The sequence below is a fragment of the Nicotiana tomentosiformis genome, chromosome 5 (genome assembly GCF_000390325.3).
Source record: "Nicotiana tomentosiformis chromosome 5, ASM39032v3, whole genome shotgun sequence".
Lineage (NCBI taxonomy): Eukaryota > Viridiplantae > Streptophyta > Magnoliopsida > Solanales > Solanaceae > Nicotiana > Nicotiana tomentosiformis.
This window is the reverse complement of record NC_090816.1, coordinates 89,311,960-89,384,048: the sequence shown is the minus strand read 5'-3', so window position 1 is coordinate 89,384,048 and position 72,089 is coordinate 89,311,960. Positions and strand designations below refer to the sequence as shown.

Below are 72,089 nucleotides of genomic sequence, written 5' to 3'. Positions count from 1 at the left end.
ATTTAATTGCAATAATTGAGTTGTCCTTACATGTTTAATTGCTTTAGTTTACATTTAGCCCGAGACTAGACTCGCGTAGAATATTGGACTTGCTATTTTAGATACTTGACAAGCTACTTGATTAGCCGTGGAAAATTGTAAATTCTCTTACGGACTCCTCTCGCATTGTGCGTATTCATCAGAAAGTTTCCTTAAATTTCATGACTCAAATGTATATTCGTGAGTAGGGTCTAGGGCCCGTTAAAGTTTCTTATTCTAATGGGATCGGGTTGAACGCCTTAGCAGCACCATTATGGGATCGGGTCGTTCGCCTTTGCACAATACCATACTCTTATGGGATCGGGTTGTTGGCCTCGGTAGTATTATGTATCATAATCTTATGGGATCGGGTCGTTCGCCTCGGCAAGATTATTGTAATACACTCGTATAGGATTGGGTTGTTCGTCTTGACAGGATTTTGTAACACACTCTTATGGGATCGGGCCGTTCGCCTCGGCAGTTCAATGAAACACTCTTATGGGATCGGGTAGCTCCCATCGGCAGAATCGTGTATGATATTTGATAAGAAGTCAGTGTATCCATGAGTTTTCTTGACTTGAGACGTGACGTTTTACCTGGTGTCGACCGTTATGTATTCCATTTGAGGTAGTATTCGATATTTGAGGACTTTGTATTTACTGTTCAGTTGAGGATCGTATTATGTACTTATGTCTGTTTTCGCCATTCTTACTTGCCATGTTTCGTACCTGTCTACTTCTATTATTATACTTGATTTATTAGATCACTAGTAAGTGTCGATACCGACCCCTCGTCAATACTTCTCTGGGGTTAGGCTAGATACTTACTGGGGATGCATTAAATTATGTAGTCATCCTATACTTCTGCACTAATGGTGCAGGTTCTGAGAGGTTCATTTAGTGGTCACTTGGCGCATAGGTGCAGCTGCTGAGGGGACTTTATAGTGAGCTACATTCCATGCTACGACCCGCACACACAGAGTCTCTATTATATTTATTTACTTTATCATGTCTATCTTATATTCTAGAAAGATATTGTATTATTATTGTACTCCCTGGTAGATGCTCGTGTACTTGTGACATAGGGTTGTGGGAATATCTAGTAGACATTCTAATGCGTTAGTTTTCTTATTTAATAACAACCATGATTTTAAAGGTAGTAAAATGAATAATTAAATGGATGGTTCACTATTAGCTTGCCTAACAGAGATGTTGGGCGCCATCACGGCTATAGTGGGAATTGGGTCATGACAGCTTGGTACCAGAGCATTAGATTCACTTAGGTCTCACGAGTCATGAGTAAGTCTAGTAGAGTCTTGCGGATAGGTACAGAGACGTCTGTACTTATCTTTGAGAGGCTACAGGGCTGTTAGGATAGCTTTCCTTTCTTGATTCCTTATCGTGCGACTTGCTTTTGGTTGAAGCTTATGTCTTTATTTCCTTCTTACTTATTCTTATGCGATGTCGAGCATTCGGAATCAGTTGGGAACCGATGAGTTGTGGAGATGCTACAGATATGGTGCAAGATGTTTTTCATTGCGTTTACGGGCGGATATTATTGTCACATTATGGAGGGGTGTTATGTCATTTCGGTCCAGTGTTGGTGTTGCCTATTGTTTCGAGGCAATGCACAGTGTATTGTGATGATCATGCGTTGTTATTGCGCAGTTCCAGTGTGAATTGTAGGGTGCTTACTTATGTGTCGCGGCAATGAATGATTCGGGAGGAGGATTAATCGGTTCATGATTGGTAGATTTTGCATTTAATTCCAGTGGAGGAGAGGCAATCGGACTATGGATGTTCAAGCGTTGGTTGATGGAGTCACGAGATTGGATATCTCCAAACTTGGTGGAAATCTTGTTTTTGTTGTGGTGTCACCGTCTTTGATTGAACGCATTAAGGCTTGTCAGTATGCTGGTCTTCATTTGTTTTCCTCTGGGCACAATGTTGTGAAATGGTGCCTAAGAAGAAGTTATCGGAGATGATTGTATGTTGTGACTTCATAATCGAATCAGAGTTCCAATGTTGATAGTACGAGGGAGATGATCCCTGAGGTGGCTTTTGTACTTAGGGAGTATGAAGTGGATGAGAAGGGGCTTGATCAGAATATAGGAAATGTTAACATTTGATTATTGTTTTGGGATGCAATGTGGCTCTGAGTTTTAAACATATTGTTGTACCTTCGGGTTTTGTTAATGAATGAAGGGATTCTTACGGCTGGCAGATGAGTGTGGACCCAGGGAGAGTAATTGATTTCATGACAGATGTAACTTGGCAATGACATTGGAGGAGGTCGGCATGAGGTTACACTGGTGGGATATCTCCTGTGAGAAGGTTAGGGATTGCATGATTTCGGATAAAGTTCCTATGAAGCGCTCTACTTTCTATCCAACATGGGGCATATACGACAATGTAGGTTTGGGTTGCCTGAGAATGATGGCGCGACTGTTATGAAGTTGAGTGTGCATTTTGGATTGATAATTCAGGATGTGTTATGATAAGTACAACAAGGGCTTGTGAGAAATTTTGCTAAATAACGGTGTGAGATCATGGTAGCTAGAAGTGGAATTCATTTTGGGTCCTTGATTTATGTGATTGTAGCTTAAAGCTAAGTGGGGGAGCATACCGTCTATGATTGGGTCACGTGGTTATGTGCCTTTGTAGTTTTTATTTATTGGTACATTGTTGGGTTAGTTATGACTAAGAGAAGAAAACATCAGGGGTAATTCGAGCAAGGAATTTGATGGGTGTGTGCTACATTTCACCTTGTTGATGTGTGGAGGTTGTGAAATAACTTCGACTGGGTATTTCTTTATGAACGTGATGTGCAAGGGAAGGGATTCATTCGGTTGCTTCTTCTAGAGTATTCGTGTGCTAACGGAGCACTGGTTGTTGGCTGCATATTCGGAACCAGGTCAGAGTGGGCGAATCTCAACGATGGTTCTAGTGGATTCAAGAATTAAAGTACGGTGCCTAAGGATTTTCAGGTTCGTCGTATGGCTAAGGAATTAGTTTTGCAGTGGAGTGTGAAAGAGACTTGGAGTATTTCTACAAATGTTATCAGGTTTGCGGTATAGTGTTAGAGAGATGGAAGAAATATCTTCGAATTCGTAGAAGATCTTTTTAGAACGGGTATATCAGTTGGAGATACCATTGCGTACATGAGGAGGGTATAACGTGGCTTATGGGTATTGAGACAATGTGGTTTTGCGGTTTGGGGTCACTCGGGATAAGTGTTGACTGAGGTCCATTGTGTGCTAGAAAGGAGAGGTATTAGTGTTGAAGGTAAGTCAAGAGAAAACTGAGGAGTTAAGTCAGCATAGTAGCAGTTTAAGTCGGCATTGTAAAGGAAGTAATCGTTTCCTTTGGTGCGATAAGGTTATACAGGTGTTTTGTGGCTTTACGGCAGGCTTGGCAGTCTCCGTAATTTGGTTGATTTGGAGGGATTCAATTCTGATGGTTTGGTTATGTATGAATGGGCCTCGAAAGAGTTACGACGGGTTAGGCCACGACTTAAGGTTTGTGTCTTCTACGACTATGAGAATTTGGTTGCGGTCCAGTTTGACCGGGATGTCGTAAGCTCGGAGGAGCGGGGAAAGATTTCAGTTGATCAGAGTATGCTGGCGCAATTTTAGTGTCACCTGAGAATGGTGTTCTGTGGAAGAGGCATTGTGCATTGAATTGTAGATTCCTGATGTTATGCTTGTGACCACGCATGGCGGATTGTATTTTTATGCCTGTGATCATGCAGAGTTAGTGCCTCAAATAAGTTTAGGTAAGCTACTTACCTCAATCAAGCCAAATCACTACTCTAACAGGCCCTTTCCATGTGAATCAACCTACGGACGACTCGATCTAGCCAATAACTTAATATAATTAATAAAAGTCGTAGGAACTGAATCCAAATGATAAAACTAAGATATTTGACAAAAATCATAAGGTCAACCCCGGGACCGCACCTCGAAACCCTGCCAAACTCACAAATTCCGAACACCCATTCCGATACGAGTCTAAATATATGTGTTTCACCTAATTCCAACCACAAATCGACCCCCCAAATCATCAAATCTCACTCTCCAATAACGTAGTCCAAAAACCCCCAAATCCCATATTAATTTCCCATAAATTAGGTTTAATAATCAATGGTAAATCAATATCTAAAACCAAAAGTGGGTAAGGATCACTTACCTCTTCATTTGTGATGAAAAACACTCAAAATATCGCCCTAGACCGAGATCCCCAACTCCCAAAATGAGAAAACAATCAAACCCTTCGAATATAAAAGTTAGCCAGTAATGCCGCATATGCGGTCACTTAACTGCTTCTGTGGTTCCGCTTTTGCGGTCAAAACATCACTTTTGTGATCCAACTCCATCCTCTGGACTTTCGCCTATGCGGCCTAATACACGTATGTGCAACCTCTCTTTCGCAGATGCGGGCCCGCACCTGCGCAAGGGCCTCTGCACTTGCGATCTTCCCCCAACTCCAGCCTAGCCCGCTTCTGCGACTCCTTGCCTGCACTTGTGGAGATGAATCTGCGACAGGTCCTCCGCAGGTGCGAATGCACTATATTCAGCAGCCCTTCAGCCATGCAACACAAATCCAAACAAGCTGAAACCAATCTGAAACACACCCGAGGCACTCGGGGCCCCGTCCAACCATACCAACCAATCCCAAAACATAACACAAACCTATTCGAAGCCTCAAATCACATAAAACAACATCAAAATCACGAATCGCACCACGATTCAAGCCTAAGGAACTAATGAACTTCCATATTCCAAAACGCATGCCAAATCACATCAAACCAATTAGGAATAACCTCAAATTTTGTATGCAAGTCCCAAATGATACAACAGACCTATTCCAACTCCCAAAACCAAAATCTGAATCCGATATTAACAAAGTCAACTCCCAGTCAAACCTCTCAACCTTGCAAACCTTCAACTTTCCAACTTTCACCAAAAAGTACCAAACCAACCTACCGATCTCCAAATCCAAATTCGGACATACACCTAAATCCAAAATCACTATACGAAACTATTAGAACTATCAAAACTCCATTCCAGAGATATCTACACAAAAATCAAACTCTGGTCAACTCTTTTAACTTAAGCTTCCAGCCTTAGGACTAAGTGTCTTAATTCACTCCGAAACTTCCTCGAAACTCAAATCAACCACCCCGGCAAGTCATGAAACCTCAAATACACATAAGTAAAGCATAAAATAGGGAAAATGGGGCTAAAGTACACAAAATGACCGGTTGGGCCTTCTCCCCCTCCTAAACAAATATTTGTCCTCGAATGGGTCTATAATCATACCTGTAGTCTTAAAAAGGTGAGTATATCTGATCTGCATCTCTTGATCGGTCTCCCAAGTAGCCTCCTCCACTGGCTGACCTCTCCAATGAACCTTTATTGACGTTATACTCTTCGATCTCAACTTATGAACCTGCTGATTTAGAATGGCCACCGGCTCCACATTATAGGTCAAATTCCCATTTAACTGCATTGTGCTGAAGTACAAAACATGTGAAGGATCACAGTAATACTTCCGGAGCATCGAAACATGAAATACTGGGTGAACCCTCGAAAGACTAGGTGGCAAGGGAAGTTTGTAGGCCACCTCTCCTACTCTCTCAAGAACCTCAAAATAACCAATATACCCAGGGCTCAACTTTCCCTTCCTTTTGAATCTCATCACACCCTTCGTGGGTGAAACTCTGAGTAGGACCTTCTCAGCCACCATATATGCAACATCACGAGCCTTTGTGTAAGCATAACTCTTCTGCCTGGAATGTGTTGTACAAAGCCGCTCCTGAATCAACATGCTCGACAATATCATTCTTCATCCTCTGCCACCAATAGTGCTGCTCAAATCATGATACATCTTTGCGGCCCCAGATGAATAGAATACCGTGAACCGCAGGACTCCTCAAGTATCAACTCTCGCAACCCATACACATTTGGAACACAGATCCAACCCTACATCCTCAATACCATATCATCTCCAATAGTAACCTTCTTAGCATCACCATGTTATACCATTTCCTCCATGCGCTCAAATAAATAAGACCGTGAAACCATGCTAGCAAGAATCCAGCTAGGTTACGAAATGTCTAACCTCACAAACTGATTATCCAAAGCCTGAACATACAATGCTAATGCCATCTCCCTAACTAAAAGATAAGCAATACTCCCCATGTTCTTAGCCTTTCTACTCAATGCATCGGCCACCACATTGGCCTTCCTCGGATGATAAAGAATGGTAATATCATAGTTCTTTAGCAACTCCAACACGTCCGCTGCCTCAAGTTCAGATCCTTTTGCTTGAACAAGTGTTGGAGACTCTTATGATCTGTGAATACCTCACAAGACACATCGTAAAGATAATGCCTCCAAATCTTCAGTGTGTGAATAATGGCTGCCAACTCTAAATCATGTACTGGGTAGTTCTTCTCAAGGGGTTTCAATTGACACAAAGCATAAGCAATCACTCTACCCTCATTCATCAATACACATCTAATGCCAATCCGCGAACCATCACAATAAACTGTATAAAAACCCGATGCTAAAGGCAATACCAGAATTGGAGTTGTGGTCAAGGCAGTTTTGTGCTTCTGAAATCTCTCCTCACACTCATCGGACCACCATAATGGGGCATCCTTCTAAGTCAATCTAGTCAAAGGAGTTACGATGGATGAAACCCCTCCACAAAACGGAGATAATACTCAGCCAAGGCTTGAAAACTCCAGATCTCGGTAGTAGAAGACGGTCTCGGCCAACTCTGAACTACCTCCACCTTCTTCGAATCCACCTTAATCCCCTAACTTGACACCACATGAACCATAAATGCCACCGAATCTAGCCAAAACTCACACTTGGAGAATTTAGCATATAACTTCTTCTCCCTCAAGGTTTGACCTTGATCCTCAGATACTGCTCATGATTCTCCTAGTTGCTTGAATACACTAATATATCATCAATGAAAACTATGGCGAAGGAATCAAGATATGGCTGGAATACACTGTTCATCGAGTGCATAAAAGATGTTGGGGTATTGGTCAGACCAAAAGACATCACCAGGAAATCATAGTGACCATAGTGGGTTCTAAAAGCTGTCTTCGGAATATCTGAATCCCCGATCTTCAACTGATAGTACCCATATCTCAAATCAATCTTCGAGAATACCCGAGCACCCTGAAGCTAATCAAACAAATCATTAATACGCGGTAGTGGGTACTTGTTCTTGAATGTAACTTTGTTCAACTCCCTGTAATCAATGCACATCCTTATAGAATCATCATTATTCTTAACAAATAGAATTGATGCACCCCAAGGCGACACACTGGGCCTCATGAAAACCTTATCAAGCAACTCCTAAAGTTATTCCTTCAACTATATATTTGTCATGTGGTACGGTGAAATAGAGATAAGCTGAGTTCTCGGCACCAGATCGATACCAAAATCAATGTCCCTATAATATGGTATGCCCGATAGGTTTACTAGAAATATATCTCGAAAATATCTCACTACCGGCGTGACAATCAAGGATGGCGAGATATGGCGACAACCAATCCTTCCCTAAAATCATGTCAAAATCAACCATTCTAAGCAGTAAAAGATCAACTCTAGTCTCATAACCTCCAATTGTCACCATACATGACCGATATACACGGTCCACCATAATAGAATCACCCAACGGAGTAGATACATAAACATACATAACCAAAAAATCACAAGGCATATCAAAATAACAAGCAAAGTATGATGACACATATGAATAAATGAAATATGGTCAAATAACACTGAAGCATCCTTGTGGCACACTAAAATAATACATGTAATCACGGCTTCAGAAATAATTGCCTCTAGCTTGGCTGGAAATGCATAGCAACGGGCCTGACCACCACCTGATCGACCTCCCTCTCTAGGGCAAGCTCAAACTGCCTGAGTCCCACCCTTAGTTGGATGTGCGGGTGATACAACTACTGGTGTTGAAATCATAGGCCATGAGATCTGTTATAGAACCCTTCAAAGAATTCTTGGGCATTCCCTCTTAAAATGACTCAATTCCCCACACTCATAACAAACCTGCCTCGGAGGACCCTGATAACTCAAGTAACAACCCGTAGAACCTTGACCAGATGGAGAACAGTAGGAACTTTGTGCCGGTAATGCAATGAATGACGACTATATTGGGCAATCACTGTAAGAATTGTGTCTAACTAAGGAACCACGTGGAATCTGACGAGCTGCTTAAGCAGGCAGGCCTAAAAGGACGACCTCTGTTGTAATGTGACTGGCCTCCAGATGAGGCACTGCTGAAACAACCTGAACCACGAGGCCTCTTGGCCTCCCACTCCTCATACTCAAGCCTACGAACCTTTTCTGGGCGTCTAGCAATCTTGACTACCTGATCAAACTTGGCATCCGTCTTGGCCTCTCTAGCCAAATTGTAATGTAACCCATAATTGAGGCCATCAATGAACCTCCTGATCCTCTCTCTATCGGTGGGAACCAACCATATTGCATGTCGATCCAAATATGCAAATATCATCTCATACTGATTCACAATCATATCCCCCTACCCAAACTCTGTACGCAAATCCTCTCTACGAGTCTGTGGAACAAACCTCTCTATGAAGAGAACTGAGAACTCATGCCATGTAAGTGGTACAACACCAGCTGGCCTGCCTGACTCATAAGCCTGTCACCATCTATAGGCTGGCACTATCAGCTGAAAAGTAGTGAAAACAACTCCATTGATATCCAAAATACTCACTGTGCGAAGAATCCCATGACACCGGTTCAGAAAATCCTAAGCATCCTCTAACTCTCCTTTAGTGAACTCGGGCGGATCAAGCTTCCTGAATCGCTCCAACCTCCTCTGCTCCTCATCAGTCATAGGTGGACCAACCTCAGCCTAAGCAATAACAATTGGCTGAACTAGCAACACCCCCGATGTTTGATGACCCTGAGCTAGCTGTTCCGGAGTAGGGTGGTAGGAGTCTGGGCTCCTCCCCCAGCCTGTGAGGTAGCTAGTGCAGCTTGTATCATAATCGCCTGAGCCAGGATTATACACACACTCAAGATCGGAGCCAAAGCCTCCTGAAGACCAGGTATAACACTAGGTAGTGTCAGTGTCTGAGCTGGTCCCACCAGCTCAACAGTATTAGGAACATGTTCCTCCACTGGAGCGATTGGTGGCTCTACTGGTGCTGCCCTTGCTGTAGTGCGAGCCCCACCACAACATCTACCTCTACCCCGACCTCTTACGGCCCTAACTGGTGGTATTGATGCCCGTCCGCCTAATCTGGTTGCACGTGTCCTCACCATCTGTGAGAGAATAGAAGAGTAAGGTTTCAAACTTGGAATTAATAAATCCGCACGACAAGAATGTAAGAAAGTGATGTTCTTCCTAACAGTTCGGTAGCCTCTCGAAGATAAGTATAGAGGTCTCCGTACCGATCCACAAGACCCTACTAAACTTGCTCATGACCTGTAGAACCTATGAACCTAGGGCTCTGATACCAACTTGTCACAACCCAAAACCCCAACCAGTCGTTATGGTGCCCAACGCACTTGCTAGGCAAGATGGACATAACAATAATAAACCATAATAGCAGAAATGATAGAACTGACATAGGTCTAAAACCTAAATATACCATAATAACGCCAGTACATAATAAATCCCCCAGAACTGGTAAATACAGAGTCATGAGTTCTAAAACAAAAACAAATACAAATTTGAAAGCTAAATAACAATACCGTCTGAAATAAAGACAACACTACAATATGGAAAGAGACGCCAAGACTGTTGTCGGGAATGCAGCTCTACCTCGTCTCTCGGTAATCAACTCAGTTATACGTCTCGACTACCGATGAATGGGTCTGAAACGTGGATCTACACAATTAAGTGTATCGTGTAGTATGAGTATAACTGACCTCATGTACTCAGCTAGTATCATAACTAACCTCGGCGAGGTAAAAGCAACAAGAATTATAAATAATACTCGTTATAACCTATACAGTTCATAAATTCAACAACTACAGAATAATAACATGATCAAGTCATAAGGAACAAAAAGAGGAATCCTGGTGTACACAATTTCTCAAGTATTTTGCTCAGTCAATAACCCAGCATATAAAGATGATATGCAAGTAAAACAGGTGAATAACCAAGGAAATTGCAAGTAAGGATGAAATGCAATAACCAAAATACACACTGGCAAATATTTCCTCAATATTTCCATATATGTACCAAACTACTGATCAATTTTCCTCAAATCCGCATGTACACCATCATGAAGGCACATAGAGGGTGACTCCGGGGGGATGAATCCATATCTATATGCTGCACGGCGTAGTAACGTATAATAATCATACTCCGCCCTGCGTGGTCACATGCTCAATATCATGGATCCGCCCGGCATGGTCACATGCATAATATCACAATCGGCCTGGCGTGGTCACAAGCATAACAACACAATAGGCGTGGTCACATGCATAACAACACAATCTTCCCGGCGTGTCATAGGAATAAAATCACAATCTGTCCGACATGGTCACAGCCTGACAACACAATCCACCCAGCGTGGTCACAGGCTACCAGTCTGAATCATATAACATAGGAAGCAAATATACAAGAATACATATATATGATCGATGAATATCAGATTTCATACTCCTAGACTAGTGTAAATGACATGCTATTGTGTATGCATGTGCAAAGTTTGCTTTCACAACTCAAATCGGGAATTTCATCACGGAAATAGCAATTATCAAGTTCATTCAGGGGATTAGCCTCTATGTAACCTCAAACATAGATCAAATAGTTCACAACACGATTACAAATATGAGAAACATCACAGCATAAAGCTTAACAATCAATTCAAGGCATGTCATAGCCTAAGCACTACCCCGAGCATGGACAAATACCCTGGTGCTCACACATGGGATCAAACCCCACACATATGCGCACCCATAGCACGTAGTTGCCACAAATAACTCAGGCGACTAGTGCCTCAACTAAGTTTAGGTAAGATACTTACCTCAAGCAAGCCAAACCACTCCTCTAATAAGTCCTTCCCATGTGAATCAACCTCCAAACGGCTCGAATCTAGCTAAAATAACTTAATATAATCAATAAAAGCCGTAGGAACCGAATCGAAATAATAAAGCTAAGATCTTTGACCAAAATCATAAAGTTAACCCAAAAAGTCAACCACGATCCTGCACCTTGGAAATCGACCAAACTCATAAATTTCGAGCATCTATTCCAATACGAGTCCAAATATATGTGTTTCACCCAATTCCACCCACAAATCGACCGACAAATCATCATATCCCACTCTCCAATAACATAGTCCAAAAACCTCCAAATCCCACCTTAAATTCTCATAAATTAGGTGTAATAATCAATGGGTAATTAATATCTAATACCAAAAGTGAGTAAGGATCACTTACCTCTTTAATTGTGATGAAAAGCACACCAAAATCGCCCTAGACCGAGCTCCCCAACTCCCAAAATGAGAAAACTATCAAACCCTTCGAATATAAAAGCTTGCCAGTGATTCCTCATTTGCGATCCAGCTCCATCCTTCAAACTTCCACTTTTGTGGCCTAATATACGCATATGCGCTTGCGCATCTTCGGCCTCTCCTTCGCAGATGCGTCCCCGCACCTGCGCAAGGGCCTCCACACCCACGATCTTCCCCCAACTCTAGCCTCGTCCACTTCTGCAACTTCTTTCCTGCACCTGCAGATACGCATCTACGATAGGTCCTCTGCAGGTGTAAATGCACTAGATTCAGCAGACCTTCAACCATGCAACACAAATCCAAACAAGCGAACAAATCAGAAACACACCCGAGGACCCTGAGACTCTGTCCAACAATACCAACCCATTCCAAAACATGACACGAACCTATTCAAAGCCTCAAATCACACAAAACAGCATCAAAACCATGAATCACACCACGATTCAAGCCTAAAGACCTAATGAACTTCCAACTTTCAGAACTCATGCCGAGTCACATCAAACCAATCTGAAATGACCTCAAATTTTGCATGCAAGTCCCAAATGACACAACAGACCTATTCCAACTCCTAAAACCATAATCCGAACCCAATATTAACAAAGTCAAATCCCGGTCAAACCTCTCAATCTTCCAAACCTTCAACTTTCCAACTTTTGCCAAAAAAATACCAAACTAACCTAGGGACCTCCAAATCCAAATCCAGACATACGGCTAAGTCCAAAATCACCAACGAAGCTATTGGAACCAAAATCATTTTCGTGTGGTCAAAATGAATCACCAGCCAGATCCAGTAGTAGCCATACCGGTATCTGTGGTTTTGAGAAAAAAGTGGACAGTTTATGTCAGCCTCAGTGCGGTTCCAATACTAATCCCCAAGAAATTCAAGATGTCTCATATTTCAAAATATGATGGCACATAGGATCCTTGTGACCACATCATGCGTATACAACCAGGATCAAAGGGAACGATCTCACAAAGGAAGAGATCAGATCGGTGCTAGTCAAAAAATTCGGGGACACTAACGAAAGGAGCCCTAACATGGTATTCTCACTTACCTGAACATTCTATTACTTTTTTTGATGAACTTGTACATTCTTTCATCAATGCCCATTCTGGAGCGCAAATATTGACAAAACAAGTGGAAGATATCTTCAAGATTATAAAGAGAAGGATGGAGTCAACCCGAGACTTTATGGACCGATTTCAGAAGGAAAGGATGTTGCTCCCTGAAGTTGAAGACAATTGTGCAGCTATGGCGCTCACCAAGAATCTGAATCCAAACAGCTTAGAGGCTTCAAGTAGATTAAAGGAAAGCCTTTGTGAATTCCCTACGAAAACACGGAGTGATGTATACCATCGATATAATACAAAACTCCATATTGAAGAAGACATCTCAGTGCTCTCTGAATTCGAAGGGAAGGACACTTCCGGATATGATCCACGACCAGGAGGGACTCGCAGACAAGATGAACTTAGGCATCGGGAATCAAGAATATGACATGAGTTGTACCCTAGACCCATGTAGTGTAAGATTGATTAGCGACCAAGACATATCCGTGATGACATGAATTCCAGTCGAAGAGATGAGCCACGCATGCACCTAGATGGTAAAGAAGCAGGGATATCCAAAATCAGTGGTTACAACTCCATACCAAAGCACGCCGATTATGACTTGGGTGTGAACATGACAGAGTTAGTGGCGGCACTCAAAGACATAAAAGTTAAAGTAATATGGCCGAAAGAGATGAGTTCTGATGTAAGAAAGCAAAGTCGGGAGGTACGAATTCCATAATGATCACGGCCACAAAAATTCATATTGCAAGCTCCTCCGAGGTAAAATCAATCCTTTACTAAAGGAAGGATATTTGATGAACTTTTTAGTGAAAAGGCAGAGTTTTCATACATGAAAAATAGGAATAAAGAAGAACACTGAAGGTTCCAACTCCTAAGCGAATAATCAACGTCATCTTTGGGGAAGAATAAGTAAACAGAGTGACCTTCACGGCAGCTAAGATATTCACAAAAATTCTATTTCCCACGAGAAACGCATTCAGTAGATGCTAACAGGAGAAAGCATAACCTTCGACGACGAGGATACGGATGGATTGACCATGCCACACAAAGATGCCCTGGTAATTACTTTATGAATTTTTGACACTAAAGTAAGAAGACTTTTGATTTACCCAAGAAGTTCAGCCAACATCATCCAATCACGGGTGGTCGCAGAAATGGAGCTCACAAGTTAAATCATTTTGAAGGTGTGACTGTTCTCAGGGTTCAACAACTATAGTGAGATGACATGTGGTCAAGTGACTTTGGTGATTAACGCTAAAGGAGTAACTAAGAACACCCCATTCCAGGTAGTGGCCTGAGACATGACATACAATGACATCTTGGGGAGGCTGTGGATTCACGAGATGGATGCAGTCCCTTCAACTTGACACCAGGTGATAAAGTTCCCATCTGAATGAGGAATATGGAAAATCCGAGGAGAACAAAGAGCATCCCGGGAAGTCAACTCAATTGTTACTGCAAACAGCATCTCCAAAGAAGATACTGCCAAATAACAACCGGGGAGGGGGGGGCGAGGATGTAACTATCATAGCCAGAACATGCCCCCCTCCGAATAGAATCATCAAACCTAAGAAAGGTGATATTTCAACTCTAATGGAGGAGGAACTAGAAGAAGTGATTCTCTTTGTCCATTAGCTGGAAAGGAAAGTCTACATCGGCACAGGACTGACTCCCGAGCAAAATCATAAGTTGATTAAATTTTTCCAAGATAATTCAGATTATTTTGCTTGGTCTCATATAGATATGAAAGGCATCCATGTGGATGTCATGGTGTACAAAATGAACATGTATCCAAACCACCGCCCCGTGAAACAAAAGAAAATAAGTATTGGGCCCGAACGAGCCAAGTATAGGAGAAAGAAGTCACCAAATTGCTTAACAACAGCTTCATCCGTAGGGTGAAATACCTGAAATGGCTAGTGTCATGCCCTGACCATGGGGAGCGGGACCGACGCTCGACTGAGTTACCCTAGTCCAGCAAGCCTACTTAGTGTCTACCACCCAACCTTTCCCAGAAACAATTCGAGAGTAGATTTCAAGAGATAGACAACGAGAGGATAAGGTCTATAACCCCAATTTACATTACTTTTAGGAACTTCATTTGCAATTACCAAAACATTACAAGTTCATAGTTTAAAAGTGGAAATACGTTCAACAACTACAACATTTTTAGTTTGTTTTCCCAAATCTAAACACAACCCACAGTATGATTTCGGAGCCTCTAAGTGAACATGAGTGCAATATGTAAGTGCCGGTGATAAGGCCCCGGCTATACCTCAAAATACAAGGTACAAGAATCAAAATGACACAAGGCTCCGATATGGAGTAAGACTCACCAAATCAGCTGAGAACAGGGTATGCTGCTATCAATGATTAGTGCCGCCTATTGAGGAACCACCTATATCCATTAAAGATGCAGCGCACCGGCAAAAGGGACATTAGTACATATATAATAGTACTAGTATATAAAGCTAAATACACTCTCATGGAATGAAATGCCAACATAAAAGTAGAGGAACATGGATACAGTAAGAAAATCAATAATATTTAAATTCCAAGTTAAAGCAAAGTAAACCTTCAAGTAAGTATTAATATTTTAAGGCTGGGAGATCCTTAGTACTGTCACACCACAATGCACGTGACATGGAGTCCAATATCTGCCCGATCGGCTAAGCCGTCTCACCCCAATATATAAGGGTTGACATAGAAGCATGATACCACCATGTGCATGGCATGGTATTTGATCTCAGACCGATCGACTAGGACATCTCACCACAATGTTGTGTGGTTCGACGTGGTCTTTGCTAGCTATCTGTTCATCCCAATCAAATGAAAAAATATCAACATATCATAACGGGAGTCTATCCCTTATTCAGCTCCTACACTAGCACGTGTAATTTCGGGCTTAGTCCTTTACAACCCACCTTTCTCCAGTGACCTAACGATATGCCCAAAAACATTTCTATATAAAAGATATATATATATCTCATAGCCTTTCATAAAATCTTTCATTTCATTGGCACGCTTGACCATACATGACAATCTTCATTCTTGGCATGATGGTTGCGTTTCATATTTCATACTTTTATTTCTTTATTTTCAATGATCATCATAAAACATCAATATGTAGAACATTTTTGAAATCATTGCTTTAAATACGTGAGTAAGAAGAGCCTTAAACACATTGAATTTCTTCCAAATGAGAGCATAGTGAATTGCAATTGATACATGAGTTAAGATCATAAGCATTTGATACATTAATCATCCTTGAAATATTTGTTACAAGGGAGAGCATGATGTAGTGGCAATTGGGACATGACCTGAGTGCATAAACATTTGGATGAATCAATCATTAGAGGCAATCCGGAACAATAAGAATAACACTTGGACAAACAATAATTAGAGTTAACAAGGAATTCGTTGAATCTGATTCTATGGAAGGAGTTTAGTCAACATAGGTTGATTAAGCTTTTCTTAGGATTACTACAACGTCCCACTACTCTTAGCAACTTCAATCTACAGAAACATAGTCAAATTGAATCATAATTAGGAAGATGCTCATAGGTTTTTAGCCCTTTTAGGCATTTCATCAAACATCAAATATGCGAATTGACTACAAGGTTCTATGATGGAAATCCTTCACCCCACAACCAATTTCAAACAACAACTTACCCACAGTAGTTCAACAACCTCCATACCATCTTCATCGGCGCATGCATGCCCAACAATTCACCCCCAACTCAAGAACCACACCCCACATTCTTCTCATACACCCCAAATTCAAAATGTAAGGGCGTATGGCTTCCAATCACCATCCTATAAGCCCCATCACAAAAAATCATACTCATAAATTCATTATATAATATTGCATGTGAGTTAGGGATAAAGCCTTACCTCTTTGGTGGAAGACCTTGTAAGTAGCCTCTTTGAATCTTCAAGAGATAAATGAGAATTGAAGAGTAAGAGTGTTAGAGTTCTCCTCCCCTCTCTATAGAGTGTTCCCTCTCTCTCTAAAATAAACTGATTCTCACACAAAAATGACCCCCCTTGAGTCTTATATCAAAATAGAGTCGGGTTAGGGAAATTTTCAAAAATGATCATCCATATCAAATCTGCAATCACAGAAAGGTTGTGCGGTCCGCGAAATGGAACGTGAAATGGTTTCCAAAATCTGTGTCGGTTCTAGTCAGGTCCGCAACAGATTCACGGTTCACAGAACGGTTCTGCGGTCTCACATCGGGCCGCGAAATCTCCCTCTCAAAAGTTTTTATGTTGATTAGGCAATGGATATGTGGTCTGCATAACTATTCTGCGTTCACACATTGGACCTCGAAATGACCCTTAAAATTGAGTTGCTTTTGACTTGTTCCGCGATAATTCTGCGATTAGAGGATCAGATTTGCGGTCGCATAATAGACTGCAGAATCGCAATTTTCTGCAAACCTTTCTACCAACTCCACAATGCGTTGCAAGTCCACATTATCCTACCTTGGAACCATAAAATCTTAAATCCTTAGCAAACTTTTACGAGGCCTTACAAGTAGAAAATGTCGTAGTAGTGCCCAAAAAAGAACGGGAAATGGAGATTTTGCATCTATTACAAAGATCTTAATAAAGCCTGCCCAAAGGACTACTTTCCCATGTCAAATATCGACCAACTCATAGACTCTACGGCTGGCCACAAACTATTAAGTTTCTTGGACGTATATTCCGGATACAAACAAATAAAAATGGATCCAAAAGATTAAGACAAAAAAATTCTATTACTAACAAGGGGACTTACTTCTATAACAGCATGCCATTCGGACTAAAGAATGCCAGAGAAACATACCAAAGACTAGTCACTAGAACGTTTCGGGATTCTTTTGGTAAATCTATGGAAGTATACATTGATGATATGTTGGTAAAATCAGTCCAAGTAGACGATCAGCTGGCTCATTGAAGGAAGCCTTCGAAGTCATTTGAAAATATAACATGAAACTTAATCCAGAAAAATGTTCCTTCAGAGTCGGTTCAGGTAAGTTTCTTGGATTTTTGGTTTCGAATATAGGTATAGAAGCTAACCCTGTGCAGATCAAGGCGATTGAGAATATACTCGAAGAATTGAAAAATCAAAAGGAGTTGATGATACTGACTAGAAGGATAGCAACGCTCAAACGATTCATATCTTGTTCCTCCAAAACATGCCACAAAATATTTGCAATGCCAAAGAAGAACAAGAACTTTGAGTGGACCATCAAATACCAACAAACAATGCTAGACTTGAAAAAGCATCTGTCTATCTTGCCTCTATTGTTAAAACCTGAATCAGGAGAACGACTTTTGGTATACCTAGCCGCGGGTAAACTATTGTAAGTGTTGTATTGGTATGAGGAGAGAAAGGTATGCAATCTCCAATCTATTACTTAAGCAGGGTACTAATAGACGCCGAAACCAGGTATCCGCACTTAGAAAAACTTGCACTAGCACTCAAAAATGGTTGTACGAAAGTTGAGACCATACTTCCAGCACCATCCCATTTCAGCGGTCTTTAATTTCCCATTAAGGAGTATTCTCCACAAGCCATAGCTTTCGGGACGACTTGCGAAATGGGCGGTCGAGTTGAGTGCATACGATATCACGTATCAACCCCAAAATGCTATAAAATCACAAGTTTTGGCGGACTTTGTTAACGATTTTAGCGCTAGAATACTTCCCGAGGCGGAAAGGAAGTAATAGTAGCCTCCAAAACCGTCTTAGGAACTTGGAACCTGTATATAGAGGGCTCATCTAATGTGAAGGGACCCGAGCTTAGAGTATTACTCACAATGCCGACTAGTGAGACAGTCTGGCAGTCGATCAAGTGCCATTCAATAACTAAATATAAAGCCGAGAATGAAGTTGTTGTTGTAGGATTCGAGCTAGCTCGGGGACTTGGTGCCAAACAGATAGATTTAAAAAGTGACTCACGGTTGGTCATCAATCGATTGCTCGGGACATATGTGACATGAGAAACTCGGATGCAGCAATACCTCATACTAGTTACATAGCTCCTAAGCCACTTCTAGGAATGGAAGGCAACTCAGATACTCCGAGAAGAAAATGCCGAAGCAGATGCTCTAGCCAACTTGGGGTCAGCTACAACTATCTCTGACTCCGGGGCAAGCACTGTCGTCAATCTATTATGTTTGACAGTCGATCCAAGTCGAGAAGAGGTAAATACCGCTATCTTAATTAGAGATTGGCGTAGTTACTTTATTGATTACTTGCAAAATGGCATGATGCCCGAAGATAAGAAGGTTGCTCGACAACTTAGGGTTCAAGCAGCGAAATATTTCCTAGTCGAAGGATATTTGTATTGGAAAACTTTTAATGACCTATTGTCCAAATGTTTGGAACCAAAAGATATAGACTATGTGACGAGAGAAGTCCATGAAAGACACTGCGCGAACCACTCCAGAAATAGGTAACTCGTTAGAAACTTTATCAGGGTAGGATACTACCGTCCCTGAATGGAGCATGATGTAGCTAACTTTGTCAAAAGATACGACAAGTGCCGACGATTCTAGCATCGGCAACACTAGCTGGCCGAACCATTACATTCCATATTATCTCCATGGCCATTCATGAAATGAGGAATGGACATAGTGGAACCTCTGCCACAAGCACCAGGCCGGGTAAAATCTTACTTGTGTTAACTGACTACTTCTTACAATGGGTGGAAGTAGGTACATACTCGTAAATCCGGGAAAAGGAAGTGATCGACTTCGTGTGGAGGAATATCATATGCAGATTCCGGGTACCGAAGGAAATTGCATGTGACAATAGACCATAATTGTAGGGGCCAAAGTTACAAGATTTTGAAGGTTGGTAGATCAAAACAATTACTTCCATGCCATATAGGAGCTAATGGGCAACCCGAATTTTCAAACAAAGTCCTACTTAATTATTTGAAGAAGAGATTAGAAGCAGCAAAAGGCAAATGACCAGAGGAATTGCCTGGAGTATTATGGGCTTACCATATAACGACGAAATCAAGCACCGGAGAAACCTCATTTTCGCTAGTGTATCGGTCTGAAGCACGGATTCCGACTGAAATAGAGAAACCCAGCCTAAGGTTCGCGATCGCAATTGAAGAATCGAACAACGAAACAATCTCTTGCAATCTAGACTTGGTGGAAAGATGAATAGAGATGGTTTTGATCTATATAGCTGCGCAAAAATAACGAATCAAGAAATATCAAAGCAATGAAGTCAACCTACGTCATTTCAAGGTATACGACTATGTACTCCGAAGCGTATTTGCAGCTTCCCAAGAACCGGACGTGGGTAAGCTAGGGCTGAACTGGGAAGAACCCTGCAGAATTACCGAAATAAAGCGCAAGGGATCGTACAAGCTTGAAGAAATGGATGTCAAGATAGTGAATACAAATTGGAATGCGGCACATCTCAAACGGTTCTACTTCTTAATTGCGACGGTTTTGTTTCTCTATATTTTAACTTGTCTTTTGAATTTGCTACTTTGTACTAACATTTATAGATTATAGGCAATAAACTGGCACGGCCTGGATGATAACCACACAAACCTTATTGGCACAATCGATAAACCTTTGTAGTTCTATGCCAAGGTCGAACAGTCTGATCACAAAAGAGCTGGAGTACCGTCTTCATCTAAGAATACTCCCCCAACCCCTCTCTTTTTCAGAAAAGGGACCTTTAGGAAAAATCACCAACATCGGATGGTAAATTCCAGCATTTGAGTCTTCATTCCTCAAAATCGAACACTGGAGGGGACTGACACCCCGTATAGTGTCCTTCCGTGAACACCCAGGAGGTGAAGAGACAGAACAAGAGAATCTCAAAAGGTTGGGAAACAGACGATCGGAAGATCTCAAGATCGAACGAAAGATTCATATCTCAAAAGTTTAGAAGACCTCACAGAAATGTCGCAACCGAAAACCTCGGAGAAAAAGCATGCAAGTTTTTTAGAAAAGTCGTCCTAAAAGAAAGGCAGAACTGTAAATTCAAATCAACATAAGCTATCTTGGCCATATGTATAGAAATATACCTGATGCGGCAAATATGTTCGAACTCATTGTCCTATTCGAATAAAAAACATTCCATTTCTTATTAAGAATTTATATTTTGTCTTGTTTTATAAATACGATTTTAGACAAGCCTGCACCAAAGAAACACAAAATAGCTGCTATATTTATAAAGTATCTTATATTGCTCTGACTAGAAATAATTTCTCCCAAAAGCAACAACTCTAACAAGTTTCTAAGTCTACAAAGACCAAATGCAAACTTTGACGAAAATATAAAGGACACAATCAGGTTCACAAGAAAATATATATACAAACATATTTCATTCATATATCAAAAGGGGCCCGAAATCGGGAAGTACAAGGGCTTTGAAGCAAAAGTAGATGGGGCATCCGGATCAACATTGTTAATGGCTGGAAGGGTCGAGAATTCATTTAACCTCCTCCCCCTCTCCGTCTTCATCATCGGATCCTTGTTCATCCATGTCGGTGATAAGCCACTGCCTGTCAGGAGAAGGAAGGCCAAGTAATAACCTTAACTCCCTTGCCTAGGCTTCGAGGTAGGAAATCACCTAAGGTATATCCAACTCACCAATATACACCTTGTGGAGGGCATGAAAGCAAGTCCCCAAAACTACCCAGGCCCTGTCCAGAACCATCCTCTTTTGCAAGTTCCCGAAGGCTTCTGGAGCAGATTCCTAATTGACATTATTGGCTAACGCCCTTGACTCAGCCGCCTTAACTCGGACCTCAAGTCTCAAACCTCGGCCTCCAACTGAGAACAACTTTCCATCATTTGCACCTTCGCACTAGTCTTCGCGGTCAACTCTACTTCTAAAGCTAAAATCCTCTCAGAAAACATGTTCTGCTCGACCCGAAGGGCAGCCTCACTGCTAAAAAATCTTGCATCCTTTGATCAACACTTTTCTCTATGGCCTTCGTCTAAGTACAAAGGAACTTCTTCTCAGCCTTGAGCTCATCGATTTCTTTATGGATCTTCTCGTTCTCGATCTTTAGAAACTTATCGTATATCACCACCTCCTTGGTCAAGGCTATATCGCCTCGAACCCTTCTTAAGGCCCCCGAGGACAGGGCATCGAGCTGTTTTAAAATACAAAAGATAGAAAGAGGTAAGTTAATGAGTTATCTCTAATAGTACAAGCACAAAAGGCATGCCACAATGCAATTTACCGTAGCGGTTTCATAACTTATCTGATTCACTAGCGCCTCGGCATTCATGGACTCTATTTGAGCCAATCGTATTGGTTCAACAACTTACAGCCTCGAGCCCGGGATTTGTGAATACATATGCCCCACCTAGCAAAAATAAACTAATGATCCTTCGGTCATCGGTTGTTGGGCATACAAAACCATCCGGAGTCCAAACATGCGCCTCAAAACTATCCCTCGAAGGGACCTTTTCATCCGCAGGCGGGTTGCCATGGGTTGGTTGGTCTTTGAAACTTTGGGAGTGCGCTGCAACTGTCCCCACCTCAAACTGACCGGGCCACCCATCTATCAATCCCTCCTCTGAGACTATTTCAGCCGCTTGTTCCGGCCTTAAAACCATATGAAGAGGGACCTCCTCGTCAGAGTCGACTGTGATGCGCTTGGATTGATCTGGCCTTTCAAAAGCTTCTTCTTGAGTGAACTGCCCTGTGGAACCTCCCCTTCAGCCCTAGGGAGTTCCATTCTACTTCTAGGAACCTGCCTCCTTCAGGTAACAATGGGAGGAGGAAGCACAATGGAAGGTCCAGCATCATCCCATCGCGGTACGCCGGGAAGTAGTTTTGGGATCAACATGGAGCAGCAACCATGGAAAGAAGGCCGACTGGAGCTTGGAGTTGAAAGGCTACTCTCTTCTCGAGTCCCACCCTTATAGGAAGTCCATTCGAAGTCAACAATGGGAGAAGACGATAATGCATAAATACATAGAAAAGGATGGAGAAATTACCATAGTATAACACTCGGATGTTGTCGAGCTCACCAAGAATGAATTTTCAAATTATCGATTAGTTATTCGAAACTGTAGGATCTTGGATACCCGTTCTTCAATGTCGGGCATTCATTGAAGAGGCACCATGATGGTTGCAAAAACAACAAAGGTAAAAAATAATCCAAGGTGAACTGCTAAGATAAGGTGACTCGAACACTCTCGATTGTTGTTCCATTTTTCTGGGAGTCGTGTCATGTTGTTTGCATAAAGAACTTTGGTTGGAACTACCAAGTATCTTTCGAACCACCGACGGTCGAAGTCATCTCCTCAGTCGGATATCAGGGCCTTCGGCCCCCACTGCGACATGTTGATCACGCCTCCTTGATAGATCTTGGGGGAGTAAAGGTGAAAAAGATGTTGAAAAGTAAAACTCACACCATCCTTTTCTGCCAGGTGACAGAGACATATAATCAGCCCCCATAGTGCCAACCTACGCCAACCTCAGTTTGTACTGCAAATATAATTCGGCAACCACGTCATTAATGGGAAGACAAAATCATATAGTGAAAGGGTACTTGGTGGTGAATGAGTGTCTGGGATGATGACTAGTAAGTCTTTTGCCCTCTTAGGGGAGATCGAGAACAAGGTCAGTCCGGCTCTCCTATTTGCAATCCTTCCGAACCTAGGGAAGGATATCGTTGGTGATGAGGGTGGGATAGTTGAACACGTGGGAACTTCGATCTCCCACTGACTTCTCTGTGGCATTGAAGTCATTATCATTCCTCAATTCCCTAGATACGATGTCACGGACTATTCTTTCAGGTTGAGAAGCCAGATCCACCTTTTTGGTGGTCCTTCTCATTTTTGGTGATGGAGCGGCAATGCATACTAACGTCCTTTCTAAGGCGGCAATCATCGGAACGCCCTCTCGGGCATCATAGGGAGAGGCAGACAATGACCATTCTGAGATATGATGATCCTAGAATCCATGAGTCAAGATATAGCTTGGTTTTTGAGAACTAAGTTTTTATTGAAAAGAGAGGAAGATGACTAACTCAGAGATGTCTTAAAAAAACTTAGGGAGCTAAGAAGGATGAGAAAACAAGCAACGAGTCTTCCTCTTCCTTTTATATCTATCCAAACGGCGCAACCCCAAACACCGACTGCAATCAGGTGTGACCATGTGTCAGTCGTATTAAATGTAAGCGACGTCAAGCATCAAGTACTTGAAAGGATGCCCGACAGGAACGATATATCTTTTCATTTCACCCTTTCCAAGGAACATTAAATATAAGTCGAAGGAAACAAAATCTGAACATGCATTGTTCGGATGTATCGATCGAGTATCAAGACCCGCTAGTTATACGGATTTGATACCGTTCAAACACCACGTATCTCTCCATGAATATTATCTCTTGGAGACTGGTATGAATCTTTTCGAGGTCTAAAAAGGCAGAGTAAACACAGTTCGAATTCACTATTTATTGCAAAAAGGATAAAAAAAAATGGAAGGCAAAATGCTTTTCACAAAACTTGATGAGATTCATTACAAAAGGGGGTACGACCCCAAGCAAAACAAACATAAGAGGAAAAGAAAATCAAACCAAAAAAAAGCAAACATGAAGCATTAACAAAAAAGAGAAGGCACTTAAAACTTCTAAACCATAGGCATTAGATGGCACCCTCAGTGGTCCCCACCAAAGGACTATGGATATTAAGGTGAAGGCCTTGCAGAAGGAAGGCAGGAAGACGACGAACCACTCCAAGAGGTCGAAGGGCCAGGGCGCGACCTAGAAGGTTCTCCTTCAACATCTTCCAGAAAGTTGGCAATCTCATCTTCCAGAAAGTCGGCAATCTCTTCACCCTACGATAATCTTCTCTTGGAGTAGACCATACTAAGATTGGATTTGGCTTCCTTCATGACCTGTCTTGATTTCTCTATTTCCTCCTCTAGATCGGAGATTCTGACGTGAACATCTTCCAATGTGGACAACTTGGACTCAAGGAAAAAGAAGATCTACGCCAACTCCGATTGTAGTCTCAAGTTGTCAAGTTCCCGGGCCATGCTCTCCTTGGAGCATGTTTATCTCGACCTGCTGAGCATCAGTGAAATCATTCCATAATGATATGAGGTATACAACTTCACTCGAACCAAATCATAGGATAGTGTTACGTTGGCATCGGCCAATTAGTTCTCCTGTGCTTCTTTCTCGGCTAGAGACGCCTCAAGATGTTTGACCCTGCCACTGTGCATAGTGACGATCTTCTCGATTTCCTTCTTCAACTCCTTCAGCTCATCCTTGGACAAACATGTCAGTAGTTGTTAGGTCTCCTTGTCCAAAAACATTTCTGAACAGTGAATCTCCTAATCCTTAACATCCTTTCTCAAGATCTCTATGGTTACCTCTTCTTGATCCGGATTGAAATTAAGTGGCATTACATACGAGTTAAATAAGAAAGTCAAGAAGACGAGAAGTTGAAGATGTTACCTGAAACGTGCATAGAGCGCATCGTCCACTAGCATGGTTGTGGATTGGACAGACATCTCTTCCCTCTCCAAGGGACCTATCAACCCTTCCAACCAAGCCATTATTTCTCCAGAACGACCCAAAATACTGACTCTCTTAGGCACCTTAATTAAGACCAGACGGATACCGGCTTTCACCGAAAAAATTGTAAGGGGAGGGCGCGAGGCTGAAAGGTCTAGTGGATGTGGGCGAACTGCCCCCTAGTGGGCTCTTCCATAATAAATCCTTTTCCCTGGTCCAAATAAGGGGTCTCGCCTCTCACTGGCTCCGAACCAAGTAACTCCAAACCCTAATCCTCAACCATTATAGGGTTAGTATCTTACGAGTCTTGGTTTGAAAAACGGCTCGGGGAATGCCTTGAACACCATTAGGCCCTACTAAAAAGTTTGACAGTGTCCTCTTCCTTGGGAGGCTCACCGTAGTGTGAGCTGGCGAATATGCTTTTTCAAGGCCGATATCACTTTGACTCTTTCCTTGGCAGAGTCAATGGAAGATAGGCGCTTGATCAACACTTGTGAAGCCTCCTTCTTCAGAGGAATACCTAAAGAAGGAACAAGCAAAACTGTCGCGACTCAAAATGCAACTAGTCGTGATGGCACCTAACCCAACCCGCTAGTTAAGCCAATAATAGTAAACACAATTCAATTGAGAATAGCATGAATCAATAAGTGAAATCACTGAATTTCTATACAAAATTCCAAGAATAGGTAGTACAAGTCATGTCTTTCTAAGACTTAGAATTTACAAAGCCGGTACGAATTAAATACATCATCTGTTCAAAATATACACAAACAGGTTTGCAAAATCTAAAGCTACCAAGGACAAGTGACAGCTATAACCAGAACGCAAGGACATCTTCAATGCCAACTTCCGCCATACACGGAAATATGAGCTCAAAGATTTGCACGTAAGGTAAAGAAGTGTAGTATGAGTACAACCGACCCAATGTACTCAATAAGTAACAAACCTAACATCAGGTTGAAAGCAGTGGCGAGCTTGGAAGAAGGTCAGTGTCCAACATCAATAGCCACTAACAGTTCATTATAGTATAGTGAAGATAGTAAACGTATATAAATTAGGAGATGAAATGATTAGCTCGTTCACAAATACAAAAAATTAGACATGCTTTACAAGTCTAAGAGTCCAAGTCTAAATCTTAGCACTAAAATCAATTAAGCATGAGTTTATCAACATAACTCTATTTTTTCCCAATTTACAACATCAGATAAGACTTTTGATTTACCCGTTAGCATGAGAAAAATACATCTCTATGCCTACATGTCAAGTAATCATATGGCATGTCACTTTCTAGCATGAGGAAGGTACATCTCTATGTCTACATGTCAGATATACATGTCAAGTAATCAAATGTCATGTCACCGTCTAGCATGAGGAATGTACATCTCTATGCCAACATGTCAAATATACATGTCAAGAACTCAGTTTCACAATGAACTCATTAAGTACACACCGTCTTAGCACACTCCAGGTGCTTGGCACAAATGCTCCGCTTCATCACCATGGATCCATCAAAATAATCACACTTAGCACTGTACGGGTTCCTAGCTTAACTACCCATCATTGAGCACGTGTATATAACACTGTGCTTGCGCCCACTGTTGGCATGTCAGACTCCAGAGAGGTGGATCCTACTCAAGCGCTAATCCTTATCACATAGCCCAAATAGTAGGGCATGGTGCACGCGTAACCTCAAATCAGTACATCTTAGCCCAATATGGGGCCTGGCATACGCGTCACTTCAATATCAATATAACCATTGCGGTGTGCAACCCGATCCATATCAATACGGCTCTATGGCCCACATCAGTCATCAATCCGCTCAAGTCTCAAATATGCAGACATCTCACGTAAACACATTCCAATTATAAAACACAAAATATCACAATATATCTCAAATGTAGTTCGAACTCGTGTCACATACCAGGACACCAATAATATGTGAGACAACATATCAAAAGTGCACAGATACAGAGATATAATATGGGGATATAACTATCATGACTGTATAATGTGACTACGGCTAAGGCAAATAGCTCAACATGGCAAAAATAGCCCGATTTTGTCTCAAACAATTCAGTAGGTAGCCTAGGCATGATTTCTAACATGAATAATATCCCATGTAGTCACATAAATGGAGAAAACATGATATCAAGGAAGCATGATAGCAAACAAGGCATATAATAGCCTAAGAACTACCCGGATCATGAATACCTCGGTGCACGCACTCGCACCCATCACCTAGACATGCGTCACCCCCAACCCATCTCAATTAACATAGTTCTTAGGGATATTTACCCTCAAATCAAAGTTTAGATATGTTACTTATCTCGAGAAAGCCAAATCAAATACCGAGCAAGCCAACCGACACTCTAGAAATGCCATCCAGTGCAAATCAACCTCCGAACGGCTCGAAACTATCCAAAGGCAACTCAAAACATCAAATAATGCCACAGTTAAAAAAACCAAATGATAAACATCGAATCTTTAATCAATTACTCAAAATCAACCAAAAAGTAAAACCTGGGCTCGCACCTCGGAACCCGACAATCAAAAATTCCGATAACCCATTCGAATACGAGTCCAACCATACTAATTTCTATCGAATCCGACTCTAGGTCAATGTTCAAAACTCAATTATTCAATTTAGAAAAATTTAGACACCCCCCACCCCCCCCCCACCCCAATTTCTCTTTTGAAATCATTAATCAAATGTCAAAATCGAAGATGGAATCATAAAATATAATCAAAACTGAGTCAAAGACACTTGCCCCCATTCATGTAGTGAAAATCCTCTCCAAATTAGCCCAAATCCGAGCTCCCCAACTCAAAATGTGAATAAATAAACAAACCCTCAAAATATATACAATCTACCTAGCATTTCCGCATGTGCGGTCACTTAGGCGCATCTACGACCTCCGCTTCTGCGGTATAAATATCGCATTTGTGAGAACCACTAAACCCATGCACAATCACTTTTGTGGAAAATACTTTGCATCTGTGACGCACAACCATCGCATATGCGCACACACCCCAGCCTCCGCTAAATCGCATATGTGAACCCCCTAGCGCATCTGCACTACTGCTTTTGTGGTCAAACTCCGCATTTGCGGACTCTGCTCCCAGGCCACAACTTCCGCTTTTGCACCTCTTGTTCCGCTTCGGTGGCTCCGCACCTGTGCCTACAGCTCCGCAGGTGCGATCACACCAGGACCCCTACCAAAACCAACATAACCAATATGATCCAAAACAATCTGAAACCCGTCTGAAACTCACCCGAGTCCCTCGATATCCTGTCCGATCATATCAACTAGTTTCAAAACATAATATGGACTTACTCGAGGCCTCAAATTACACATAACAATATCAAAATCACGAATCGCACATTAAATCAAACTTAATGGACTTTTGAACTTTCATCTTCTAAAACTCGTGCCGAATCATATCAAATCAGCTCGGAATGACATCAAATTTGGCACACGAGTTCCAAATAACATAAGAACGTATTCCAACTCCCAGAACCACAATTCAAATCAGATACCATCAAGGTCAACTCCGGGTCAAACTTTTGAACATTCCAAACTTTTAAATTGCCAACTTTCGCCAATTAGTGCCAAAACCTTCTAGAGACATCCAAATATAAATCCGGACATACGCCCAAGTCCAAAATAATCCCTCAGACCTAATGAAACCATCAAAACTCCGATCTAAGATCAAATATACAAAAGTCAAACTTGGTCAACTCTTCCAATTTAAAACTTTCTATTTAAGAATCATTCTTCCAAATCAATTCTGAACAACTCGAAAACCAAAACCAACCATACACACAAGTCATAACACACCATATGAAGCTACTCATGACCTCAAACCACCGAGCTGAATGCAAAAGTTCAAAACGACTGGTCGGGTTGTTACATTCTCCCAAGCTTAAACATACGTTCGTCCTCGAACATGCCAAGAGTTGCTCCAAAGCCGTCAAATCACCATATAAACTCACCATACACTCACCTATGGCTGATCCCACGTCACCCCAATAATGTAAGCCTGACAACACAACATAACTGAAGATTCTTACTTCAACCTTAATCCATAAGCCTTAGAGTCAAACCTGTAGCATTCGGAATTCATTACAAGACCTGAGTATGCATCCATACACTATACAAGTCTGAACAAGCTATATCAAGCCATAACCATAACCCAAGATTTATTCACATAATATACCGCATAACTCAGATACCCATAGCGATAACTTTCGACCATACTAGCTTCTCAATAACAAACTCCGTACTGGTAACAAACCTCATCTCAACTACAATCTTGTTCTGAACCTTTGTACATTGCCAATGATGAAAGAAACACTCAAATATGCATAACCTCTCATCAGATCAACTAGTTGTGGAGCTTTCTCATCCGATAAGAACCATAGCCCAATTTCTAAGCTGACTAGTGACATTATTCTTCCAAACATACCTTAATCAAATCTGATAGAACTCATTCCATGTCCGATGACCTCCTCTCATCAATTACAAGATGCTCTACTGACATGCCACACCAATATGACCTAAAGCCACAATCTGGGCACCAATAAGCAACAACTCAAATGTACCCAAAAATGGAAAGAGAATCAAATGAGAGTATCGTCCCGCAAGCTTAACCGATACCACCACAAAGTGCAATGCTGAGAGCCTATCACACAAAGGAGGAACAAAACACATGAAATAAGCACAAAGGATCATATCCAAACATAACTTTGTCGCGATGCGTGACCCAATCCAGACATCGGTCCACATGGAATACCTCGAGCCATAACGCTCACAATCAACGACCATATGCATATCAACAACAAACACGAGAAGGGTATGGCCATAATCATGGAAAAACAAACAGCACAATATCCCATCAACATGAAGACCATAACCTAGGCGCCACCAACCATTCAACACCCCAAGAGCCATCCGCTCGAATTCTATCACAAAGCCCAAACATATATACATCATGTGTGCAAACAATCAACAATCTCACAATCCATCATAGCATAGGAGAGTAACACACGGAACATATCAGACAAAAATAAGATCAGCTTTAACCGATGACATACCCCTCAATAATAGTTATGATGAGTAAATAAATCTGACCCAAAGTAGAATACACTTTCTCATTAGGCCTACCAGTGGCCTCCAAATCGATTATGATCCTCCCGAAATGAGTATATAACCTTCCTAAAGATCCCCTGAAACCTATCCATAACACATATCATCAGCTATCTAACTCTGGCCATATCTTCATAGTCCACAACCAAGGAATAGTCCACCTCTGACACTCATAGTCTCCAAATCGCAATAATACAAAATTCTCCATATTCGATCCCGACTCGACCAACCAAATGACTGACACATTTCTCATGCACAATCATCTCACGAGAAATACTTCCATAATTCTTTTGTGGCACATAGCAAAATCTGAATATCAATAGTCGAGCAACCAAGTGATTACCGTAATACTAGTCAAGCATCCGCAAGTCAAAACACAATGCGCCTTCAGAAATGTGCACCCTTCTTAGGTAATACCAGATAGTGCCAACACTCTTCTAAACATCTGAAACCATCCATGTTGTCTAGAACTCATGACCTTCCCTTTAATACTGAATCACAAACTTGTACATGTAAATCTCAATCCCACATATCACACTGCATCTATAATGCCATCATACGAAACATAAAAACCACATTATCAAGTCTAATTCACAATTAGGATAGACACCCCATTAACCACAAACCTCCCACTTGACCCCATCCGCAAGGAAATCACAACACGCAACATACTCCTCATACCTCTAAAAAAACATCTGTCCCAAGTCATGGTAGACATCATCAAAAACTCTTCGAAACCCATTAGCACAAGACCAAGCCATCATAGATGAATCCCTCTAACTCAACCAAGTCACACGAGTTGCCAAACCCAAGAGCATTGCCACAAAACACCGGTAAAGCCTCACCATATCATAAGAACTAAAAGAACCGATCACATCCTTTACTATGCTGATCCAACCTACTACCAAACTGTCCTATTTCTCCGAGTTCCTTCTGAATTTGCCTTCAATTTAACACTTCTCCATACCGGTACACCACGATTCTTAACCCAAAGATCAACACACGAGATCCTAGCATGAAACCACATCGTCTGAAGATCCATACGCCACTGTATTCCCTATTAAACCCCGATAGAACCGCAATCGAGATACTCACTCCGAAGAGACCTTATGTGAATCTAAAGTTGTTTTCCTTGACCTCTCTAATGCTGAAATGTAGAATCTAATAATGATACAGAAATACCGTGAGTCCTGACATCATCCGATACAATTCTCCGATCTTAGCCATTTACAAATCCGGAAATTTCTCAAATACCACATATGAATCTTAAACCCATTAGAACCTTCTCGAGAGTCATCCACCCTATTCAAATCACCAGTGCACCGCCCAAATTATCTGAACGATCTGTGCTCCATTAGCACACTAACACCCAAAGAAGTAACCCTACCTTAACGCAACCGATTAAATCCCTACTCCATGCACACTACATCCATCACGAATAACAAACCCAAATCATCCTATGATTTTCATATACCCGTAAAGTGTAATATATCATGTATCTAGAAATTTTCTTACTCGAGTCATTCTCGAACTCAACCTCTGCAAGTCATAACCGAACTACAAGTATGCCTCAGACCAAAGGTGATATAACACATAATCAAGCAATTTGATCATAAATAGCGAACTCCCCATTTGGCTCGAAGACATAGAACGCAATATCTTATAACCCACAATACATTTACCCTATAACTACCATAACCTCACACCACAATGCAGCCAAATCCTTTATGAGCTCATGTAGCACTTATCTTAAAATACCTCAAATCGCTTGTTAAGCGTATATCCATCCTCGTGACAGTCAAGCCAATTTCCTCAAACGATCCAAACTCAAATATAACACACATAACCTACTAGTCAAAGAAAATTTCCCACAGAAACATCATAAGAATCATACATCCTCAAAACATAGCGTAGGAGATAATCGACCTACTTCACTTCAATCTGGTGTCTCTCTATGCCCTTTCATGGCCACACCTACTATTATCACGACCTAAAAACCTAATCTGTCATGATGACGCCTATCGTGGAATTAGGCAAGCCGACTCATTTTCAAACAAACTGATATTTTCATTTCAAAGATAATTTCAATACTATTTAACATAAAACCTTCATTTAAGGAGTTCAAATCAAAGAAAAGCTCGACATCGGGGTGTCACTAGTCATGAGCATCTACTACATTCTATCTAACAATATCAAGGCTAACTCAGCCTGGAAAATAGCTAAATACAACTAGAGGAATATAAGAGGGAGAATAGCAGGGGCTACGATCGCCAAATAGCTACCTCGCTCTCTCCAAGAAAATCTGCAACCAGAACACTCAATAACCGCTACCGTGTCCAGCTACACCTGAATCTGCACAAAAGGTGCAGGGAGTAACGTGAGTACGCCAACTTAGTAAGTAACAACAATAAATAAAGACTGAGCAGTAGTGACAAGCAATAAAGCATATAACGTTCATATCATGAAATCTCAGTAAAGTACAACATGCTTTAAAAAGGTTCCAGTAATAAATTCATTTAAAGATATTTTTCCAATAGTTTTTCAAACAAAGGCTCAATGCAAAGGTGAGCAAAAATGATGAAATTATAAACAGCCCCTCGGGCAAAACATCACTCATATACAGCCCATCGGGCAAACATCATAGTCACTCGTGCCACTCGGGCACACCTCACAATTACTCTTGCCACTCGGGCATACCTCACAATTACTCATGCCTCCCAGTCACTCGGCACTCGTACTCAGTAGGTACCTGCGCTCACTGGGGGTGTGTACAGACTCCGGAGGAGCTCCTTCAGCCCAAGCGCTATAATCTGCACGGACAACTCATGTGCTGCATGGACAACTCGCGTGCTATAATAAATAAGTATGTTGTAGGCGGGCAGCCCTGATCCACACTTATCCTCACAAATAAGGCCCTCGGCCTCACTCAGTCATAAATCTCTCAAGCCACTCGAGCATTTCAATAAAATAGGGCATTCAGCCCAAAACATTTATATGCATCAAAATAGAGTCATAAAACTGAGTTATGCGGTAAACAAGTATAAACATGACTGAGTATAGATTTTCAATAAGAAACAACCCCTAAGGGTTCAAACAGCATTGGCGCAAGGCCCAAACATGGCATTCAGCCCAATTTACACAAATTTTTTTCTAAAACATATAAGTATCATATAGTTTCAACAAAGTATGCAACTGTACAGTTCCTACGGGACGGACCAAATCACAAATCCCCAACAGTGCACGCTCACACGCCTGTCACCTAGCATGTGCGTCACTAAAAATAGTAGAATGATACAAAATTCGGGGTTTCATACCCTCAGGACTAGATTTACAATCATTACTTACCTCAAACCGTCAAATCTCTACCCCGCAATGCTCTTGCCTCTGGACTCGGCCTCCAAATTCTCCAAATCTATTCACAATTAGTACAATACCATCAATATACGCTAATGGAATGAATTCCACAAGAAAAGCTTCAAAATTAGACCAAAACCCAAAATTGGCTCAACCCCCTCAGCCCACGTCTCGAAATCCGACAAAATTCAAAAAACAAGAAAGCTCATTCACTTACGAGTCTAACCATACCAAATTCATCAAAATCTGACATCGTTTGGTCCTTCAAATCCTTAAATTACTTTCCAAATATTCCAAGCCCTAACCCCTCATTTTCACTAATTACCATGATTAAACAATGGAAAATCACCATATATACAAGTATTAGGGCTCAAGTAACTTACCTCAACGAAACCCCCTTTATTCCCTCTTCAAATCTCTCCCAAAAGCTCCAAAAACCGAATAGAAATTGTGAAGAATGCACCAAAATCGCGAAGGGTTCTATTTATCGTTTCTGCCCAGGTTTTTCGCACCTTCGGCTATTTTCTCGCACCCGCGCGACTGCACATGCGGTCAAAGGAGCCGCACCTGCACAAGTCACTTAATCCCCCAGCTTCCGCACCTGCGAACTCGCATCTGCGGTCCCTGGTGCGCATCTGCGAAACCAGCCCAAAATTAACATCTCCGCATCTACGCTCAAGGCCTCGCACATGCGGGCTCGCAGATGCGGCAAATTCTTTGCACTTGCGTTCCCAGCCTTGGCCCAGTGTCGCCCGCACCTGCGTACTCCCCACACGCACCAGCGGCCTCGCACGTGCGACCCTTTCTTCCGCATGTGCGGAAATAGCAGAAGCAGCAGCTCCACCTGCAAATTCCAACTTCGACAAATCCGTTATCCACCCAGAATCACCCTGAGGCCCTCGGGACCTCAACCAAAAATACCAACAAGTCATATATCAACATACAAACTTAGTTGAACCTTCAAATCACTCATAACAACATCCAAACACCAAATTACCTTCGGATTCAAGCCTAAGAACTTCTAAATTTCCAAATTCTGCAACCGATGCCGAAACCAACCAAACCACGTCCGAATGACCTCAAATTTTGCACACACGTCACAAATGACACTACGAACCTACTCCAACTTTCGGAATTCCATTCCGACCCCGATATCAAATTTTTCACTACCGACCGAAATCGCCAAATTTCCAATTTTGTCAATTCAAGCCTAATTCTACCACGGACCTCCAAATCACATTCCGGACGCACTCCTAAGTCCAAAATCATTTAACGGAGCTAACAGAACCATCAAAATTCAAATTTGAGATAGTTTACATATAGGTCAACATCTGGTTGACTTTTCTAACTTAAGTTTGTACTTAAAAGACTAAGTGTCTCAATTCACTCTGAAACTACTCCGGTCCAACCAACTAACCCGATATAACATAATATAGCTGAATAACACAAAAAGAAGTAGAAATGGGGAAAACGAGGTTATAACTCTCAAAATGATCGGCCGGGTCATTACATCCTCCCCCTCTTAAACATCCGTTCGTCCTCAAACGGGTCTAGAAACATACCTGGAGTCTCGAATAGGCGGGGATATCTGCTCCGCATCTCCCGATCAGTCTCCCAGGTGGCCTCCTCCAAAGACTGACCTCTCCATTGCACCTTCACTGAAGCTATATCCTTTAACCTCAACCTTCGAACCTGCCGATCCAAAATAACCACCGGCTCCACATCATAAGTCATATCACCCTCCAACTGAACCGTGCTGAAATCCAAAACATGGGAAGAATCTCCAATATACTTCCGGAGCATGGAAACATGAAACACTAGATGCACACTCGACAAGCTGGGTGGCAAGGCAAGCTTATAAGCCACCTCCCCTATTATCTGAAGCACCTCAAAGGCCCAATGAACCGGAGGCTCAACTTGCCCCTCTTCCCAAAACTCATAACACCCTTCATGGGTGATACCTTCAGCAAAACCTTCTCCCCAACCATAAAAGACACATCACGGAACTTCCTATCCGTGTAGCTCTTCTACCTAAACTGCGCCGTGCGAAGCCGCTCCTGAAACAATTTCACCCTATCTAATGCGTCCTGGACAAAATCTGTACCTAAGAGCCTAGCCTCACCTGGCTAAAACCATCCAACTGGAGATCTATACCTCCTCCTATATAAAGCCTCGTACAGAGCTATCTGAATACTCGACTGATAGCTGTTGTTATATGCAAACTCCGCGAGTGGCAGAAACTGATCCCATGAACCCCCAAAGTCAATGACACAAGCACGCAACATGTCCTCTAATATCTGAATAGTGCGCTTGGACTGCCCGTCCATTTGAGGGTGAAAAGTTGTGCTCAACTCAACCTGCGTACCCAACTCTCATTGCACGGCCCTCCAAAATTGCGAGTCAAACTGAGTACCCCTATCTGAAATGATGGAAACTGGGACACCATGCAGGCGAATGATCTCTCGGATGTAAATCTCAGCCAACCGCTCTGAAGAGTAAGTAGTACCAACTGGAATGAAGTGCGCAAACTTGGTCAGCCGATCCACAATAACCCAAATAGCATCGAACTTCCTCGAAGTCTGTGGGAGCCCAACTACAAAGTCCATAGTGATCCGTTCCCACTTCCACTCCGGGATCTCTAATCTCTGAAGCAAGCCACCCGGTCTCTGATGCTCATACTTAACCCTGCTAACAGTTGAGACACCGAGCCACAAACCCAACTATATCCTTCTTCATCCGCCTCCACCAATAGTGCTGCCTCAAATCCTGGTACATCTTCGCGAAACCAGGATAGATGGAATACTGCGAGTTGTGGGCCTCCTCAAGAATTAACTCTCGAAGCCCATTTACATTAGGCACACATATCCGGCCCTGCATTCTTAGTATGTCATCATCACCAATAGTCACATCCCTAGCATCACCTCTCCGAACCCTGTCCTGAATAACGAGCAAGTGGGAGTCATCATACTGATGCTCCCTGATACGGTCATAAAGAGAAGACCTGGAGACCATACAAGCTAATACCTGACTAGGCTCCGAAATATCTAATCTGACAAGCTGGCCTGCTAAGGCTTGAACATCCAATGCCAAAGGTCTCTCTGCTGCTGGAAGATATGCTAAACTCCCCAAACTCTCTGCCCGGCGACTCAAAGCATCAGCCACCACATCGAATGGTACAAAATAGTGATATCATACTCCTTAAGAAGCTCCAACCATCTCTATTGACACAAATTAAGATCCTTCTACTTTAACAGATACTGCAAACTCCGGTGATCTGTATAGATCTCATAATGAACCCCATACAAATAATGACGCCAAATCTTCAAGGCGTGAACAATGGCTGCTAACTCAAGATCATGGACAGGATAGTTTTTTCTCATGGGTCTTCAACTGGCACGAGGCATAGGCAATCACCCTACCCTCCTGTATCAAAACACAACCAATTCCTATCCTCGAGGCATCACAATACACAGTGTAAGAACCTGAAGCTGATGGCAGAACTAACATTGGAGCTGTGGTCAAAGCAGTCTTGAGCTTCTGAAAGCTCTCCTCACATTCATCCGACCACCTGAATGGAGCACCCTTTTGGGCCAATTTGGTCAAGGGCGATGCAATAGATGAAAATCCCTCCACAAAGCGACGGTAGTAACCCGCCAAACCAAGAAAGCTCCTAATCTCTGTGGCTGAGGACGCTCTACGCCAACTCTGCACCGCCTCTATCTTCTTCGGATCCACCTGAATACCCTCGCTGGACACCGCGTGCCCCAAGAATGCTACTGAACTGAGCCAAAACTCACATTTGGAGAACTTTGCATAAATTTTCTCCTCCCTCAATCTCCGTAATACAATCCTCAAATGCTTAGCGTGCTCCTCCTGGCTACGAGAGTACACCAGGATGTCATCAATGAATACAACAATGAATGAGTCCAAATAGGGCTGGAATACATTGTTCATTAAATGCATGAACATTGTTGGGGCATTGGTCAGCCCAAAAGACATCACCAAGAACTCATAATGGTCATATCGGGTCTTGAAAGCTGTTTTAAGAATATCTGAATCCTGAATCTTCAGTTGGTGATAACCGGACCTCAAATCAATCTTGGAGAACACCCTCGCTCCCTGAAGTTAGTCGAATAAATCATCAATACGAGGCAAAGGATACTTGTTCTTGACTGTGACCTTATTCAACTGCCTGTAATCAATACACATTCTCATGGAACCATCCTTCTTCTTCACAAATAGAACCGGTGCACCCCAAAGTGACACACTAGGCCGAATAAACCCCTTATCAAGGAGTTCCTGAAGCTGTTGTTTCAATTCCTTCAACTATGGCGGTTCCATACGATACGGTGGAATAGAAATGGGCTGAGTGTCCGGCACCAAATCAATACCAAAGTCAATATCCCTGTCAGGCGGCATGCCCGGCAAGTCTGCAGGAAACACATCCGGAAAATCACGTACCACCGGAACAAAATCAATGACAAGAGTCTCTGCACTAACATCCCTCACAAAATCCAAATAAGATAGGCAACCCTTCTCAACCATGCGTTGAGCCTTCAAATATGAAATCACCCTACTTGGTACATAATCTACAGAACCGCTCCACTCAACCCTCGAAATTCCCGGCATAGCCAATATCACCATCTTAGCGTGATAATCTAGAACAGCATGACATGAAGATAACCAATCCATACCCAATATCACATCAAAGTCAACCATACTGAGCAACAATAGATCTACTCGGGTCTCCAGACCCCCAATAGTCATCACACATGATCGATATACGTGGTTCACAATAATAGTATTGCCCACAGGAGTAAATACATGTACATATGAAACTAAGGACTCACGGGGCATATCCACTAAGGACTCACGGGGCATATCCAGAAATAGGCAAAATACGAGAAAATATATGAATACTTGGAACCAGGGTCAAATAATACGAAAAAATCTCGGTGACAAACTGAGACAATACTTCTAATCACAACATCTGAAGCAATAGCATCTGGTCTGGTAGGGAGAGAATAGAAATGGGCCTGACCACCCCCTGATCTGCCTCCCCCTCTAGGGCGACCCCTAGCTGACTGACCTCCACCCCGAGCTGACTGGGCAGATGGTGAGGTAATTGGTGTTGTAGTCGGAGGCTGACTCCTCTGCTGAGATAGACCTCTATGACAACGAGGACACTGCCTCCACATATGCCCAAGCTCCCCACACTCAAAACAACTTCCTAGTGCTGGCGGCGAAAACTGAAGGGAACCCCTAGCACTGGGATGACTGGTAGAAGAACCTGGCATGGAAGAGCCCTGAACAAGTAGAGCACGGGGCGAACTCTGAACTAGAAGGGAACTAAGTGATGAGTGGCCCTGATGGGAACTGTGAGAACCATGGCCAGATGATGCACCCCCGATGAAATGACCGAGCTGACTGAGCATGTCTGAAATGACGACCTCTACCGTGCTGGAACTGAACCCCAAAAGGAGCACCGCTGAATCCACCCTGACCACGAGGCCTCTTGGACTCCCTCTCAACCCTCTCTTGACCGCGAACCATCTCAATCTGTCGAGTAATGTCGACAACCTTATCAAAAGTAGCACCTGAAACCCTCTATCTGGTCATGAGCAACTGTAGCTGATAAGTGAGACCATCAATAAACCTTATGATCCTTTCCATGTCTGTGGGAACCAACCAGATCACATGACAGGCCAACTCAGAGAACCGCATCTCATACTGTGTCACAGACATATCACCCTAGCGAAATTGCTCAAACTGTCTGCGCAGCTCCTCTCTGTAGGATCGAGGCACGAACTTCTCCAAAACGACCACGGAGAACTGCTACCAAGTAAGGGGTGTTGCGCCAACAGGCCCTACGCCTCTCGTAAGTCCCCCACCATCTGAGTGCAACCCCAGAAAACTGAAAGGTAGTGAATAAGACTCCACAAGTCTCCAGAATACCAGCAGTACAGAGTATCCTCTGACACATGTCCAAAAAGTCCTGAGCATTCTCTCTCTCTCTGTCCCACTGAAAAGTGGTGGCTGGAGTCTCCCAAACCTCTCAAACCTACGCTGATCATCCTCAGACATAGCAGGAACCATATAATCCTGAGCAACTGCAACCGGCTGGGCTGGTGGTGCCTCCGGTGTCTGAAGTCCCTGAATAACCTGCTCGGGTGTGCGAGCGATGGGAGTCTGAGTGCCTCCCCTTGCCTGAGAAGTGGTTGCGGTCGTCGAAATAGAGACCGCCTGAGCAAGGCCAGTACACGCTGTCAGAATCTGAGCTAGGGCCTCCTGAAGGCCTGGAATCACTATAGGCATAGGTGGTGCCTGAGCCGGTGCATCAACAACTGGAACCTGGTCCTGATCTGGGATAACCGGTGGATCTGTAGGTACTGCCCCAGCTACTGTACGGGCTGCACCTCTGCCCCTACTACGGCCTCTACCGCGGCCCTGGCTGGTGGTACTGGTGGTTGGCCCTCCTGACCGGTAGCACGAGTCCTCACCATCTGTGAGAGAATAAAACAACAGATGTTTAGTTACTAGAATCAACAAATTCGCACGACAAGAATTCAAGAATGTGAAGTTTCCTAAAGGTTCTGCAGCCTCTCGAAGATAAGTACAGACATCTTCGTACTGATCTGCAAGACTCTACTAAACCCGCTCATGACTCGTGAGACCTATGTAACCTAGGCTCTGATACCAATCTGTCACGACCCAAAAACCTAATCTGTCGTGATGGCGCCTATCGTGGAACTAGGCAAGCCGACTCATTTCCAAACAAATCGATATTTTCATTTCAAAGATAATTTCAGTACTATTTAACATAAAACCTTCATTTAAGGAGTTCAAATCAAAGAAAACAAAAGTGCGGAAAAGAAAAGCCTGACATCGGGGTGGCACTAGTCATGAGCATCTACTACAATCTGTCTAACAATATCAAGGCTAACTCAGCCTGAAAAATAGCTAAATACAACTAGAGGAAGATAAGAGGGAGAAGAGCAGGGGCTGCGATCGCCAAACAGCTACCTTGCTATCTAAAAGAAAATCTGCAGCCATAATACTCAATAAACGCTACAGTGTCTAGCTACACCTGAATCTGCACACAAGGTGCAAGGAGTAACGTGAGTAACCAACTCAGTAAGTAACAACAATAAATAAAGACTAAGCGGTAGTGACGAGCAATAAAGCATATAATGAAATCTCAGTAAAGTACAACATGCTTTAAAAATTAGTGTTTGAATCAAATCATCTCGTTTAAACCCGGTTCCAGTAAAAAAAAATCATTTAAAGATATTTTTCCAATAGTTTTTCAAACAAAGGCTCAATGCAAAGGTGAGCAAAAATGATGAAATCATAAACAGCCTCTCGGGCAAAACATCACTCATATGCAACCCCTCGGGCAAACCTTACAGTCACTCGTGCCACTCGGGCATACCTCATAATCACTCATGCCTCCCAGTCACTCGGCACTCGCACTCAGTAGGTACCTGCGCTCACTGGGGGTCTGTACAGACTCCAGAGGGGCTCCTTCAGCCCAAGCGCTATAATCTGCACGGACAACTCACGTGCTGCACGGACAACTCACGTGCTATAATAAATAAGTATGCTGCAGGCGAGCAGCCCCGATCCACACACATCCTCACAAATCAGGCCCTCGGCCTCACTCAGTCATAAACCTCTCAAGTCACTCGGGCATTTCAGTAAAACAGGGCATTCGAGCCAAAACATTTATATGCATCAAAATAGAGTCATAAAACTGAGTTATGCGATAAATAAGTATAAACATGACTGAGTATAGATTTTCAATCGAAAACAATGAGAGGATGGTAAGAAACAACCCCTAAGGGTCCAAACAGCATTGGCGCAAGGCCCAAACATGGCATTCAGCCCAATTTACAAAACTTCTTTCTAAAACATATAAGTATCATATGGTTTCAACAAAGTATGCAACTTTACAGTTGCTACAGGATGGACCAAGTCACAAATCCCCAACAGTGCACGCCCACACGCCCGTCACCTAGCATGTGCGTCACTAAAAATAGTAGAATGATACAAAATCCGGGGTTTCATACCCTCAGGACTAGATTTACAATCGTTACTTACCTCAAACCGGTCAAATCTCTACCCTGTAATGCTCTTGCCTCTGGACTCAGCCTCCAAATGCTCCAAATCTATTCACAATCACTACAATACCATCCATATACGCTAATGGAATGAATTCCAGAAGAAAAGCTTTAAAATTAGACCAAAACCCGAAATTGCCTCAACTCCCCCGGGCCCACGCCTCAAAATCCGACAAAATTCATAAAACAAGAAAGCTCATTCACTTACGAGTCTAACCATACCAAATTCATCAAAATCCGACATCGTTTGGTCCTTCAAATCCTTAAATTACTTTCCAAATATTCCAAGCCCTAACCCCTCATTTTCACTAATTACCAGGATTAAACAATGAAAAATCACCATATATACAAGTATTAGGGCTCAAGTAACTTACCTCAACGAAACCCCCTTGATTCCCTCTTCAAATCTCTCCCAAAAGCTCCAAAAACCGAATAGAAATGGTGAAGAATGCACCAAAATCGCGAAGGGTTCTATTTATCGTTTCTGCCCAGGTTTTTCGCACCTGCAGCCATTTTCTCGAACCCGCGCGACCGCACATGCGGTCAAAGGAGCCGCACCTGCACAAGTCACTTAATCCCCCAGCTTCCGCACCTGCGGACACCTTTCTCGCACCTGCAAACTCGCATCTGCAGTCCCTGGTGCGCATCTGCGAAACCAGCCCAAAATTAACATCTCCGCATCTGCGCTCAAGGCCTCGCACATGCGGGCTCGCAGATGCGGCAAATTCTTCGCACTTGCGTTCCCAGCCTTGGCCCAGTGTCGCCCGCACCTGCGTACTCCCCATGCGCACCAGCGGCCTCGCACCTGCGACCCTTTCTTCCGCAAGTGCGAAAATAGTAGAAGCAACAACTCCAGTTGCAAGTTCCAACTTCGACAAATCCGTTATCCACCCAGAATCACCCTGAGGCCCTCGGGACCTCAACCAAAAATACCAATAAGTCATATATAAACATACAAACTTAGTAGAATCTTCGAATCACTCAAAACAACATCCAAACACCAAATTACCCTCGGATTCAAGCCTAAGAACTTCTAAATTTCTAAATTCGGCAACCGATGTCGAAACCAACCAAACCACGTCCGAATGACCTCAAATTTTGCACACACGTCACAAATGACACTACGAACCTACTCCAACTTTCTGAATTCCATTCCAACCCCGATATCAAATTTTCCACTGCCGATCGAAATCGCCAAATTTTTAATTTCGCCAATTCAAGCCTAATTCTACCACGAACTTCTAAATCACATTCCGGATGCAATCTTAAGTCCAAAATCACCTAACGGAGCTAATAGATCCATCAGAATTCAAATACGAGATCGTTTACACATAGGTCAATATCCGATTGACTTTTCCAACTTAAGTTTCTACTTAAGAGACTAAGTATCTCAATTCACTCTGAAACCACTCCGATTCCGAACCAACTAACCCGATATAACATAATATAGCTGAATAACACAAAAAGAAGTAGAAATGGGGAAAACGGGGTTATAACTCTCGAAACGACCGGTCGGGTCGTTACAACTATACAATCACTAAATCTTCCCGAGTCTGAACTCATCATCGGGATACAAGAATCTACTTCATTCCACAACTGAACAACTTGAAATATCACTCAAAACACTTAAACTCAAGACTGTACAACACATCAACACAGAAATCGAGCATCCTTATTCCTTTCACATCCCAAGAAACCTCTTCTCATGACATCTAAATAGTCTAAGCACAGACCTCTATCAAATAATACTCATTATATAGTTATCCAACCACTCACCGAGCCATCAATCCCCCTCCTAGGGATACTACTGGACATATAAGTCCGAAAACACATACCCACACAACTGAAATCACCGAGCCCAAGCTGAGGCTGAACCCCGACCTCAATTCCTCCAGACTGGCCCAATCACCAAATGCAGAAAACACATTTGCACCTCATCCCTGACATCACAAGTTGACAGTGCACAACTGACATCGAGTGCTCAACATAACATACGAGTGAGTGGAAGGAATTCAAGAGATACGCTTCAAGCTGAATCAATATTGCACGATAATGAAAGAAATATGGAAAATTTTCCTACATGCCCTATAACATATCGAAGATAGGTATGGATGTCATCATACCCATCCGCAAGACTCTACTAGACATTTGCTCATGACTCGTAGAACCTATGAACCTAGAGCTTTGATACTAACTTGTCACAACCTAAAATACAACTAATCGTGATGGCACCTAACCCAACCCGCTAGGTAAGCCAATAACAGTAAACACAATTCAAATGAGAATAGCATGAATCAATAAGTGAAACCATTGAACTTCTATACAAAATTTCAAGAATTGGTAGTACAAGTCATGAGCTTCTAAGACTTCGAATTTACAAAGCTGGTACGAATTAAATACATCATTTGTTCGAAATATACATAAATAGATTTGCAAAATCTAAAGCTACCAAGGACAAGAGGCAGCTATAACCAGAACGCAGGTACATCTTCAATGCTAACTTCCGCCATACACGGCAACATTAGCTCCACGATCTGCACGCAAAGTGCAGAAGTATAGTATGAGTACAACCGACCCAATGTACTCAATAAGTAACAAACCTAACCTCAGGTTGAAAGTAGTGACGGGCTCGGAATAAGGTCAATATCCAACATCAATAGCCACTAACAGTTCATTACAGTATAGTGAAGACAATAGAGGTATATAACTCAGGAGATGAAATGCTCAGCTCGTTCACAGATATGGGAAAGTAGACATGCTTTTCAAGTATAACAGTCCAAGTCTAAATCTTACCACTGAAATCAATCAAACATGAGTTTATCAACAACACTGTGTTTTCCCCAATTTATAAAATCATATAAACTTTTCATTTACCCGTTAGCATGAGGAAAATGCATCTCTATGCCTATATCTCAAATATACATGTCAAATAATCAGATATCATGTCACTTTCTAGTATGAGGAAGGTACATCTCAATGCCTACATGTCAGATATACATGTCGAGTAATCAAATGTTATGTCACTATCTAGCATGAGGAAGGTACATCTCTATGCCTACATGTCAAATATACATGTCAAGAACTCAGTTTCATAGTGAACTCATCAAGTACATACCATCTTAGCACACTCTAGGTGCCTGGCTCAAATGCCCCACTTCATCACCGTGGATCCATCAAAATAATCACACTTACCATTGTACGGGTGCTTGGCATAACTGCTCATCATCGAGCACGTGTATATAACAATGTTCCTGCACCCATTGCTGGCATGTCAAACTCCAAAGGGGCGGATCCTACCCAAGCGCTAATCAATATCACATAGCCAAAATAGTGGGGTATGGTGCACGCGTAGCCTCAAATCAGTACAACTTAGCCCAATGTGGGGCATGGCATACGCGTCACCTCAATATCAATATAACCGTTGAGGCGTGCAACCCGATCCAAGTATCTATATCAATATGACTCTATGGCTCACATCAGTCATCAATCCGCTCAAGTCTCAAATATGCAGACATCTCACAGAAACACATTCCAATTATAAAACACAGAATATCACAATATATTTCAAATGCAGTTCGAACTCGTGTCACGTACCAGGACACAAATAACACGTGAGACAACATATCAACACAGAGACATAAATATAACATGCAGATGTAACTTTCATGACTGTATAATATGACTACGGTTAAGGCAAATAGCTCAACATGGCGAAAATAAGCCTATCAATAGCCTAGGCATGATTTCTAATATGAATAATATCCCATGTAGTCACGTAAATGGAGAAAACATGATATCAAGGAAGCATAATAGCAAACAAGGCGTATAATAGCCTAAGAACTACCCGGATCATGAATACCTTAGTGCACGCACTCGCGCTCGTCACCATCAAAACTTCGATCTGAGGTCAAATACACAAAAGTCAAACTTGGTCAACTCTTCTAACTTAAAGCTTCCTATTTAAGAATCATTATTCCAAATCAATTTCGAACAACTCGAAAACCAAAAACGGCCATACACACAAGTCATAACACACCATATGAAGCTACTCATGACCTCAAACCACCGAGCTGAATGCAAAAGCTCAAAACGACCGGTTGGGTCATTACAAAAATAATATTAGGGTACAAAATATTGCATGCACAACATTAGGAAAGCGGTCAGTGCAAATACTTACCATGACCCCGGGCTCGCCATCCCAAAACTTATGATATAAACCTCAAAGATCTCTCCATTATCGGAGAAGTCGCCAAGATTTTTTCGACTCATTCCTCAATGTCTAGGATGCTCTCCGGAGCTATGAGCGTGGCTACAAAAAAAATTCAAGACATCGGCTTTTAAAAGAAAGGAAAGGAAGGCTATAAAAAGAAATCAAAATGAAGTGGCCTCACGTTCATCATTCCATTTCTCCGAGACCAGTCTATCTTAGGGCCGAATCAACTCTCAAGTAAGGACTATAACAAATCGGTCGAACCAACCCCTATTGTGATTATCCTCATAATCTACGAGAGTCCATGTACCCCGACTAACCATGGAAATAATGCTCCCCTTAACCAACTTGGAAGCAAAAAGGTGCAAAATATGCAACAGAGAGAACTCTACATCAACCACACTTACTAAGTAGCAGAAGCAGCCACAAGCCTCCAAAGATTTGGCCTAATCTAGCCCTAACACACCCCGAAGTGGCGGCAGAAGTCGAGGATCACATGAACTATCGGGGGTTCAAACCTGAAGGTAAACGGATAAGTATAAAAAAATAAAAAATCGGGTCGGTGACTGGAAATCCTCTTGTTCGCTTAAGGAACATGAACGGTGACACGGTCGCCCCAGCGGCAGTCATGAAAAGTTTGGGGCATATGTTCTTCACGAATAAGAGAATCTATGTTGTCAACAAAAGGAATTCCCAAATTGCCATGATGCCTTGTTCCATACCTTAATGTCCCCCTAATATTCCAAGCTTTTGGGGGAACCTCTATGATCATGAGCTCAGAATTTTGCCTCTCCTTCCGACATTTGTGAGATTTGGGAGCCTTTTTCTGAAAAGGGACAACAGATGAAGCTCTCGCAGAAGCAACAGGCATAGAAGCAGAAGCAATAGGCAAAAAAGAAGGGGTATTTTTCGGCAAAGATGGAGAAGCACCACTAGCTATAGGCGTTGAAGGATGATCACTGTCAAAGGAAGGTCAAAACCTTGAGAATCCATAGGAATCACAAACATAGGGGTTGAAAAACGAAGGATTGATTGAAAAGCTAGTGAAGCAAGAAAGAAGGAGAAGAAAATTAGCAAATGAATTTTAAGTTAATGAGGAGGCCCATAACTTGGTATATATAGGCGGGAAAATCCTCCTTTCATAACCACCAAAGTTGGGAAGGATCCCTATCATACTTAGTCATTACTGCCTAAGGACTGTAACAGATGAAGAAACCAATGAAAGACAATCACGCACCTTAGTGCATTAAATATGGACTGCGCATGAGTCATTTCAGTCTTAAAGATTGAGTTTTGTTAAGATTCATTTCTTGTTAGAGAAGAATTTTCTGCAAGATTGACTCCTACCAAACTATTACCACTTATTAGGCATTCATCGTCGAATCGCCCGACAAATGGAGAGACTGATTGTGTGGATAGAATTTACCCTCTCCACATAGCGTGCCGGAAAGTCCCGAATGGCGAGAGAGATCCAGAGATCTAGACAGAAGACGAGACCCATTATCGAGTTCGGTAAGCCCTCTTGCTCCAGGGATGACGGTCTTCGGAAGGTCAAGCTTTCGAAAGATGGGTGTGCTTATACGGAGACCCAGTCAACTGTACCCGTGGATCGTGGATATCAGACGTTATGCTGAAACAGTTACCATTATCAAAGATCTCGCTCTCCACTACCTAACTCCCCGGTGTGCTAGCCCAAAACTCGAAACGACATTACTCCCTCCACTACTATAAAGGTTGTCCTAACGCTCCAAGAGGGATCATCAGAAAAGAAAAAGATAACTCTCCTCACACAAAGCACCATCTTGTATTAGAATCTTTTTTGAATAGCTTTGTAACTCAATCACTCATGCTATCAGAGATTGTTTGGAGATTGAAAATCAAGAAGAATTTCCTCTACTTTATCATTCTGTTCAATCTATTCCATTTTTTTATTACTGTTTATTATTTGCGACTATCTTAAATCAAACAAATTGCTAGTGGCATTGAAAAATTCAGATTCAATGTTTATTCTCAAAATCAATTTTTGGGTCAAACAATTTATCATTTTGAGAAGTGTATGCAAGTTCCAGATATGCATTTATACAAGGCCATATTTCGAAACCACATATTAAAATATTACAGAGCTTTTACAATTTGGGAACACTTCTCAATTATAAATCCAAATCAAGCATGTCATTCAAAATTAATAAAAATAAAAATAGTTGTGAAGGAATTAATTTTATTGCTCTATATCTGGGTTTCCACCCTTCTACAATAAAATATGGTAGAAAATAGAGGAAACGAGAGTCTAAATTGGTCTAGATTTTTAATCCTTTTAACCAAAAGAAGTCTACAAAAAATACATTGATCAACTGGGTCTTGTATAATATATATATATATATATATATATATATATATATATATATATATATATATATATATATATTGACTCATCTATATGTTTTCAATGAATTTTGTATATTGATCTTCCTCAAATTTTGTATATTGACTCATCTATATGTTTTCAATGAATTTTAACCATACCCATTGAAAAATTTTTTGCTTAGATTTTGGAATATTGTATATATATATATATATATATATATATAAGCAAACATGTATATATGAGTCAATATATAAAATTTGAGGAAGATTGGAGGTAATTTGGACTGATTTGGTATCAAAATTCGTAGTTAAAATCGAGTTCAATTTTTTTTCTGTGACACGTGTATCAAACTTGTATCACGCATGTATCTCACACACATATATACATGGATATACATGTGATACACATTTGATACAAATATGATACATATGTGATACACAAAGGATACACTGTGTGATACACATATCATTTTTTTACGTTCATCTTCTACTTCGAATTGTCAATTTAAACCATCTCAAAACTCCACCAAATCATCCAAAAATTGAGATTCAAGCTCCTTAAGATGTACCTAATCTATTCTAATAACACACACTCAAAAAAAAAAAACTTTGATATTTGTTTGGCTACAAATAGCTAATTGATTAATATTGGTAATATTTGACTAATATTAGTAATATTTTATGAATTGACCAATTTTTGTAATAAGCTACTTTTAAATGGATATATTTAGTAGTTTCCCTTTTTTCTTCGGGTGATAGTTTCACTAAAAGTACTTGAAAATAATTCAGGGTTAATTACATAAAATATCATGGACCTTGTAATCTTATAACAGAAAGATCATTAAATTAAAATCTTTTAAGGAAAAAAATTACTGAATATTTAAGAATATCAATTTGGCAAAAAAAAAAAAAAAATCGAAGAAGGCTGGTTGGAACTCATTAAAATATATGTTAGTCTTTTTCTATTAAAATAGATTTTCAACTTAAAAAATGTTCCCTAACACAAATAAACTATCCTAACTTGAAACTTGCTCCATTGTATTAAAAATCTATTTGTTCAAAACTCAAATCCGATTCAAAACATAGTTCAAGCTCATATTTGTTCACAAAATCAGATTTCTAGCAACGAAACTCAATCAAAATCAACAGAACAACATATTTCCCATCCATACGGCTAGGGAAGTGCTGACGGCTAAATCATGTACTAAATTTAAGTGCCCGTTTGTACATAAGAAAATTTTTCTTTGTTTTCCAATTTTTTTTTCGAAATCAGCGTTTGTTTATAAAATTTCTAATTTTCACGTAAAAATGCATTTTGAAAATTTTTGAAATTTTGAAAAACTCCAAAAAGCTATTTTTCAAAATTTTCATTCAGATTACTCACAAAACTTCAAAAACAATCCAAAATTATATTCATGTCTAAACACAACTCTAATTTTCAAATACCATTTTCACTAAAATTTTTTTTACTTTTGTCTTTGGAATTTTACAATTCTTATGTCCAAACACCCACTAAATAGAGACTAAACCGAGTAATATTTTGACCATTTGGTTCATTATTGGGATAAACAAGCGTTTAGCTATCCCTACTTTTATCCGGATAGCTAATCTCACCATTGTGATATAAAATTTATTTCAAAATTAACTAATGCATATAACTAAATATAAAATACATACAATCTCATGTTCTATTTCGGGATTACTAGCCTTATCCGACCCTAAAGGTAATTATGTCAATGAAATACTCGCATTTTATCTCTTGTAACCAAACAACTTGCGCAAGTTTCCTCTCCTTTCCTTCCCTCACAAAACAAACGACACCAATCCAACCAATTCATCCTCCCGCTTTCCTGAGCAGTGGCTTCTTCTTCACCAAGCAAATTCCAAAAGAAAAATCCCCCCTTTTCCCCCACTTCCCATGGGAAAATCTTGATTAGGAAGATAAAAGAAGAATTGATAGTCAATGGCAGCCATTTCCACATGCTTCTTCACAGTGAGACCCACCAAGACTCAATCCATTGCATTCCCTCGAAAACCCTCTTGCTTTATCCTAAAACCTTCAAGAATACACTCTGGGTCTTTCAGCAAAAACCTGATTTTAAGGCATAATATAAGGAGGAGTTCATCAGTTCATTGTAGTGTTGATGTTGAGGTTAAGGCTGGAGGGATTGTGGAGAGCGATAAGCTGCCGTCAGATGTACGGAAGAGGGCAATGGACGCAGTGGATGCATTGGGAAAGAGGGTTACAGTTGGGGATGTTGCTAGTAAAGCTGGCCTTCAGTTGTCTCAAGCTCAGAAAGCTCTCCAAGCTCTCGCTACTGATACTAATGGCTTCTTGGAGGTGATATTTTCATCTTTTTTTTTGCCCGACCCCTACTTTTCGCTGTGTTGTTGTGTTGTGTTTGACTTGTGAATAGTATTTTTTTTTAATGTGTAAAATCAATTGCTTAGTTTGTGAAAATTATTGGGGGTTTCGTCAATTGATTGTTTGTGTTATTGTATTGTGTTTGTTTGAAGTGACTACACAATTTCCTTTTGTCTAATCTCAACCTCCACGCTGTTCTGTTGAAAATAACTCAACCTCTCCAGAACGAGACCGGATTTCTTACCACTCAGTGGAGGTATCATACATGTGTTAATGTAAGTGGTTACTGGACAGTATGGACTATGGAAGATTCAAGACATGGTAAAACTGAAAGAATACTACTAAAGTTGCCAAATTTGGATATATTTATAAACTTAAATAGCATAAAAGCTCCACCAAGTATTTTGAGTGCCATGTTATCCCTTTACAATGAGTTTCCTATACCCTCCAAATTCAACCTGTTGGGCGCTGGTAGTCCTTATATTTATTTATTTATTTATTACGGATGATTCAAATAAATGATAGACCTGAAAGAGCAGTAATAGAATCACCTAATATATAGTCAAACCTCTCTATAAAAGCCGCGTTTGTTCTAATATTTTTTGGATGCTATAGTGAAGTGATGTTATAAAGGACATATGTTATGACATACATAAAAGTTTGGTTCCGAGAAAACTTGACTTTTATAGTGAATGACTGATTTATAGGGATGCTCTTATAGAGAGGGTTGACTGTAGTTGTATTATAAATTTAACAAATGGATCCACTGAGCTTGAGACAACTGAAGTATTCAGATAGTGCTTCACAGGAATTTATGGACCACACAACAATCCAGAGAGAGAAGTAATGTGGAGTGAGATTGCAGGAATAAGGGGACTTTGGGAACACTGGGTAGTGTGAGGTGACTTCAATGTTGTTAGGTTTGAGAGTGAGAGGCTGAATTGTACCAGAAGATCAAAGGCAATGAAGTTGTTCTCTGAAATTATTCAGGACCTAGATGTTATTGATTTACCTTTACGTGGGGCCCAATATACTTGGTCTAAAGGAGACAATTGTTTGCAAGCCTCGAGAATTGACAAATTCCTTATCTCCAATGATTGGAATGACTCTTTTAATGCTGTGAGACAGATTGCCTTGCCTAAGGTGATTTCAGATCATAGACCAATTATTTTGGAGAGTGGTGACTGGGATGCAACCCCTTTCTTCTTTAAGTTTGAAAACATGTGGCTTCAATCAGAAGGATTTCTAGGCAAACTAAAGAGCTGGTGGCACAAAATTACACATTCACTGGTAGAGCTGAATTTATCCTTATGCAAAAGCTAAAAAGCCTAAAGAAGGATATCACTACCTGGAACAGGGAAGAGCTTGGGAAGGTGGAAACCAGGAAAAACAGGGTACTAGAGGAGCTAATGGCACTAGAATAGGCTGCAGAAGACAGACAATTGACTTTATCTGAGGCGAATCAAATGGTCAGTATAAGAATAGAACTGCAACAATTAGCCAAAGCAGAAGAAATTTCGTGGAGGCAAAAATCAAGGTGTCTTTGGCTTAAAGAAGGGGACAGAAACACCAAATACTTCCAGAAGACTGCCAACTCTCATAGAAGAAGCAATTGCATAGACAAACTCATGGTCGGGGATGAGATCATAGAAGATAGGGAGCAGATAAAGCAGGAGACACTGGATTTTTATGAAAACTTGTACATTGAGCAGGAAAGTTGGAGGCCATCTGCTAATTTTGAAGAAATTGCAACCATTACAGAAGAAGAAAATGAGGGGTTGGAGGCATCTTTCACTGAAGAGGAGGTTCTTGCAACAATTAACTCTAGTGCTCCTGACAAAGCACCAGGACCCGACGGGTACACAATGGCTTTTTACCAGCACTCATGGGAGTTCATTAAACATGACATACTTGCAGCTATGAGTTACTATCACCAGCATTGTTGGATGGATAGGTCGTGTAATGCATTCTTCATTGCGCTCATTCCTAAAAAGAAAGGGGCAATGTAGCTAAGGAACTACAGACCAATTAGTCTAATTGGCAGTGTGTACAAGATCATAGCTAAAGTCCTAGCTGAAAGGTTGAAGAAAGTAATGGAAAAATTGGTCTCAAATCAACAGAATGCATTCATACAAGGAAGGCAAATTACAGACGCTTCACTAATAGCCAACGAGGTCCTTGATTGACTGTTAAAGCAAGGGGATGCAGGGATCCTATGTAAGCTGGACATAGAAAAAGCCTTTGATCAACTGAACTGGACCTACCTCATTTTCATTCTCAGGCAAATAGGATTTGGGGAAAGATGGTTAAAATGGATCAAGTTCAATATCTCCACTGTGAAGTACTCCATTCTAATCAACAGGAGCCCAGTTGGTTTTTTCTCTCCACAGAGGGGATTGAGACAGGGAGACCCACTTTCATCACTCCCAACATCCTGCTTAGCAAATGGGATCAACTGAACTCAGTAGGATGTTGGATAAAGCTAAGCAGCTGCAATGGTTGAAAGGTTTTGATGTTGGGAGAGGAAGCACAGTCAATATTTCTCATCTGCTCTACGCAGATGACACCTTGATTTTCTGTGGGGCAGACAGAAGTCAAGTGCTCTATCTAAATCTAACCCTTGTTATATTTGAAGCTATTTCGGGTCTTCGCAGTTCGCATTAACATGCTCAAAAGTGTAATCTACCCTGTTAATGAGGTGCATAATTTAGAAGACTTGGCTGGAATTTTAGGCTGCAATACTGGATGTTTACCAACTACTTACCTGGGACTTCCACTAGGGGCAAAGTTCAGGTCAGAAGCTATATGGAGTGGGGTCATTGAGAAATTTGAAAAGAAACTTGCTTTTTGGCAGCTGCAGTATTTGTCTATGGGTGGAAGACTAACTCTAATCAGTAGTGTCCTAGACAGCATCCCAACCTACCAGATGTCACTCTTTCCAATGCCTAGTAAGGTCCTGAAGCAGCTTAACAAGATCAGAAGGAACTTTCTATGGGAAGGGACTAAAGATGGTCACAAGTTTCACCTGGTAAAGTGGTCTAAAGTTATCTTACCAAAGCACCAAGGTGGACTAGGGGTCAGGGACTTAGCTTTGCACAACAAATGCTTACTGATGAAATGGCTATGGAGATATACACAAGAGGAGAAGAGCCTATGGAAGAAAGTTGTCAATGCCAAGCATGGAACCCAAAGCCACTGGTGCACCAAGCTATCTAGAGCACCACATGGAGTTGGAGTTTGGAGGAGCATCTGCAAACTCTAGGAGGAGTTCTCACAAAACCACCACTTCGCAGTAGGAGATGGACAACAAATAAAATTCTGGAAGGACAAATGGCTAGGCAACACACCCCTAAGGAATGACTACCCTGCTCTCTTTCAAATGGTTATTGATCCAGACTCAACAGTTCATCAGTGCAGAGAGGGCAACTCGTGAAACATAACATTTAGAAGGAACTTGCAAGATTGGGAATATGAGGATCTGCTCAGACTTCTTTCATTACTCAACAATTTTTCAAGCAACACTCTAGTACCTGACCAGTTCAAACGGGGTAGTTCAGATGCAGGAAAGTACTCAGTCAAAGCAGCCTACAAGTTAGCAGGAACTCATAATGTATTAACTAACCAATGGCCTTGGAAGTTAATATGGAAAATCAAGTTGCCACCCAAAGTCATCTGTTTCAACTAGATTGCACTTTATGAGGCTTGTCTGACACAAGACAACTAAGCTAAGAGGAATTTTCAGATTGTGAATAGATGCTACATGTGTCAGAGGGAGGCAGAAACTCACAGTCATCTTTTTCTTCAATGCCCTGTTGCAACAGATTTATGGAGTATGTTTATATCACTCTTTGGGCTTAGATGGGTCATGCCACATAATATCAGGGATGCTTTTGAGTCTTGGAGTTACAGGAAAATTGATAGCACCATCAGGAAAGTATGGAAGATGATACCAGCAGCTATTTTTTGGAGCATTTGGAATGAAAGAAACAACAGGTGTTTCGATGGAGTATCAACTTCTCCTCACAAACTCAAGGCCAGATGCTTCATGTATTTGTATAACTGGGCTTATCTTTCCCCTATTGACTCCCCCAATAGTTTTTTGAATTTTGTTAGCTCCCTAGTACTAGTATAAACATTTGTAAGGAGCTCACAATTACTACACTCTTTTGTAATTTATGCATCTTCTTGATGCCGTTAATGAAACAAATTACTTCATAAAAAAAAAGGTTCTTAAACTATTTTAGGATGTGTATCATAAAAACAGTGAGTTCCACCTCAGGTCCTTCAAGTTCTACTTGTTTAGTGCCTATGGTCATCACATTGAATATCAGCCAAAAGAACCTCTAAAAGTAAAATCTCTAGCTCAAATGGCTTAGTTAATTTTTTTCGGTTAGATATTATTTTTGATAAGGATAGGGAACAATGAAAAGAGAAATAAATGCAACACATATTTTCCTCTACATTTTCTTTCTTTTAATTTGTGAAGATTTTAATTGATCTTCAGCTAAAATATCATAATTTCCATTGTGTGAGCCAGATATTTGACTTTCCGAAGGTTGATTCAACCAGAAATTTATATTAGGATATTAATGCCAAGCAATTAGATTTGGAGGACGTAATGGTCAGATATAATTTTTTAAGAGTGTCACTGCATTTTTATGAATAGTGAAGGACCTTTGTTGCCATTAGCACATTTTACCCATGAAGCTTAAATTGGCAACAAGGTAAAGTTTTCGTTAGTTTGATTAAATCAACCTTTTAGAGAAAATAGAAAAGGTTAACACGAAGGATATTAACGATATGCTTAAGAGTGATGGACATTGGTAACTGTAAAGTTCACAAGATCCAACGCAAGGTTAATGTATGCTGTGTCTGTTGACAATTTTGTTCAAGACTCTATTAGATTTTTATGGGTGAGTCCTCTAAAATTTTGTAGAATATAATTTACAAATTGAAATTTTTACTTCTTTCTTTTGGAAGTTGATCACCCTTTAATGGATGACTTGAAGAGCAATGCATTTATTCCACTTCTTGATTGTTTATTGAGATTTTGGCTAATATGTTTTTGGCAGGTGTCAGATGAAGGTGATGTCCTTTATGTATTTCCTAAGGATTATCGTTCAAATCTCACCGCTAAATCATTTAGGATGAAGGTTGAGCCTTTCCTGGAGAAAGCAAAGGTATTAGTCCTTTTTTATTGTTGATTTCAGTGCGTGTTATTTTGAATAGGTTTACCCATAATAGTTCTCTTCTGAGTGAGTCTCGATACTTTGCAGCTTGCAGGTGAATACTTAGTGAGGGTTTCCTTTGGTACAGCATTAATTGCTTCAATTGTCATTGTCTATACAACCATAATTGCTATCCTCTCTAGTAGAAGGTATCTGGAGACATACCAAACGTCTTGGAATCATTTTCTGCCTACTTTTGCTTGAAATAATTATTTTTCTAAAATCATCATTGTTTCCTTTCTAATGGGCCATTTGTTTCTGACATTTGCTTTCTTTACAGTGAAGAAGACAATCGGGGAAGACGAGGCAGATCTTATGACAGTGGTTTCACATTTTACTTAAGTCCAACTGATTTATTCTGGTAATTATAATTTGAGCATTATTTTGGAAGAAGCAAGGTGGCTCTAGGTGCAGTTGTTTTTGGATTTGTTTTGCTTCTTGAAGTTTATAAAGGGCCTCACATATGGTCTCCTCTGAACATTAGCTTTTTTATTTTCCTGATAACCGATCAATCCCCGAAGAGCAGTGGAGCACGGTGTGGATAATGGGCCCACCCCTCTACCCTTCTCTTCTTAAATACCAGACTTTTGTCTGCAACAAGGTTTGAATCCGTGACGTGTGCCTATCCCACACATCATGCGCTGTGCTCTTACGACTAGACCATGGGGGCTGGTCTCCTTTGAGCATTCATGTCCTTGTACTTTCGACTGATTCCAAGGTTTTTTTGTTATGTTTATAAGTTGTAACAGAATGAGAAATATAGTGTTTTCTTTTCCTTTATTCGGTATTTAACTTATTACCCCACCTGAGTCAACCTTATTTGTAGGATTTATTTTCCTTATTGTTGGTGTTGTCCAGCTTGGTTTATACTTTTTAGTTTTTACAACAGATCCGTCCAGAAAATGAGAAAACAAATGGCCCTATTGTTGACTCTTTTACTAGTAGCTATGAGCCACCACCTCTGCTGCTTGAGATATACTAGTTTCATCACTGGCTTTTGTTTCTTCCTATAAGCTTGCTTTGATAGATTGAATCCCTCTATTGCTCTCTTTCATGTACTGTTTTCAGACCCCCAGTCTGCTTTCATTCTCAAGACAATGAGGTGTTTGAGTTCTTTACAGTCAGCTAGGATATATTATGGACAGACAGCTAGGAGGGGGTGGGGGGAAGTAATTTTTTGGTGGCAGCAGCATTGGTCATGGTCTGGCTAAGAGCTGGCACCATTGTTCGAAGGCTGAGGGGTTTTATGAGGGATGAGAAAAAGTAGTTAGGCCCAGATGCTGCTTAGTGGTCTGTCCTAGCGGTACAACAGAATCTATTTTACTTTGTCTTGATGATTTTTAGCAGGGGTGTTGGTGGCCTATACTGTCACAAAAATAACAAGATATAGTGTTTTTTTTCTTCCAACAAATGGATGTAAAACACGCACTCAAAAAAGATACAGATCAACTGCGATTTTTTCATACAGAACCATCTCAAAAAACATGTTCTAGGTTAGTTCCTTCTTATTTTATCAGTTTTCTAGCTGTGAAGATCAAGCGACTATTGATCTTCAAAAGCATATTATATGTTGTGAATGCCCCGAGTCCAGTGTCCTTCTCAAGGCAAGCAAAGGGAAGAACTAGGGCCAACTGGTTGTCAATGGTAGTGTGGAACACGTTGTGCCATTTCTCTCTTGGCTTCTTAGTATCTGCTTGAGTGGCGTTTCACCTCCCTGTATTCGTTTTAGTCTCAAACTTAAGCAATTAAAATACAAATTACAATCCTGCATTGAGGGAGGCGAGCTTAGAATAAACCAACCTTGAGTTGCACCCAAGGGTGTGGCCTAGTGGTCAGTAAAGTGGATTGAGAACCATGAGGTCTCAGGTTTGGTGGACAGAGTTACTCTTTACCTGCGCTGGTTGGAGGTGGAAGGTACTTCGTGGAACTAGTCGGATGCACGCAAGTTGACACGGACACCACGGTTATTTAAAAAAAATAATAATAAACCAACCTTGAGTTCAGGTACTTCAGATTAAGTGTTCCTTTGAGTTGCGCAAGACCCCATAGTGATGGTTGAGGCAGAAACATAAGTAAGATGAGTAGAATCTTTTTTTTTCGAGAATGGTAACATTTTATAAAAAGAACAGCACAAAGATTGTGCAGTTAGAAGTGACAAAAATACATACTCCAAGAAAAAACAAAAAAAGATAAGAACCCCCCTGCAACTAAAACTTACAGGGAGTCTATGATGTCAAGTATGGATTCACTATCATATACATGCATTTTTTACAGCAAAAAAGAAAAAGTAGTAAACAGTTCATTTTTATTATCTGAATGGATTTCCTTTCTCCTCAAAACATCTGGAGTTCCTTTCATTCCAGACTGTCCATCAAATACAGGCTGGGATCATCTGCCACCATTTCTTCTGCCATACACCACCTATCACACCACCCCAACATCTCAAGAGGTCAGTTGTATCATTTGGCATGATCCAATTCATTCTGACTATGCTCAGAAACAAGTGTCACAATTGAGTTAATCTAAATAAAAGGAGCTTTATTCATTTGAAAAAGTAACAGTAGTAGCACTAAGACAGTTTTATCTTTTCCTTTTTTCTTGATCGATTGGTAACCATAACAGCGAGCCTAATGTCCTAAAAGTACTATCTTTCGCTCTAAGGTATTGCATGCAAGAGCTTTTAGTGCTTAACTGTTTAGAAAAAATATAGTTATTTCTCACATTTTAACGTTCTGACCTAGAAACTGTGATACATGTATTGACAGTGACCCATATATGAGTGAGCATATGATGCCTTTTCCATTTTGAAATATTATGTAGCATGGTTAGAAGCTTCATTATAGAACTGGGCACCTTTCTAATCTACTAAGTTTCTTTTAGGTATTGGGATCCATACTATTATAGGAGACAACGAGTTCGCAAAGAAAGTGGTGGGATGAACTTCATTGAATCTGTATGTGTTAAAAGGCATTGGAGCAGATGCTTTTATATTTGCATCTGATTCTGACATGACTAACAGTTGTTGCTCAATTTGTAGGTTTTCTCCTTTGTATTTGGTGATGGTGATCCAAATCAAGAGATTGAAGAGGAGAGGTGGAAGTTGGTAATAATTGAGCACTGAATTTAGCGGTCCGTTGCTTTTTTTTTTTCCTTATCTTTTTTCTGCGGTGGGGGTGGGCTTGGGCATGTGAATCATGGGAGAGGAACTGGAAGATGATGGCCTTCGGTGGAATTAGAATTTTACACATGTTGGATAGAGTTGCAACCACTAAGCTACAACTCCAAGCCTAGCGGTCTATCGTTTTCAATATTTCATTGCTGACATTGTGATTACTTGTCTGCTTTTATGTTTTCCTCTTTTCTTCCTGCTTCTGGTAACTCTTTGCTTGCTTTTTAGTTGTTGGTTAGTCTCTACCCACTTAAAATGGCATGAGATATTAAGATGTTCTATTTTAATTGTTTTGGATAACAACATTTTCTTCAACAATCAGTTGTTTTATTTTAGTTGTTTCTTTACAGCATCATCTTTTTGCACTTATGAATTTTTTGCCTATCTAGCTACCTTATCAAAAAAAAAAAAGATACCTTATTAACACCCAGGACATTACTGCGGTAATTTTGTTTAGATAAGAGGGTAGGTATCCTGGATGAAGTTATCGTTGCTTCAATCTTTTTAAGTGTCTATCATACAGACAACTAAGAAGGTGACTTGTAGTCATACCTTTGTATCTGAGTTTGGTGAGAAATACTCTGAAGGGAGGGATGTGCGATTCCCTTTTTTTTTTGGGGGGGGGGGGGGGAGAAAATGTCAATGCTCCTCTCATTGTCTCACGATTCTACTTGGGTAATTGAGCGATGAATAGAAAGAGTGAGGAAGTACATTTTTGCATGGTGGCTATTTAGGATTATCAGCGCTTACTGTTAACTTTTTCTTTCTTCGGGCTGGGAATGAATTAAAATTTGGTTGACTATTGGATCATGGGTGTATGATTTTCCATAATGAATAATTGGCTGAAAATTGGCTTCTTACTTTATCAATCATTGGATCTTGGATGCAATAAATTAGTGGCTTAATGCCCTTTGCTGAGCTACTTCAAAAGGAATTATAAACTTTTATTTAGTCTATTGAGTGCCTTTATGGTTACGTTGATCTTCATTTCTGATACTAAACTAAAAGGACACTCAAAGAAGTTTGAAGTCAAAGAAAGGGATCCGCAACTGTTGGTGCAGAAAATAGAGAAGAATAATGAGAAAAATGCCTGCAACGTGTTTTATTATTGCAAGCTATTTAAAAACAATAGACAATTGGAAAACATAACACAATCTTGGAGTAATAATAATTTGGCATCTAATCACGTTGAGTGTTGTGTTGTTTTGCTAGTTTTAGTAGTGCCGATATCTGCTGATTTTCGTATCCTAGTTTAGAAAAATAGAAACAGATTGGGTTGAATTTGGTGACTTCTCATAGCCCCATGTTTAATATCCGATGGAACTTCTAGCCTTAGATGATACTGAAGAAACACGCTAATAGCTTGAAAGTGTCTACTCTGATGACCAAATAAGAACTCTTCTTAACTCACCAAGTGATTTCATTTGGGACACTCAGTGTGAGGCATTACTTTGTCATTGAAATGGTATGTTTGTACAATGTTTGAGCTATTTACTTTCTGATTTTAATAGTTTAATATATCTACAGTCGCTAACTTTTACATTTTTATGTTATAATCAGATATTTCTTGTAATATGTAGTAGTTACCATTGTCTAAAAACTTTTTGCAGGTAGGGCAATATATATCATCAAATGGTGGCGTTGTTGCTGCTGAAGAACTTGCTCCCTTTCTTGATGTGGAGACTCCTAACAAAACGGTACTTGATCGGCTGTACATGATCGAAATGTTGGATTTCTTTTTCATTATTGTTTGCTTTTTCTTTCTGCTGACACTGCAGAAGTTTTGCTATAATTTTTGTTTATACGGCGTTTTCAGGAAAACTATTTTCAAATCCATTGAACATTTGATAACCCAAGGGTTCATGTTTTCATGATCCAGTGCCTAATATCTTGTTAATTGTCTTTCTTGCTTTATTTCTGTGTTTTTTGCACTCCATTATCTAGCTCTTGAACTGTGGTGATTAGTCTAGCACTTGCTTATGTCTTTAAAATTTGGCTTGAAAACTGATCTGAATTGACCTATGAATTACCTCTCTGTGGTTTTTTCCTGACAGGATGATGAGTCCTACATCCTTCCGGTGCTTTTGCGGTTTGATGGTCAACCAGAAGTAGATGAGGAGGTATGGAAAAGCTCTATCTGTAATATATTTGTTTGAATTTTTCACTTCAGATTATTATGGATGAAGGCTTTTTCCGTGCACATGGCTTTATAAAAGGATTAGGTGTGCTCTGCGATAGTGCAACCTTGGCTTCAAGATATCTCGAGGATCATTTTTAGCTTCTGAATTTTCTTGTGTGAAGTCTCCAGTGTCATTTTCTGAAACCTAGCGGGGCGATAGACATCAGAAGTTATTAAACTTCTGTGAATTTGTCAGTTGACCCACTAAACTTTTATCTCCTCACTTCAAATAAACCCTTATTAACACTCTTGCCTCTGCCAGCCGTTTCATTTAGACTCTTCACTCTGTTGCATGGAATCTCCAATATGTAAGGTACTTGTGTTGATTGGTTATGACATGGATATGGTACCTTGTACATTCTAAAGAATCTGCCAAAAATTTAACATACTCATCTCAGATTCAGACCTGAACTCTAGCCGAATCATAATTTCGAGCTGTTTGAAAGAGCATTGGTTATCATAAGTTGATCCTGAAGGGATATCTGAAAAGGTTAAATATATCCTCCAAATTTCGAAGTGAGTCAAATCTTATTCCTAATCTACAGATCATCACACTATACTAAAAGTGGGAAGACCCTAATGTCAAACTTGAATTACCAAAACTTAACTGACCTTTTTAACCTTCAATCAATCATTACTCCTCTAATATTTTGTACAAGAATGTAAATACACATTTAAATCAATATTACTCCCTCACATTTGAATACTATACACTGCATCAGCCACCATACTGTCTCTTTAATATATCAAATATAATCTTTAATGTATTTGGTATTCTTTGAAAACTCCCGTGTTCTTTGTATTCCCATCTAGAGTAAATTCATGGGATGTTTATTTTGTCCATATTCCATTTGAAATACGAAAAGTCATGTTTGCTACTTGTACTATTTTATAACAACCAAAAGTGGTAGATTCTTGGGCACCAATATACCATGAATGCTTGGGCTACTCTAAAAATTCTTAAAATATGATGAGAATCACAAAGTATTGCTGATTTCAACATAGAACAAGGATGTTCATCAAAGAAAGAAAACGAGACAAGCAACTTCTCTTAAAGGAACCAAAAGTGGAGCTCTTTGTCTCCCACCTGGCTGGACTTTAAATCTATCATCATTCTTTGTCAGGCAATTTTCTATGTGATTTTTTCCATATATATTCTGAATTTTTCTCTTCTTTCCATTTCGTAAAACTCTTTGGTCAAATTTAGTATGTTATTTTACATCTTAAACTTGCTGGCTAAATCACTGTTATCTCCTTATGATCGTATCTTCCGCAGATCAATTTCATCTCAAAGTTATTTCTTGGACATTCTGTGTACTTTTTCACGTTTGCTCTCTATTATGACTTTTCATTTTTTGTATGAGACCACACAATTAGGTTATGGTAAAAGTAGTGAAAATAAAAAGAAAAAGAGTTAGGAAAGCACACACATGAAAAACTCATCTCAACCCCAATAGGTATATTGTACATTCCTTAATGGAGGCTACAACATTTCTTTTGCATTTTTTCCCGGAAGGAGTTCGCCTTGTGTTTGTACATATGGAACCAAGTGGAGATTACTCGAAATATGAAAGTTATCCCCCCAATTAACCAATTATGGTCAATGAAGACGATAAAGGAACAACTAAAGATTTAATGTAAGTGGAATAGGAAAACGAGGCAGCATGAGGAAAATGGCCCTAATGAAAATGCCAAAGGCGAATGCAATTCAGTCTTCGATTTAGCAGCATAAGTAGCATTCGCTAAAGATGAAAACATGCAAAAATTGTGAATTTTGGATCTCAAGTTCAAGATAAAGACTTTTGTTGTATATCAGCACTTTTGGAAGAATACATTGGTTATATTGGAGCATAATTTTGAATACTTTGTGGATGCATTAGATTGGGATGCCATACATAGATAACTTAGGAGTAAATAGCAACACAAAGAGCACTATTTATGTGATGCACTTCTTTTTAAACATTGAATAACCAGAAGAATATACAAAGTCTTACTTGTATGCGTACATCATGAAGCTACTGGCTATGTATGTCATGTACTACTGCTTTAAATGACAACCATGGAAACAAAAGAGAAAGGTCCAGACTATTATTATATATATGGAATATTATTACATAAATTTGTGATTGACATGTACATAGAGAGGTAGAAACAAGGAAATTTGAATATTTTATGAAGAGAAATTTTAGAAGGAACATATCAAATGACAATAATGTATAGTATTATGGAGAACATTGAAGAGATATAGTGGGTAAAGAACAACTATTCATGGCATATTCATTAGAGGTCTTGAGTAAATTTATTTTATGACTAATAAAGCTAAGATAAATAAGAAGAAGAAAGAAGAGAAAGGTTCAAGATATTTTTCAGATTTCTCTGTTCAAATTTGGATATCAAGAGGAGGTAAAGTGATGCAAAAATTCCAGGAACCTCTGCTGCATATTCAATATGTAATATCAACATTCATCATTTTGAACATGAAACTTCTATTTTTTTTTATCTTGAATTATAGCTCAAATACCTTTTATTTTCTAAGTGATATTTAAATAATTTGTACAAATTAACCAGGGATATACGTGCAACGTACGTGTCCAGAAACTAGTTTGGATAATAAAGCTCAAGATATGGTATAAAGAAGTCATTTCTATTTTTTTTATTCCGGATTTAGACATCAACAATTTAAATGAAAATAGAAATGTTGAACTAAAAGAAACAACAAAGGGGACTATGAAAGAGAGTCACTGCTATAATATGCATGGTGATGTAAGCATTTGTTTCATTTTAGCTCATCTTTTTTCTTTCTCGATGTCTATTAAAGGTTTTTTCTGCATTCGAATACAAAGAGCACCTCTTTACTTCAATGATCAAATTAAAAGTAGTGGTTGATTTGCCGTATTGTGTATATTGCAAGGTGTCTGGCATTTGCATAGAAGTTTGGGACCTAATGTAAATGTTCTTATAGTTTCTTATGCAAGCAACCAACATAGGGCGCTGTGTTGTAAAGTGATATGAAGGGCTACTGAGGCAAGTAGGTCTGGGGGCTATTTGCATAAGTCCGTGGTTGTTGAGGAGCTTTTGATGTCTCTTTCCCTATGTTGCGGGCCCAATAATCTTTTTACACTCCACTATTCTCTCACGTTCTTGTCGTATAATTTTTTTTTCCAGGGAAATATCCTGTACCGATTTCCATCTCTTCAGCGTACGGCTGCTCCACAAAGAAGTGGAAGGAAGGAGTATGTAGGAAAAAGATGGACTGACTGGGTTGGACAGGTGGAAAGATTTCTGCAAGAAAAGAAGTGGCAATTTAGGTATCATTTGTCTTGGTTGTTGGTGATTTGAATTCATCACCTATGGATTTAACTTTAAGTTCTCTAACATGGGTGTTTACATTTCAGTAAAACAAGCTCATCAGAAAAGGCATTGGTCATTGGATTGGGTGGGCTCAATCTGTTTGGAGTCATTATTCTTGGTACCATGTTGAAGTATGGGTCTCCATGTGGTCTTTAGACTTTTCAAGTTTTGCTTCTACATTTTTCTTACATCTATCACTTAACTGTATTTTGAAGGAACATGACAGTCAGTCCAAGTAGCTTCATCTCATTTGTGTCAGAGATATTTCCATTACTTCAGGTATCATCTGTAGTATCGTTCCTGAGCAAAACTTGTTTTAGTGTATTATATCATCCAAGTATTGAGATCATTCACGTCTGCAACTGTTTAGTTCTCACTTGAGAACATTCATGTTGTATGCAATCACAGCATATAAAGACTTCTTGACATCTTTTTGGGTGATAAAAAAACATGGAGCTGATTACTTCATTTGGTTATTTTGCTCTTTTTCTTTCAATGTCATTTAGTGCATCAAGAATTTAATACTCTTTTGAACTGGATGATCTGCTTGATTAGTTGTAAAGTGACTCGGTAACTGCGAAAACATTATCTTGAAATATGGCTTGCAGTTTGTTAAAGGCTTATTTGAGGCGCACTTAAACGTTGAAGCTCAGTTAAAGCTAGATTATGAGCTTCCCCTTGCTTATGTGGCGCTGTAGTGTTTGCGCTAAGGTGCTAAGGTGTGCGGTTCATCACCCATGGGTTGTGTTTTTAAGCGGCAGTGCTATAATAAATATAGCTGGCAAACTAATAAATTAATTTTTAATAAAAGCTATTAATGAGTTTTTAATTATTAGGAATAAGAAATTAAATGCTGATAAAAGGAAAGGAATAAGAGATTAATTCTTTTAGTATAAGAAAACTAGTTTTGAAAACATAAAATTACATCTTCTCATACAAATAAAAAATAAAAAAACTTAAGATGGTTTTTAAGCTTGATTGACTTTCTTTTTACTTTGAATATTTTACGTAATTATAGTTATTTCAATTATTTTTTTCTAAATAGTTATCTTTTGAGTTTGTAATCATTTTTTGTTGCATTACATATATATTTTTTCATTTCTTCTTTTTTAAGCGCCTTTCTTCGTTAAAGCTCATGCTTTAATTCCTCTGCCCCTGCAGACTTTTGCACTTTTCACATTTCACTACTCTGGTTGCCTGATTGTTATTACTTAAATTTTACCATGATCGAGCCTGAAATCATCTGCTATTTGTGAATTTTGGCCTCAGGTAAAGTAGATTAATTATAGTAAACTCAAGCGCTAGACAATAATTGCAAACAAAATGTCTTGATTGATTCTTATATCATGCAGTCTTTAATGTGACTCGGATGTATTCATTTGTTTTTTGGAAGTAAATAAGCATTTCAAAGTACTCATTTTTTAACTGTATGGTATTACTTGGCAGATTTATGCTGGCTCGTTTTTCACCATTCCCCTGATCCGATGGTTTCTTGTTCGAAAGAGAAATGCTGATATTGAAAGAAGAAATCAAACAAGGGAACAATATGCACGAGCACTTGAACGGCCTGACCTGTCACTGCAGCGAAAGGTATGAATAGTTTTCTGCTTAGTTTGCTAATGTTTTCCCCATTTCAGAACTTCAGTTTCCTCACTTCAAATTGCACATTTTACAATAATAACATCTATATCTAAGAAAACCTAGCTATACATAATTAATTGTTTTTTTGGGGGGGCGTGGGGGCGGGTGAGAAGGTGTTTAGAACTTGGATTGCATGATTATGTTATTCTGTGGTCCTATCATCCTACCTTAAGTTAATGGAGGCAGCTGCCATACATCTTTACTTGAAACGTCTATTGGGTTATGAGTTCGTTAAATCAAATCCCATATGAGAATGCTTCTTGGAAGGAGTGCCATGCACAATCTTTAGTAAATGCTACATGTTGCTAAAGAAAACTTAAGAAAATGCTGGTAAAGCAATATGTGGCTGGCGAAGTTGTTTATACTTGGTTATAGTCTGAAGTATTATTTGGATATTTAACATGTAACTCTGCAAGTGGAAAGGAAAAAGTAGAGGGGACCTCTTAATTTGGCAAGAAGTGGACAGTAGATCCTTTTTTTTTTTGGTGTGTGTGTGTGTGTGTTGGGGAAGGGGGGGGGGGGGGTTATGATCCTTATACAATCTTCTACCACGCTAAACAATCCAATATTTGAGTTTCTATAAGATTTATATCTGGTATTTTAGGATTTTGTCAGGCTTTACTTGACAAGGCAATACTTGTGATGCTTGATTATGTTCACAACATTTGCTACTAACATCTAGGCATGCCTATTTTCAATAGCTCCCAACTATCTTAACTATTTCTATAATTTTCAGCTTCTGAGTGCCCGGGATATGGCACAGAGGACTTTTATTGGCCAAGATCGAATTGTTTACAGTACAGACAAGGACTTATACGAGCAAGATTATGATGCACAACAATGGGAGCAGAGATTCCGAGAAATTGAGAAGTCCGAATAGATGTTGTTACTTGAAGATTCTTTTGTCCTGTAAATTCTTGAGTTCCATACACAAAGACTCGGATAAATTATGCCTTTCATCGACTCCAGCAGCAACATGCTCTGAGGAGAATTGGAGCATTCCAAACAGTAGATTTTGATGCAATCAAAACATAAATCCAGATCTGAGAACCACAAGATTCAATAGAGTAGTTTATTAAGAATTTACAAGTTGTGTACTCAGTGTAACATATTGTCTGCTACAAAGGGCTGGTTTTCACGATAAAATTAGCCTCGGTATGACATTTAGTTCATTAAGATGTTAGGTGTGGTTATTCTGTATGTTGAATTAGAAAACATTTTTCTAGACACAATTAATTGAATATTTTCTGAAAGCACTGAACACTGTTCATACTATTCCATGCAAAACCACGATATAGGGGATAGTGTAATTAACGATGAACAATTAACGACGAACTATTCTTAGCACTCCGTTTTGTTTATTCGAGACCTTGGGAGGTGGCACCTGCAGAGGGTTGGTTGCAGAAGCTTGGTCGCATCTGCGAGAGCTTGGTCGCATCTGCGATATTTGCATGGATTGCATCTGCGGACCATTTTGTCACTTTTGCTGTGTCGCACTTGTGATTGCATTTTTGCATCTGGAAAAGTAAAGGGCTTCGAGGTTAGTTATTTTTTCTCCATTTTGAGACCTAGACTTCGTAAAGAGGCATTGTTGGGAGGATTTTCATTCCAACTTTCAAAGGTTAGTAATTCTAACGTAGTTTTGATTAATTATCATGATTCCCTATAAATTTTTACCCTAAATATAGAAGTTCAAAGTGTAGAAATTGAGGCTTTGGGTTTATACTTGAGAGAATTAATTCTAAAGATTTAGACCTTGATTTAAAGTCCGATTTTGATGCAAATCACATATTTGAGCTCGGGGGTGAATGAGTCATCAGAATTTGATTTTAATTTCGGATTTCAACCATGTGGGCTCGAGTTGACTTTCTGTTGACTTTTCTAAATTAGGTAAATGTCCAACCTTTTTAATAAAAGAATGATTCCTAAGGCATGTCTTGACTTATCTAAGTATTATTTGGCTAGATTCGAGTTGTTTGGAAGCTTGTTCTTAAAGGAAAACTGGTATTGTATTGTTGAACTTGTTCCGGAAGAGGTAGATATGGTTAATCTTGACTTGAGGGAATTAAGTTGTAAATAGTTTATTTGCTATGTGCTAAGTGTGTTGGGCCAACGTATATGCATGGTGACGAGCATATATGCGTTGCCAGGGTTATAGCATGCTCGAGTAGAATTAGTGTTATTCATGCCTTGCCTGATTCATGTATGGCCAAATACCTAGACGACTCCTTAAACTTGGCTCGAAATATCATTTTGACGCTTAAACTTAAGGTTATTCCTATTGAATGCTTAAACTTCGATAAAAGTGTACCTATTGAACACTACATACTATCTATGCAGACAAGTTAAAATGCGTGAACTGCACACATACTGACATGGCAAAGTTGACGAATCATAGATAGCCACATAATTTTTGTATCTAAAAAAAAAGGGGCCTTTGAAGAAACATAAAAGAAAACATACGAAGAAAAGGAAAAAAAAGCCTCTTCTTCCATAGCCCCTTTTTCAATTTGTTGCCGCCGTCAATCTTCATCCCCAGCTTCCCTGAGACCATTCGTATCCTCCCACCCACTCTAATTTTAACCCCCCCCTCCACCCTTCATCCTGTCTTCTTCTTCCTAAGACCCATTTTCATCTTCTTTCACAACACCTCTTTCCCCCTTTTCGCCCATACACATAATTATTATCATCCTACCAGTATAACCAATAATAATTTTTTATTGTAGTAAAAATAAGAAACAAGATAGTAGCACAAATAGATAAAACATCTTTAATTTACTTTTGTGAGATTGTGGTGGCAATGGATGAAATCAATTGAAGTTTGTTACTGGTGTTCCTGGTGATGGGCTTTTTTTCCGATTTGGTCTCTACCTCCCTTATTTATTTTATTTTCCGACGTGGTTCTATTGGATGAAGGGAGGCTTGATTTGGGTTGTTAGTGATAGAAAGTTTGTTTGATGGTTGTGTTTGATTACCGAGGTGCGAGGAGAAGAAAAAGAGAGTGATGGTGGTTCTCGGCGATGGTGAATGATGGTAGACAGGTGGTGAGGAAGAAGATGGTGGTGGCTGGGGTGGTAGGGAGATGAGGAGGAAGGGTAAGGGTGGGTGGTAGTGATAGAGTGGGAGGGAGAAGGTTGGTGGTGGTAGCAGAAGTAGGTAGAAGAAACAGCGGCGGCAGCAGTGGAAGGATGGCGGTAGCAATGGCAGAAGGGTAGTGAAACTTAGTTATTTAAGAAAAGAATTAAAAATTTATATATTGGGATCCAATTCATGCGCCTAAGGAAAGTAATGAACTTTCTTTTGCCATGTTTGTGAGCAAGTAATTTTTGCCCTCTGCATAAATCGCTCCTAAAATGTTCCAAAATAATTTTTAATTATTTTTGTAAGGTTTTAGGAATTTTGTTTAATTATTTGATTGCATTTTGTTGCCTCGTTAGACTATTTACATTTTAGCATCATTAGGAATATTTTGAAAATCACAGAAAATTATCAAAAATATTTTATCTCTCATTCATTGTAATTTTTAGATCTTGATTGTATTTTTAGGATTTAATTACATGTTAAATGCATTGATTACAACATGAAAATTACAAAAAAATACATTAATCATTTTTAGGTTTAATTAATTAGTTAAGATGGTTAATTCACACTTTAATTAGTTTAATATTGGGTAAAATAGAGGAATGGGCTATATGCGCAAAATGGGATTTAACCTAGGATTTTAATTAGCATGGCTAAAATTGAAATTAAAAGGAAGAAAAGAAGAGGTCTGTTGGGCTTCTCTCCTAAACAACTGGGCCAATTTAGGCGGCCCGATTTCCATAAGACCAACTCCAAATCCTCACTCTCACTCGGCCAACTCGTGTTTGGCTTTCAAAGACTCAAAACGACGCCGTTTGGCCCTAGCTTCCACCCTTCATTTCATTTGATCCAATGGTCCGGAGCTGATTCCCCCATCACTTAAAAATGTCCAAATACCTGACCCCCACCCCAAAGACCTCCCTCTCACACCTTGTTTTCTCCTCACCTCTCTCCTCCGTGTACCGCCCGCTAGAAATCGCCTACGATGGAGGGCTACCTCCAAATAACCCCAAATCATCACCCCACAGTCCCCAACCCCTCCTCAATTCAAATCCGTTGTTAGTTTCCCTGAAATCCCTCCCAATCGCTTCGTTTAGTAGATCTAAGAGATTACAAAAACCTAATTTGCCCCATTTTCTTAATTGTTCCCAGTCTTGGTCGATTTGAGTTTGAAATCGACATCAGTCGATTTCTCTTGATGAGAGCAATCTTTTGATGGTAATTCATTGCATGGCCACCGGAGTCTGGACAAGCACCTTTGACCATCATTCCTATTCTCCTTCCCTAAGTTGTGCGGACTCTTCGATTTTAGTTCCGTCCCCGTCCCGATACAAGACGGGGACATGAGCGAGATACGTCCCGAATTCGGTCAATTGACTTCGGACACTTTGACCAGAGTTCGTCGACAAATTTGGGAGAAAAATTGAGATTTTGATTTTTCAAAATCAAAATAAAATAGATTTAAGTTATGGAAAATGACATACCTTCAATATTGTAGTATTTTTGTCTCATGTTTTTGGAGAGTGAAAGATTGAATTCTATAATATTCATGTAAGTTTTTCACCTAATATCTCTCAAAATTTATAATATTTTTATAGCTCAATATTTTATTATTTTGAATTTTTTTCGCCGAATCCCCGCACCGGTATCCATATCAGGATCCGCACCCCCGAATCTTAAAATTTAGATGTCGAATCCGATACTCGAATTCGTCCCCGTATCGGATACCCGCGCCCGAGTCCGAGCAACTTAGCTCCTCCCGGTGTAACGACCCGATCGATCGTTTTGGGCTTTAGCGTTCCATTTGGTGGTTTGAGATTTTGAGTAGCTTCATATTATGTATTATGACTTGCGTGTATGATTGGTTCCGATTTTCGAGCGGTTCGGGATTGATTTGGAAGAATGATTCTTGTTTTAGAAGCTTTAAGTTGGAAGAGTTGACCAATGTTTGACTTTTGGGCAAACAGACTCGGAATTCGATTTTTATTATTCTGATAGGTTCGTATGATTATTTTGGACCTGCACATATGTCCGAATTTAGTTTTCGAGGTTCCTAGAATAATTCGACATTATTTGTCAAAAGTTGACAATTTGAAGAACTTAAGAGATTATAAGTCTGACCAAGAGTTGACTTTGATGTTATTGGACTCCAATTGGTGTTTCGAGACTTTGGATAGATCTATATAGTTGAATTGAACTTGTGTGCAAAGTTTGAAAGTAATCCGATGTGTTTAAGTGTGATTCAGACACTCTTTTGAAAGAGTGAATATTTAACAACTTAAGAGAAATTCTATTCGGTTTGATCCTCGATTTTTTATTGTGATGTTCCTGTGTGTGTTTTGAGGCTTTGAATAAGTTTGGATGATGTATTTGTACTTGTTGTACGATTTGATGGGGTACCGAGAGACTCGGGTGTGCTTTGGATCATTGGTTGAGAAACTAGTTAAGTTAAGGATTTAAAGTTTGACCATGGTCAATATCGGGTTAAGATGACCTCTTTTTGGTCTTTTGAGTGCGCGAGCAGGTTCGTAGTGTGTTTTATGATTGAAATGCATATATGGTTTGGATCCGGGAGGTTCCGAATGAGTTTTGGGGTGCTAAAACAAAGATTTTCTTATTGCCGGTTTTTTTCTGGTGCAAGTAATTACGAAAATGCCATTTATATCCCTGAGATTTTCAGATTTCTTTTAAGACTTCAAAACACCATATCTCCCTCATTTTAAAGCCAAATTGGGTGAT

The 72,089-nt window shown here is 40.3% G+C and overlaps 1 protein-coding gene across 1 annotated transcript; it reads left to right on the top strand.

Moving 5' to 3' along the window:
* The first annotated feature begins 50,044 nt into the window (after window positions 1-50,044).
* LOC104111696 (uncharacterized protein At5g03900, chloroplastic) lies at window positions 50,045-67,522 on the top strand. Its single transcript, XM_009621448.4, has 13 exons — window positions 50,045-50,677; window positions 55,774-55,881; window positions 55,978-56,078; window positions 56,210-56,290; window positions 58,810-58,882; window positions 58,967-59,032; window positions 60,709-60,795; window positions 61,153-61,218; window positions 64,443-64,585; window positions 64,673-64,759; window positions 64,844-64,907; window positions 66,075-66,218; window positions 67,006-67,522. Exons 1-13 carry the CDS (start codon window positions 50,300-50,302, stop codon window positions 67,147-67,149), a joined length of 1,542 nt encoding a protein of 513 aa, XP_009619743.1. The 5' UTR covers window positions 50,045-50,299; the 3' UTR covers window positions 67,150-67,522.
* Window positions 67,523-72,089: the final 4,567 nt, after the last annotated feature.

Bases quoted from the DNA above. Each gene is read 5' to 3' on its own strand.
- LOC104111696 (XM_009621448.4), top strand. From the start codon at position 50,300: ATGGCAGCCATTTCCACATGCTTCTTCACAGTGAGACCCACCAAGACT. The intron at 56,079-56,209 runs GTATCTGGAGAC...CTTTCTTTACAG, and splicing joins GCTATCCTCTCTAGTAGAAG to TGAAGAAGACAATCGGGGAA. The intron at 61,219-64,442 runs GTATGGAAAAGC...TTTTTTTTCCAG, and splicing joins AACCAGAAGTAGATGAGGAG to GGAAATATCCTGTACCGATT.